The sequence below is a fragment of the Sebastes fasciatus genome, chromosome 5 (assembly GCF_043250625.1).
Source record: "Sebastes fasciatus isolate fSebFas1 chromosome 5, fSebFas1.pri, whole genome shotgun sequence".
Classification (NCBI taxonomy): domain Eukaryota; kingdom Metazoa; phylum Chordata; class Actinopteri; order Perciformes; family Sebastidae; genus Sebastes; species Sebastes fasciatus.
The window spans coordinates 1,056,808-1,128,746 of NC_133799.1; the positions used below are offsets into that span (position 1 = coordinate 1,056,808).

Sequence of the window (71,939 nt, forward strand, 5' to 3'; positions counted from 1 at the left end):
TTCAGCTGCCTGCAGAGGGCAGACGTGATGAAATCAGTTTTTCTTCAGCCTCCTGCAGAGACGTGATGAAATCAGCTATTCTTCAGCTTCCTGCAGAGACGTGATGAAATCAGCTCTTCTTCAGCTCTTCTTCAACTTCCTGCAGAGACGTGATGAAATCAACTTTTCTTCAGCTTCCTGCAGAGACGTGATGAAATCAGCTTTTCTTCAGCTTCCTGCAGAGACGTGATGAAATCAGCTCTTCTTCAGCTTTTCTTCAGCTTCCTGCAGAGACGTGATGAAATCAGCTTTTCTTCAGCTTCCTGCAGAGACGTGATGAAATCAGCTTTTCTTCAGCTTCCTGCAGAGACGTGATGAAATCAGCTTTTCTTCAGCTTCCTGCAGAGACGTGAGGAAATCAGCTTTTCTTCAGCTTCCTGCAGAGACTTGATGAAATCAGCTTTTCTTCAGCTTCCTGCAGAGACGTGAGGAAATCAGCTTTTCTTCAGCTTCCTGCAGAGACGTGATGAAATCAGCTTTTCTTCAGCTTCCTGCAGAGACTTGATGAAATCAGCTTTTCTTCAGCTTCCTGCAGAGACGTGATGAAATCAGCTTTTCTTCAGCTTCCTGCAGAGATTTGATGAAATCAGCTTTTCTTCAGCTTCCTGCAGAGACGTGATGAAATCAGCTTTTCTTCAGCTTCCTGCAGAGACGTGAGGAAATCAGCTTTTCTTCAGCTTCCTGCAGAGACTTGATGAAATCAGCTTTTCTTCAGCTTCCTGCAGAGACGTGAGGAAATCAGCTTTTCTTCAGCTTCCTGCAGAGACGTGATGAAATCAGCTTTTCTTCAGCTTCCTGCAGAGACTTGATGAAATCAGCTTTTCTTCAGCTTCCTGCAGAGACGTGATGAAATCAGCTTTTCTTCAGCTTCCTGCAGAGATTTGATGAAATCAGCTTTTCTTCAGCTTCCTGCAGAGACGTGATGAAATCAGCTTTTCTTCAGCCTCCTCCAGAGACGTGATGAAATCAGCTCTTCTTCAGCTTCCTGCAGAGACGTGATGAAATCAGCTTTTCTTCAGCTTCCTGCAGAGACGTGATGAAATCAGCTCTTCTTCAGCTTCCTGCAGAGACGTGATGAAATCAGCTTTTCTTCAGCTTCCTGCAGAGGGCAGAGACGTGATGAAATCAGCTTTTCTTCAGCTTCCTGCAGAGACTTGATGAAATCAGCTTTTCTTCAGCTTCATGCAGAGACGTGATGAAATCAGCTTTTCTTCAGCTTCCTGCAGAGATTTGATGAAATCAGCTTTTCTTCAACTTCCTGCAGAGACGTGATGAAATCAGCTTTTCTTCAGCCTCCTGCAGAGACGTGATGAAATCAGCTTTTCTTCAGCTTCCTGCAGAGACGTGAGGAAATCAGCTTTTCTTCAGCTTCCTGCAGAGACTTGATGAAATCAGCTTTTCTTCAGCTTCCTGCAGAGACGTGAGGAAATCAGCTTTTCTTCAGCTTCCTGCAGAGACGTGATGAAATCAGCTTTTCTTCAGCTTCCTGCAGAGACTTGATGAAATCAGCTTTTCTTCAGCTTCCTGCAGAGACGTGATGAAATCAGCTTTTCTTCAGCTTCCTGCAGAGATTTGATGAAATCAGCTTTTCTTCAGCTTCCTGCAGAGACGTGATGAAATCAGCTTTTCTTCAGCCTCCTCCAGAGACGTGATGAAATCAGCTCTTCTTCAGCTTCCTGCAGAGACGTGATGAAATCAGCTTTTCTTCAGCTTCCTGCAGAGACGTGATGAAATCAGCTCTTCTTCAGCTTCCTGCAGAGACGTGATGAAATCAGCTTTTCTTCAGCTTCCTGCAGAGGGCAGAGACGTGATGAAATCAGCTTTTCTTCAGCTTCCTGCAGAGACTTGATGAAATCAGCTTTTCTTCAGCTTCATGCAGAGACGTGATGAAATCAGCTTTTCTTCAGCTTCCTGCAGAGATTTGATGAAATCAGCTTTTCTTCAACTTCCTGCAGAGACGTGATGAAATCAGCTTTTCTTCAGCCTCCTGCAGAGACGTGATGAAATCAGCTCTTCTTCAGCTTCCTGCAGAGACGTGATGAAATCAGCTTTTCTTCAGCTTCCTGCAGAGACGTGATGAAATCAGCTCTTCTTCAGCTTCCTGCAGAGGGCAGAGACGTGATGAAATCAGCTTTTCTTCAGCTTCCTGCAGAGACTTGATGAAATCAGCTTTTCTTCAGCTTCCTGCAGAGATTTGATGAAATCAGCTTTTCTTCAGCCTCCTGCAGAGACGTGATGAAATCAGCTTTTCTTCAGCCTCCTGCAGAGACGTGATGAAATCAGCTCTTCTTCAGCTTCCTGCAGAGACGTGATGAAATCAGCTTTTCTTCAGCTTCCTGCAGAGACGTGATGAAATCAGCTTTTCTTCATGTTTCTGTTACATGGAATCTGCACCCAACATGCTGCACGGATGGACTCTAATACCTTTCTATGTGTATTATTATTATTATATGTGAATGTGAAGGAGGAGTGTGAATGTGAAGGTAAATCTAAACACACTCAAACACTTGTTGTGTCACTGATTGCGAGCGGGAACAAGAACAAACTGATTACAGCAGCCCCGTTATAATAACTGCACATTTAGAGGATTATGAAACAAACTAATCAGCAGACGGCCTCACACACACACACACACACACACACACACACACACACACACACACACACACACACACACACACACACACACACACACACACCGACGGACTAGTTTCAGATTTTTATTGGGATGTTGTGTTTGACAGGTTTGTCCTTGAGGTTGCTATAGCAACGCTTTGGCGGAGGATAAATCATGGTTGTCCTCTCTGTGTGGACTAAAACAAAGAGGAGGAGGTAGTAATCGTGGCTCATCATCTGATGAACTCATCAGCACTAAGAGGCCACTTCAGCTGCTGTTAGCTGCCAGGACACATCTGAGGCTCCTCATGGAGCTCTAGTGCTCTGATTCTACATCACAGGCATGTACGGCATGGTTCCTCCTGTTTTATATTAAAATATATATCATTTCATCGTTCTCACCGTTCTAACGGTGTATATGGTTGTCATCTATCATGAAGGTAAGGGGGGGAAGTTTGACCCTTGAGTGACCTTCATGTTGCTTTTATATGGTTTTCGTGTTTTTCTCAGGTTAGAAAAGAACCTTAAAGGGACTCTATGTAAGAATCAGAAATGTCTTGTTAGCAGCTTCACCTGTGTCCGTTAAGTCAACTAAAGTCAGCGTCCTGTTGCTGGCGCTTGTGCTCGCTCTACATAGACATGAAGGAGCATCGCTCAACACAGTGAGGAGACACACGTCAGCTAAAAGCACAATATCACTCTATATTTCAGCTGCTTGGCAGTAATGTTAGCTGACCAGACCAAGGTCTCTCCATGAATCAATGCTGATCCTAGTGTTGGCTTTTCCTGCCTCAGCCTCCCGACCGCGGCCGGAGGGAACGGGGGAGACGCCGGAGTTTTGGTCGGAGACGATAAGGTTTCTCTCTGCGGAGCCCCGTCACTTCACAAGACACGGGAAACCTCTGTTGGTCTGGAGGAGCTGCAGCAGTTATTTCTGCACAAACGTCCACTGAACATTCACTAGATATTCTCAGAGCTAAACTAACTCTTCTGCAGTGTGGAGTGAGCAGCATGCACGTGAGAGGTGGAGAGAGAGAGAGAGAGAAGGAGCGTGGTGTGTGAGTGAAGGCAGGCAGAGGAGCAGAGGAGCAGAGGAGCAGAGACTCCGGTCCTGGAGACCAAAGCTACGGTCTCCCCCGCGTCCTCCGACCGCGGCCAACACTGTTTAACAGCTTCACTAGATACAACCAAGAGGTTTTGGTGCTTCACTGGAGTTTGTGTTGGAGTCTGAGTCTGAACAGCGGAGACACACGAGAGACCATGAGACACCGACCTGCAATGATTTATACGTGCAAGAAGTTACAAACAGTCCCTTCAAAAAATAAAGAGGTAATAAAAATCACGTCTGTGATCTTCTGACATCTGATCTGATCACCCTGAACACACCTCAAGATTCATAAAATCAGTTTTCTGCAACATTTTGAATATTTAGCGCCTATTTGGCAGCCATTTAAAAAAAATAAAATAAATCATTGCCCCGATATCTATATATATCTTTATATATCTTTATATATCTTTATCTTTTCATAACATATAAACCTACATCTTGGCCAAATGTGTTGCTTTTATTGCAAAATGCACAAAAGGCCGACCCGGAGAATCTGGTCTAACTGATGACGATGATACTGGACTGGTTGAGTCCAGAGCTGAAGAGGAGCCAGCTGGTGATCAGACCTGATCCCAGACTCATCACATCAGTCCGGACTCAGCTCTCTCTGAATGTCTGAGGGTCATTATGATAAATGAAGGAGGCCGCTCAGTCTGATTGACTCGGAGATGATGCAGCGGGAGGGACGCCAGCGTGCAGCAGCAGCAGCCAGGGTGCACTCTGGGAAAGCTGCTGCTGCTGCAGGGTTTAGGATGCAGTAATTACCATGTGCCTTCTGGCAGCGATGTAAAGAGGCTTTCAATAGATCTGGATGCACCTGGAGACTAAAGCTGATGAGGTCTGGAGAGGGGAGAGTGATCGGTCCGACTCCGCTTCATCTCATTTTAACATTGCAGCTTCCAACTGAAATAAATATAAGTTATAGATTTACATGACTTCACGGACAAAAAGAGCGACGACCCAGCACCCATCAGATCCTGCATGTTGGAGGATTATATCTAAATCAGTCACGATATTCTGAGGATGTTATTTGTCTGACAGCGCCAACACACTCTCCGTCGATAAGCACCTTTTCTGTGTATCCAGAACAGTTTCTATTAATGGATCACCTTAAACCCACTCTCAGTGAGGACAAGACAAAGTCCATCTCAGTGAGGACAAGACACAAAGTCTATTACACAGATAATTCCCTCCAGGTTCACATCAACAAACAGAAACACACAATATATATAAATCATGATGAAGCTCTGCAGCAGCACCGTTCATATCTGATTGATTAATAGATGATGATTGGTAGAATATCTCAGAGATCATTATGTTAATATGGTGACTGTGGATAACTGAGTCTGGCTCTTCATGAATATTTAGTGTGATATTTATACAAAAAAGGGAATATATATATATTATATATATGTATATATATAATATAATATGTTAAAGTGAGCACATCCAGGAGGGGCATTAGTGTTAGAAATAAGAACTCAAGTCTAATCTGGGATTAGCGGTGCAGCGCCGTCTATCTACCAAAAGGAGTTCTCTTTTCACCTGATGCCTTCAGGTGACGACGGAGACGGGATCTTCTCTCAGTCTGCTATCAATCACACTAACTATTGATCACCATTGACTTCCATTCACGGTAAAACACTAAGTAAAAAATGTTAATTAATATATACCACTATGAAACTTCCCCAGTTACTCAGTTTTTTAAAAATTGTATGTATAAATATGCAAATGAGGCGTTATCTATGTCTAGACATGCAACTCAGTTTTACAGCAGTTCATGAAATAGACACGAAATTTCACATTTTTCTGTGACGCTCAGCCCGACTTTCAACAACGTATTTTTCCTGTGTTTTTCTTATGAATGTCCAGCAATAAGAGATGCACGTGTCAATTTCCGCTCCAGTCTTTTCAAAATAAAACTACTTAGTTAGGTTAAGGTAAAGATGGTGGTTTGGGTTAAAATAACTCCAGAAGTTCTGTAACTGAAGTACAGAAGTGACGTGACAAATAAAAAACGTATTGCCTCACACGGGGCACCATAGTGGATCTCCGGGTTGAAAGTCTGGTGTTTTTAGACCCACCCATCTATTATTGTCATGCTATTATTGCTTCTGTGTGTTACATCTCTTCTCTCTATGTCGTGCATGCTTTGTTCGTATCTACACATTTTATTTTTCTTTGCTTTTATTGTTGATTTCAATGCTTTTATTCTCAACGTCTGTGTTTTAGCTACTGGCTGTCCTGTGGACTACAGATGAAAATTAGCCTTTCTGGCTAACTCTGGCGTAGTCTATTTTCAGAAATGTTATCTATATGCACTGCCCCTGTCAAATAAAGTAATAAACTAAACTAATGAGTACTTTTACTTTTGATACTTTAAGTAGGATGTTACTTGCAGGGCCGGCTTAAGGTACAGGCCATATAGGCGGTCGCCTATAGGGCGCCACATTCTGGGGGCGCTGGTCGCCCTCTTAAAAAAATAAATATATTATTTTTAAAAAATGCAGGTGGGCGTCCTTCCTCAGTTTCTGCATTGAGGTAACAAATAAAGAAAGAAAGAAAGAAAGAAAGAAAAAAGAAAGAAATGAATGAATAAATAAATAAATAAATGAATAAAGAAAGAAAGAAAGAAAGAAAGAAAGAAAGAAAGAAAGAAATGAATGAATAAATAAATAAATAAATGAATAAAGAAAGAAAGAAAGAAATGAATGAATAAATAAATAAAGAAATGAATGAATAAATAAACAAATAAAGAAACTATAAAGAAAGAAAGAAATTAATAAAGAAAGAAAGAAATGAAGAAATGAAGAAATAAAGAAATGAATAAAGAAAGAAAGAAAGAAAGAAAGAAATTAATAAATGATTAGTATATCAAATATTATAAAATGTGTTTATGTGTACCTATGAGGTGTGGACACTGATGGGCTGAGTTGAACAGAGATGGACAGAGATGGACATGGTTACAGAGATAGTATAGGCTGATGAACAGAGATAGTATAGGCTGATGAACAGTGACTCCAGTGCTGTTGAGGTCTCCTCCCCTCCTGGTCTGATCTGATCTGGGACCGGTTCTCTGAGCCGACTCCATCCTCCTCCTCCAGCAGAGCTGCTGATCACATCATCATGGAGAGACCTCGTCCTCGCTCCTGCTGACTCGGTTTTCTGAGTAAAAAGAAGAGGGAATATTTCACTGGACATCTTTCTATCCCGGTTCTGTTCTCTGAAGATGAAGATGGGATTAAACAGAAGAGATCAGAGAGGAATTACTGCTTCAGTTGGAATACACAAGTCAGTGTGAGGCAGCTTCACACCGGTGAGTTAGATATATACGTATATATAAATATATATATATATATATTAATATATCTGATCTATATACATTTACAGTTTCACATCTAATAGAAGAAAAACAGCTTTTTCTCAGCTGATCTGCAGCAACATGTTGTTTAGGAAGCTTCAGCAAATCCTCTCTAAAACCTTCAAGGATTCAGGATCTGATGCTCTCTGAATATAATTAAAATAATTATAAAATATATAAAAATGTGGAGTTATACAGCAAACAGACACTGTGAGAGGAATACCTGTAACTGATTACTGTGAGGGGGGATTAATTCAATTTAAATGATGGAGAAAATATCTTTTTTTTTCTTAAATCTTTCACTGAAATCATTTTAAAGCTGTTTTATGTATTATAATAATTATTGATTAGGAAATTGGAGAGTTAAAATTGCTCAAATATATATAAACATAAAGAAATGTAAGAAAATAGAAAGAAAGTATGTACATAATTCTACAATATGAACACAATATATGTAAAGAAATATAAGTAAGTAATAAAATAAAAAATAATAAATGAGAATATAAGAAATATGTACAAATATTTGCATTAAGACGTACAATATATAACAAATAACCACAGTAGATTGTTTGTGTTTATTGTTGTAATAATGTTTATGCTGGAGACCACATGGTAAAACATAACAAGATATTACAATGTGATATGAATAATTATTATTAGTCTTTAGTTTAAGAAGTCATGAAGCCAATAAAGAGCGTTTATGTGCCTGGAAGCTTTTTTAAATTACTATTAAACATCAACAAGTGAATTAACATTATAGCTGATTTAATAAAGGTAATGGTTATTATTGGGGTGTGGGGGTGGGGCGTATATACAGTATATATCTATATATATGTGTATATATATATAGATATATACTGTATATATGTGAGGGATCATGGAGGTCCGAAGCCTCTTAGTGAGTCTTGACACCTGGCTGAGTTCAGCAGAGACTTTAATCTCTCTACGAACAAAGAGAGTCAGCATTTAAACATCCTCACTTTAAAGAGTCTTTAATAGAGGACACAAACGATTATAAATAACAGTAGAGCTGCAGCTATAACGGTTATTTTCATTGTCAATTAAACTGTTGATTATTTCTTCGATTAATCGATCAGTTGTATCTTATGTCTATAAAATGTCAGAAAATGGTGAAAAATGTCTTACCCAAAGCCCGAGACGACGTCCTCAAATGTCTCACAGATATTCAGTTTACTGTCACAGAGGAAAGAAACCAGAAAGTCTTCACATTCAGGAAGATTTTCTTTTTTTTACTTTCTCTTTTTATGCTACGTCACTGACTCTGATCGGAGCAGATTTACATTACAGTCAGTTCAGACTACATGACGTACACATAACACACCAAACACTAAACTAAAGGCCTTTCAGACTAAGAAAGAAAGAGAGAAAGAAAGAAAGAAAGAAAGAAAGAAATGAATAAAGAAAAAAAGAAAGAAAGAAAGAAAGAAAGAAATTTACATAAAAACATTGGATAAGCTTATAAAAGACAAGACATTGTTATAGAATAAAACCTTTTTTGTCTTGTAACCAACGACTAAAAAACATCTGGTTTAATTAAAGAAATGTCTGAGGAACCAAAAGAAAACATTTACATCACATTTAAAGTCCCAAAAAATGTATAAAAATAAATAAATTAGTTACGACCCGTCAGACGTTATCTAGTGACCATCTGAGGCGGCCCGACCCCCAGGTTGAGAACCACGAGACTAAACTACCTAAATGTTTATAATGTAAATACGACCTGTTATGACAGGAAAAGTCACCCTGTTGCCTTAAACATTTTCACTTTAAAGAGTCTTTTATAAAGGACACAAACAATTATAAATAACAGTAGAGCTGCAACTATAAAGGTTATTTTCATTGTTGGTTAATCTATCGATTATTTTCTCAATTGATTGATTAGTTGTTTGGTCTCTAAAAGGAGGTCAAAGGTTTTTACTCGCCAAAATGTAGCGTAACATTGTACCAATAAATATTTTGTGCATGTAAATGTACGGAGGATGGAACCTGCCAAAATAATAAGAAAAAATGAATAAATGACTCAATAAATAAATAAATATGTCATTAAATGTAGAAAAAATAATATAAAAAATAAATGTAGACATTAATTAATAAATTGATAAAATGTGACATTATGATTATTTCTGTTTTAATTTGCTTCTTTATTTATTTATATTTATATTAATTCCTTTTATTATATATATATATATATATATATATATATGTATTTATTTGTATTACATTTTAAATTCATTTATTTTATCTTTTTTAGATTGATATTTCTGTTTTAATACCAATGGATTCATCAGGTTTTATAGTTTCATATGATACCAGTATATATATACCTATATACAGTATATATATGATACCAGTATATTTACTCTGGCTTTAAAACTGAGTCCAAGACGACGTCCTCAAATGTCTCACAGATATTCAGTTTACGAAAGAAGCTGCAATCAGAGAATTAAGTTTTATCTTAAAAAAAACCTCAAACTGATTAATGTAATAGTTGACAACTAATCAATTAATTAAACATTACTCTAAAGGACATCACTGAATCAGAGCATTATAATAATCTAGTTTATTACACGGCTGTACTTGATTCTGATTGGTCAATCACGGCGTTATGTGGTCTGTTATTTCTGTATAACAGACCGTTGCTATGTATAACAGATCGTTGCTACGTATAACAGACCGTTGCTATGTATAACAGACCGTTGCTATGTATAGCAGACTGTTGCTATATATAACAGACCGTTGCTATTTATAACAGACCGTTGCTATGTATAACAGACCGTTGCTATGTATAACAGATCGTTGCTACGTATTGCAGACCGTTGCTACGTATAACAGACCGTTGCTATGTATAACAGACCGTTGCTACATATAACAGACCGTTGCTATGTATAACAGACCGCTGCTACGTATAACAGACCGTTGCTATGTATAGCAGACCGTTCCTACATAAAACAGACCGTTGCTATGTATAACAGATCGTTGCTACGTATAGCAGACCGTTGCTACGTATAACAGACCGTTGCTATGTATAACAGACCGTTGCTACGTATAACAGACCGTTGCTATGTATAACAGACCGCTGCTGCGTATAACAGAACGTTGCTATGTATAGCAGACCGTTCCTACATAAAACAGACCGTTGCTATGTATAACAGATCGTTGCTACGTATAGCAGACCGTTGCTACGTATAACAGACCGTTGCTATGTATAACAGACCGTTGCTACGTATAACAGACCGTTGCTATGTATAACAGACCGCTGCTGCGTATAACAGAACGTTGCTATGTATAGCAGACCGTTCCTACATAAAACAGACCGTTGCTATGTATAACAGACCGTTGCTATGTATAACAGACCGTTGCTATAAATAACAGACCGTTGCTATGTATAGCAGACCGTTGCTATAAATAACAGACCGTTGCTATGTATAACAGACCGTTGCTATGTATAACAGACCGTTGCTACGTAAAACAGACCGTTGCTATGTATAACAGACCATTGCTACGTATAACAGACCGTTGCTATGGGTGCGGCTCTGATGTCGGACTCTGGAGGACCTTTTTTGTGTTAAAATATTGATTTCTTCAGTAAGTAGCCGTGTAATAAGCTACACGCTTCACGTCGGGGTGCAGCATCATCCTGCCGGGGTTTATTTCACAACAATGACCGGCTCGCTGTGCATTATCCCTTACTTAAACATGCCTGAATTGGATTACAAATATCGTCCTTTTATTTGTACGTAACGTATTTTTTGTGCATTTTCCTACAAATGTCCAGCAATTTCCGCTCCAGTCTTTTCAAAATAAAACTACTTAGGTTTATTTAAAGATGGTGGTTTGGGTTAAAATAACTAATTATGTGGATGGATCTGACCATCACAAAAACAAAAAAAAATTTGTGTTATGAACACGAATCAATACATCAAATTTCGTGACTATTTCACGAACTGCTGTGCTGTTTATGTTCACCACATTGTGTGTTCATTGCAATATTTTTTGCAAAACTGCACCATCATTCACTTTAGTTCGTGACTCCATCAAGTTGTGGTTATCATCCAATCCAAATTTATTCATAAAGCATATTTAAAAACAACAAAAGTTGAGCGAAGTGCTGTACAATTATAAATCAAAAACATAAAGACAACACAATAAAAAACTAGTGGGATGTTACTTGCAGAGCCGGCTTAAGGCTCCACGTTCTGGGGGCGCTGGTCGCCCTCTAAAAAAATAAACAAATAAAATAATTATTAAAATAAATGCTGGTGGGTGTCCTTCCTCATTTTCTGTATTGAGGCAACGAAAGAACAAAGAAAGAAAGAAAGAAAGAAATGAATAAATAATAAAGAAAGAAAGAATTAAATGAATAAATAAATGAATAAATAAATGAATAAATAAATAAATGAATAAATAAATACATAAAGAAAGAAAGAAAGAAAGAAATACACTTTTCACCCAGTTGTAACTCTCATTCTTCATCCCGGCCATTTATTTGTTAATAAAAGTGTAAATTGTAGAGAAACTGAGTAAACACTGTTAAGCCAATAATATCAAGGACCCATTGTTTATTTATATTATAATAAATACAGTTATTTATGACAATAAAAAATCTTAATTTCTGTGTCGGTGTAACCCTAACTCTATAGCCCTGGAGTGGCACCGAGGACACCGACAGGGTTAGAGCCGGCCCTGGTTACCTGAGTAAAAGTCAAGACAACACAATAAAACACTGAGACCAATTTAAAACCAACAGGACATTAAAATAATAAAGACCAATAGGAAAGGAGAGAGGATTAAAAAACTCTCACGCCGAGCCAGAAGCCAAAGAATAACGTGGATTGAATGTTTGACAGAAAACACAATCAGGCTGATTCTATAATTATATCATGAACACGGATTCTCAGGAGGAAGAGGAGAAGTGCTGTGTGGCTCAGAGATGATTATGCAACATTCACATTTGGTGGACAGACTTCACCCGTCGTCACCCTTCAAGCTCTTTAATTTAGCGGGGGGGTTGGTTAACTCCCGGTATTAACACTAATCTCCACGTGAGCACGTGTTACAACCCGGTGTTCCCCAACAGATCACTGAGTCACCATTCACCTCCACACAAACACATCTAGTGTTTAAAGAAAAAATTACACTTTTACAATCAAGCTGCATTAAATAAAAAGTGTTTCTTACAGGAGCACATGTCCGTTAGTCCAGACTGAACCTGGAGGCCTCGCCACGTACCCGTTCTTTAAGTGGCGCCCTAATAGACTTAACCTGCCGTATACACCGCTGAACATAGCAGCATCAGTCGGCCTGTAAGCCAAAGCTTAGTTGTTTTAAAAAGCAGCTGCTGGTTGACAGAGAGAGGTCACTGATCCTGTTTAGTGTTAAGGACATAATGAGGAGGTATTTTTAGGAGCTACTCTCAGACAAACAGAGAACAGTGGCGTTCAGTAAACACATCAACATCATCATCAGGGAAATACACGTTTTATAAAACAGTCTTAACTTTCTCTAAACTGTATTTATCTATTTATCCATTACATGTCTGCTATAAAGGGAGAAACTCTCCCAAAAACACCTCTTTCATGCTTCTAAAGCAGTTATTGTGTCAGTGAACAGGCCGATGACAACGGAATGAAAAAGTAGTTTTGCTGGCTTCTTTCTGTACTATAATATAATATCTTTGTTTTATCTGGCTGGATGTGTATCACACAGAGCTTTTTAGATTCACATTTGTAAAGTCAACACTGTACAATAGTACACAGAAAAGGGATATATAACTTTATATGTATAAAGTAAATTTATTCATGTAGTACGACAGAGTATTAGGGCCACATTTAGGGGGAAAAAATCGGAGATTTCGAGAATAAAGTTATAATATTACGGGAAAAAAAGTTGTAATTTAATGAGAATAAAGTCATACTATCTCAAGAAAAAAAGCTGTAATATTACGTGAATAAAGTCGTAATATTACGAGAAAAAGTTGTAATTTAATGAGAATAAAGTCATAACTTTACGAGAAAAAAAAGCCATCTATGCCAAAAAAACAACAAACCTGCAACAATGAACAAAGCTGCAGTAGTTCAGTTCAAAAACAACTAATGGTATCTCCTCGTCATAGATATTTAAGGAATATTATGTGTATGTCTGACAGATTTAGATAATTGAATGGATCATTTTGCATGTGACGGCTCAAACGATGAAATAAAGTTTAGAAGACAGTTTCACTGAGAATCAACTCATCAGGTTTGATCAGAAAGACATATACTGTATACTGTAGAAGTGGTTATTGACTCTTTTACACGTGTGCCAAAACGTGCAATTTGCTTGAATGAGGAATTATAATCTGTTGTGAACAACAAAACTAATTGTTCAGAGATTTGAACTCATTGTTTTTAAAAATAACTAATTCTCAGTCAAGAATTGAGGCAAAGCGAACGAGAAAACCTGTAAGATGTCTCATATATCTGTATATATATCTGTATATATATATATGTGTGTATCTGTGTGTGTCTGCAGGCCAGCAGAGGACATGGCAAAGGTCGGCTGTGAGAACTCCCTCTCACCCAGACCGCGCTGGTCCACCGCCACGTCCGATGACGAGCTCGCCGTCATAGAGAACGGGGAGAGCAGGTCTGAGTCAAAGTCTTGAAACTTTTGACTTCTTTTCTGACACATCAGCATCTTCTATACGTTGTTGTCTAAGTGTTTTAACCGTTCTGACGACTGAAGACACGTTTCCTGTCCCGTTGATGTCACATGACCATCAGTTGTGATGATTTCTGTGTTTCAGGACTCAGTCTCTGAACTCAGAGAGGACGCTGTCTGCAGAGTCCCACAGAGACTCTTTTACAGGAGCTGGAGCGATGGCCAGGTAAACCTAGCTCCTCATGTACCAGTGGTGGAAAGTTTAGTTACTCAAGCACTGAACTCTAATGTACTCTAGAATTACCCTCGGGATCAATAAAGTTACTATCTATCTACTCCGCTGTATTTCAGAGGGAAAGATTCTACTTTTTACTCAACTACATTCATTTGACAGCGAGTTAGCGGTTCAACATATCCTCATACAACGGTTCATATGAGATCTTGTCCAGCAACACAAGCGATCAGAGCGCCTGCAGTGTTTAGGCAACAAAACTAGGTTTGGGTTAAAATAACTATGGAAGTGGCGTAACTTAAGTACGGAAGTTACGTGACAAATAAGTCAACGTTTGAGTTGAAATAACTACGGAAGTAACGTTACTTAAGTACGGAAGTTACGTGACAAATAAGTCAACGTTTGGGCACAAATAACTACGGAAGTAACGTTACTTAAGTACGGAAGTTACGTGACAAATAAGTCAACGTTTGGGCACAAATAACTACGGAAGTAACGTTACTTAAGTACGGAAGTTACGTGACAAATAAGTCAACGTTTGAGTTAAAATAACTACGGAAGTAACGTTACTTAAGTACGGAAGTTACGTGACAAATAAGTAAATGTTTGAGTTAAAATAACTACGGTAGTTACGTAAATTATGTGACAAACAAGTCAACATTTGGGTTTAAATACCTACGGAAGTTACGTGACAAATAAGCCAACATTTTCACGATAAAATCTTACGATGTAAAATATTTGAAGTTTATTTGGGATAAAGTTATTTTTAAATCCGTTTTCCTCTACCTACAAAAACACAATACGTCATAGGCTCCGCCCTAGTCTACTCTGTTTAAATGAATAGTTTCACTATCAGGATTCGATTGGTTCAGTCCGATAAAATTTGCATTTGAATCAAGATTGATTTTTCACCATTTTGAATTGTGTCCAAATCAGATTTTTTTGCTGCTCCTCCTACACATTTTTAGCATTTATCACCAAATTTGGGGCCGAGCCGGAAAAAGTAATTTTTTCTGATTGTTGATGTTCTTATATTACAAAAATATGTAATATCTCCTGAACACTTTGTGCTTTTGGGACCACATTTGGTGGACATGTGTAGATATGATGTCTGAGAGACCATGACAAATTTGATGCCATTTAGCCAATAGGTGGCGCTGTAGCAGCATGCTACATCATGCATCAAGCAGCACTTCTGGGGGCCAAGCAATCGGCCCGTTCTGGACCTAGTACTCTTAAAACTGCAAATTGAGCATTATTGTTATTATTAAATATATATCGTGATAATTATCGTCATCGACCAATAAAATAAAACACATTGTCGTAACATTTTTGGCCGTATCGTCCAGCCCCAGCTCGGTCATCATTGTGTTACCTCATTGGGCGATAGAAAATCTCATTACTTTAACAATCTTATAATGTAAACTTCAGTTTGAATGAAGGACTTTTACTTGTTATGGAGTATTGTTGCATTGTACTTCTAGTACAGGTTAATATAGGAGTACTTCCTCCACCACTGGTATTGACTCATCCTGTTACATCCCTAGTCTAGACGGGCGTCACGTTGTTCTGTTTTCCCGCCGCTAACCGTCTAGGCTCTCTCACTTCTTCTTCATGCTGTGGAACTGGGCGGCGTCTCACAGAGCGAACCCCGTACCACCAAGAACCGACTCGTTCCTGGAGCGCTTCAGAGGCCCCGAGCTCAAAGACCTCTCCGGTCGAGAGAGCAACGACCAGTCCGTCGGCCACGGCAAGAGGAAGTAAGTACCGGGCTGTGTGGCGGTGCCGACGACGGTCACGGCTTGAAGGTTTCATTAATCTACATTACAGCTCACTATGGAGCTGGAGAGGACTGTTGTCCTCATCAGCTCTGTTAATAAAGAAATACATTAGACCTCAACCACATTCTTTGAGAATGTAAAACCAAGTTTGTCTGTTTCTTTAAATCCGAACACGTAACTCCAACCAGGATATTGCTCTGCTAGCTAACCGCTAGCTAACAGTCATGTGTGGTTTTTACGCCTCGTTCTATGGAGGACAGAACCTGCCAAAAATATATGAATAAATAAATAAATGACTCAAAAAAAAAAAAATATGTCATTAAATATAGAAAAAATAATATTAAAAATAAATACAGAAATTAATTAATTTATAAAAATGTGACATATATTGATAATTTATATTTATTTATCTTTGTATTGATTCCCTTATTTATTTATTTATTTATTTACTCTTCTGTTTAATTTTCCCTTTTATTTATGTATATATTTGTTTTTGTAAATTTTTGAATTTATTTATTTTTGTGTTCATTTTTTATATACTATTTATTTTTAAATGTATATATTTATTTATGTATTTATGCTTTTATTTATGCATGATTTTTCCTTTGCATTTCACCCCTTATTTATTTATTTATTTCCCTAAACATATTTATTTATGTATTCGATTCTTTATACATTTCTTTACACATTTAAAATAAATATAAAAAATTAAATAAATAAAATATATGTGCAAAAATAATTAAATGAATAAAAAATAAATAAATACATTTAGAAATGTGTAAATATAAATATATAAATAGGGATTACAATTTAAAAAATGTCTGAGGCTAATTAGTGATTTGTGATATTAGACTTAAGGCCTATAAATAAACTTGACTTGATATTTTATTCTTCATTTCTCTGTGTTTGCGAAGACAACAAAGAGCTTAAATATCTTTTATTTCTTTCCAAAGTGTTGCCAGTAAGTGGCCGCTAGCTACTTACAACATGAACAACTGCAACAACACAGACGAGTAAGTGGGAGCATAGAATAGAGCAGAATAATAGAAAAGTAGATTTTTAGAGTCATGGATCATGCTGGACATTAGTAGCATCTTTTGTTGTGGTATATTAAATAGTTTATCTTAGAGCTAGAAACAACTCCTCATTCCTTTCCTGGTGTTTCCTCCTCAATTAGATTAAACCTGTTTCCTCTTGAATTGAACACATTGTTGATGTTCTTATATTACAAAGAAATGTAATATCTCCTGAACGCTTTGTGCTATTGGGACCATATTTGGTGGACATGTTTAGATATGATGTCTGAGTGACCATGACAAATTTGGTGCCATTTGGCCAATAGGTGGCGCTGTAGCAGCATGCTACATCATGCTGCAAGCAGCCCTCCTGGGGGCCAAGCAATCGGCCCGTTCTGGACTGTTTCCTCCTGAATTAGACACATTAAACCCGTTTCCTCCTGAATTAAACACATTAAACCTGTTTCCTCCTGAATTAAACACATTAAACCTGTTTCCTCCTGAATTAGACACATTAAACCCGTTTCCTCCTGAATTAAACACATTAAACCTGTTTCCTCCTGAATTAGACTCATTAAACGTCGGCCCCTTCGTGTTTTTGTTGTTGGAAGTTATGATGTGGGTTTGTACTGATTTAACCTTCGGGGGAATATTCAGGCATATACTGATATTTAGCCAGTCTGACTGGTAAAGAAGACGTGGAAGGTTGCCTGTATTACGACACCATCTGCTGGACAAATGTATGACCTGCACCAGATCTTCCAACAAGGTCTGTGAGACCTCCTCTAGACCTCCTCTAGACCCTCTCCTCTGTAGTCTGGTAGCCCCTCAGACACAGTAGACCACCACCTCCGTCCCTCTTCAACCACCACCGTAAAAAAAAAATGAACTTGTGGTCCGTAGCAAAAAAGATGACAAAAAGGAGGAGATTAAAAAAGATGAGGAGAAAAAAGAAGAGGAGAAAAAGGATGAGAAGAAGGACGAGAAGAAAGATGAGAAGAAAGACGAGAAGAAAGATGAGAAGAAGGACGAGAAGAAAGATGATAAAAAGGATGATAAAAAGAAGGAGGAGCCACCGTAAGTACGCCAGTAGAAACTGGGAAATGTAGTTTAACACACGTCCGTCTGTTTGAATGTAAAACTTAACTAAATGTTAAATTAATGTTGAGTTGTTTTCAGGAAAGAAATCTGGATTATGGATCCAGCCACAGACCAGTACTACAAATGGCTGACCGTCATCGCCGGCCCGGTATTTTATAACCTGATAATGATCGTAACGAGGTAATATTGTCCGTTAAACAGACAGAAAGTCTTCACTCAGCGGTTCAACCACAGGATGTAAAACGTGTCCTCTTTGTCTTCTAGATCCTGTTTTAATGAACTCCAGGACACGTACACTCACCTCTGGCTGTTCCTGGACTACACCACCGACATCCTCTACTACACAGACACCTTCGTCAGATCGAGAACAGGTTGGACTCTCTCTTCGAGACACAATCTATTCATCTATTCACATGGTCCATCACTGAAACGAGGAATAAATGAAGACAACAGCGACCTTTAGCAGCCATAGCACCACATCCTCACTCCCATCTCGTCAAATACCGCCGCTTGGTCAGCGCCCCCTCAGCATCGGAGACGGATGCATCGGGGTTCCCCTCTATTGTTACTTTTGGACGGACCAGGGACGGCGTGTCAATATATGCTTGTGACATGCAGTGTCCTTTAAAAACAAGGCAAAAGTGAGCATGGCTCACATACCCCCCCGCTTACTGCTTGACCCCTACTAAAGTAGAGCCAAAGGTTTTGCCCTTTTGGAACTAATGGAATTAGTCTATTGAGCACAATGTAGCTTGTTATCAGCTCACCTTCCTCAAGATAAAGTCAGTAGGAGGCAAGAGTTCGAGTTGTACTCCGGAAACAAAATAGAAGTCGAAAAAAAACACAGTTTTTGGCCTAAATTTCAAAAATATTGGGCACCCTGGACTTCTAACCCCCCAAAAGGCACAACTAGACCACACTGTCAACCATCACACCAAATTAGAGGTTAACTAAGTTAAATAGTTCTGCTAGAGTTCTGCTCCGGAAACGAAAGTGTGACACGCGAACGGAAGGACGGACGGACGGACGGACACGCGGAGCGCTATATACCCCCGACTACGTTGTCGCGGGGGTATAATGAACTTCCGTTTTCACAGGAAGTTAGGTTTAGGCAACACAAGCACTTAGTGACGGTTAGGAAACAGTCGTGGTTGACGTTAACTTCACTGACTAGCGACTCACGGGACTGATGATACCGACGAGTCACGTGACTAACGACTGACGTGACAAAATAAGTCAACGTTACATTAAGTTTCACGCGGGACATGAACAGCGGTCTCCTGGTTAGTTGAAAACCTGGTTCGTCACATACGACTGCTAAACGGTAACGGCGTGCGTTGGTTTCCGATGCCGATGACCAATCGGCGGTATTTGACGAGTTTGGAGTGAGACCAGGTTGGGAAGTCAAGCGCTGTATTAAAGACAGCATTACAACTCCATATTGGGCGGAGGTCGGGGGAAATAGATGGGACACAAACAACACGCTCTCACTCCAAACTCGCCAAATACCGCCGTTTGGTCAGTGCCCCTCGGCATTGGAAGCCGACGCACGGAGGCGCCCTTTACTCCCGTGAATCGTATTGAAGTTAAAGTCAACCACGACCGTTTCTTAACCCTAACTAAGTGGTTGTTTTGCCTAAACTTCCTGTGAAAACTGAAGTTTATTTTGAAAGGACTATGCATGTAACGACCGTATATTAACACGCCGTCCCTGGTCCGTCCTAAAGTAACGCAAGAGGGGTACCCCATGCGTCTGTCTCCGATGCCGAGTGGCACTGACCAAGCAGCGGTATTTGACGAGTGAAAATGTGTCGACACAAAACACAGTTTTCACCCAGGAGGCCGGAGTTTACATCCCGCGTGAAACGTATAGTTGTCTTTGTGTTGACAAACAAAGATTCCCTTTTGAAACGTAGTTATTACACCACCAAAACACGATGTCTTTCCCTAAACTTATCCAAGTGGTTCTGTTGGCTAAAACTACAGAAGCTTCTTTGTTTGTGTTCACAACATAATATTTCATGCAGTTTTACATGTTAGAACGTGTTGCTTTCAAGTTTCGCTTTCACTTTACAACGTAGTAGGCCCCTACTGACTCACATCTATGAGGGTTATAGCTAGCGATAACGAATATTTACTGGCCTGATCCAATTTGTGTCCATTGTAGTTTTGGATTTGGCTCCTAATGTTGTGTTTGTCCCTCAGGTTACCTGGAACAAGGCCTGCTTGTAAAAGATTCCGGGAAACTGAGAAGTAAATACAGAACAACATCTCAGTTCAAATACGACATGATCTCCATGATACCCACCGATCTGCTGTTTCTGAAATTCGGTTACAACAACCCGGAGTTCAGATTCAACCGTCTCTGCAAAATCTCGAGGCTCTTTGAGTTCTTCGAGCGGACTGAAACCAGAACCAGCTTCCCGAACATGCTTCGTATCAGCAACCTCGTACTTTATATCCTCATTATTATCCACTGGAATGCTTGTATGTTCTTTGCCATTTCGAAAACCATTGGTTTTGGAACGGACACGTGGGTATATCCTAATATCAGTCACCCGGAGCACGGCCGCTTGGCCAGAAAGTACATCTACTCCCTGTATTGGTCCACGCTGACCCTCACCACCATCGGAGAGACCCCTGCACCAGTCAGGGATATTGAATTTGTCTTCGTCATTGCCGATTTCCTCACCGGCGTGCTGATCTTCGCTAGTATTGTCGGTAACGTCGGTGCCATGATCTCCAACATGAACGCCTCCCGTGCCGAGTTCCAGGCGAAGATCGACTCCATAAAGCAGTACATGCAGTTCCGAAAGGTCACCAAGGACCTGGAGGCCAGGGTCATCAAGTGGTTTGACTACCTGTGGACTGAGAAGAAGACCTGCGATGAGAAGGAGGTTTTGAAGAACCTCCCGGACAAGCTCAAAGCCGAGATCGCCATCAACGTCCATTTGGACACGCTGAAAAAAGTGCGTATTTTCCAGGGTTGCGAAGCCGGTTTGCTGATTGAATTGGTGCTCAAGCTGCAGCCGCAAGTGTTCAGTCCCGGCGATTACATCTGTAAGAAGGGGGATATTGGCAGGGAGATGTACATCATCAAGGAGGGGAAGCTGGCCGTGGTGGCCGACGATGGAGTCACTCAGTTCGTAGTGCTCAGTGATGGAGCCTACTTTGGGGAAATCAGTATTTTGGGTATCAAGGGCAGTAAAGCCGGCAACAGGAGAACAGCCAACATCAGAAGCGTAGGCTACTCGGATCTCTTCGCCTTGTCCAAAGACGACTTGATGGAGGCTCTCACCGAGTACCCGGACGCCAAAAAAGCTCTGGAGGAGAAGGGCAAAGACATCCTGATGAAAGACAACCTGATCGACGAGGCGATCGCCAACGCCGGCGCCGACCCCAAAGACCTGGACGAGAAGATCGTGAAGCTGCAGGGAAACCTGGAACTCATGCAGACCAAGTTCGCCCAGCTGATGGCGGAGTTCACCTCCAGCACGTCGAGGATGAAGCAGAGGGTCACCGACATGGAGGGCAAAGTGAAGTCCATGAAACCAGAGGACTTGACGGAAGTGGTGGCCGACAAGGACAAAAAAGTCCAGTAGCGTGAGAGACGACCCCGAGGACTTTACAGGGAGTGAAGGGATTTTTCATTTAGAATAGTAGAGTGACACTTTTTAAAGGGACATGTTTATATATATTTATACATCTCTGTTTATCATCATCATCATAATGTGTCAAATTGTGTACAGTGTATGCAGCAAACGTTTTTGTGTGTGCTATGATTGACAATTTCATGTTGATCAGAAGTACTTGTGTTAAAAAAAAAAAAAAAAGGCTTTTCACAGCCTTAGAATAATGAGGAATCTTCGTTTTCCTGATCAGTGTTGACATATTCCCACGGACTGTATGTAAGAAGTGGACGTATTAACCGTGACGTCACCTGTTGGTTCGGCATTTTGGTTTTTGGCTGTCGCCATCTTGGTTTTTGTCCGTCGCCATCTTGGTTGTTGGCTGTTGCTGTAAGAAGTGGACGTAGTCCCCGTGACGTCACCCATTGGTTGGTGTACTGCGGTTTTGAAGCCTTGAATTCTGCCATCTTTGTTTTTGGCCGTCACCATCTTGGTTTTTTGGTTGTTGTCATGTTGTTTTTTTGCTGTCGCCATCTTGGTTTTGTGCCGTCGCCATCTTGGTTTTTGACCGTCGCCATCTTGGTTTCTGCCCGTCACCATCTTGGTTTTTGGCTGTCGCCATCTTGGTTTTTGGCTGTCGCCATCTTGGATTTTGTCTGTCGCCATCTTGGTTTTGTGCCGTCACAATCTTGGTTTTTGGCCGCTGTTTTTGGCTGTCACCATCTTGGTTTTTGGCCATCACCATCTTGGTTTTTGGCCATCACCATCTTGGTTTTTGGCTGTCACCATCTTGATTTTTGGCTGTCACCATCTTGGTTTTTGGCTGTCACCATCTTGGTTTTTGGCTGTCACCATCTTGGTTTTTGGCTGTCACCATCTTGGTTTTTGGCCATCACCATCTTGGTTTTTGGCTGTCACCATCTTGGTTTTTGGCTGTCACCATCTTGGTTTTTGGCTGTCACCATCTTGGTTTTTGGCCATCACCATCTTGGTTTTTGGCTGTCACCATCTTGGTTTTTGGCTGTCACCATCTTGGTTTTTGGCTGTCACCATCTTGGTTTTTGGCCATCACCATCTTGGTTTTTGGCTGTCACCATCTTGGTTTATGGCTGTCACCGTCTTGGTTTTTGGCCATCACCATCTTGGTTTTTGGCTGTCACCATCTTGGTTTTTGGCTGTCACCATCTTGGTTTTTGGCTGTCACCATCTTGGTTTATGGCTGTCACCATCTTGGTTTTTGTCCGTCACCATCTTGGTTTTTGGCCGCGGTTTTTGGCTGTCACCATCTTGGTTTATGGCTGTCACCATCTTGGTTTTTGGCTGTCACCATCTTGGTTTATGGCTGTCACCGTCTTGGTTTTTGGCTGTCACCATCTTGGTTTTTGGCTGTCACCATCTTAGTTTATGGCTGTCACCGTCTTGGTTTTTGGCCATCACCATCTTGGTTTTTGGCCGTCACCATCTTGGTTTTTGGCTGTCACCATCTTGGTTTTTGTCTGTCACCATCTTGGTTTTTGGCCGTCACCATCTTGGTTTTTGGCCATCACCATCTTGGTTTTTGGCTGTCACCATCTTGGTTTATGGCTGTCACCATCTTGGTTTTTGGCCATCACCATCTTGGTTTTTGGCTGTCACCATCTTGGTTTTTGGCTGTCACCATCTTGGTTTTTGGCTGTCACCATCTTGGTTTTTGTCCGTCACCATCTTGGTTTATGGCTGTCACCATCTTGGTTTTTGGCTGTCACCGTCTTGGTTTATGGCTGTCACCGTCTTGGTTTATGGCTGTCACCGTCTTGGTTTTTGGCCGTCACCGTCTTGGTTTATGGCTGTCACCATCTTGGTTTTTGGCTGTCACCGTCTTGGTTTATGGCTGTCACCGTCTTGGTTTATGGCTGTCACCGTCTTGGTTTATGGCTGTCACCGTCTTGGTTTATGGCTGTCACCGTCTTGGTTTTTGGCTGTCACCATCTTGGTTTATGGCTGTCACCGTCTTGGTTTTTGGCTGTCACCATCTTGGTTTATGGCTGTCACCGTCTTGGTTTTTGGCTGTCACCATCTTGGTTTATGGCTGTCACCGTCTTGGTTTTTGGCTGTCACCATCTTGGTTTATGGCTGTCACCGTCTTGGTTTATGGCTGTCACCGTCTTGGTTTTTGGCTGTCACCATCTTGGTTTTTGGCTGTCACCATCTTGGTTTATGGCTGTCACCGTCTTGGTTTTTGGCCATCACCATCTTGGTTTTTGGCTGTCACCATCTTGGTTTTTGTCTGTCACCATCTTGGTTTTTGTCTGTCACCATCTGGGTTTTTGGCTGTCACCATCTTGGTTTTTGGCCATCACCATCTTGGTTTATGGCTGTCACCATCTTGGTTTTTGGCCATCACCATCTTGGTTTTTGGCTGTCACCATCTTGGTTTTTGGCTGTCACCATCTTGGTTTTTGGCCGTCACCATCTTAGTTTTTTGCAACCAGAAGTGACACGAGAGGGTGGAGCTAAGTGCAACCGAACAATGAATAAGACATTTTCAGGCGATCATAAATGTTATACTTAACTTTCATGAAGTGAAAACACACTGTGAAAGGGTTAAAGTTGTACGACCAAAACACGGACAACTCCCAGACCGGACAACGCCGTGGTAGCAACCTGTCAATCAGCAGGTAGCCCCGCCCTAAAGCATCCCCTGCTTTATGGTCTATCTGACTCTAAATGGGACCATCATTTACTAAATGAACATCATGCTGTATTGAAGAAGACTTGAAACTAGAGATTGAGACCATAAACTCATGTTTACAATGTTTACTGAGGTAATAAATCAAGAGAGAAGTAGACTCATAGACTTCTATACAACCAGAGGAGTCACCCCCTGCTGGCTGGTAGAGAGAACGCAGGTTTAAGACTCTTCAGCATTGGCTTCACTTCTCAGACCCGGACGTTGCCGCCTGCATTTACCCCAGAAAACATATTGATCTGTTAAATATTTAACTACAATTCATACACAATTATACAACTGCAACATCCATTTAATACTGAATGTACAAAATAAACCCATATGCAGTTCTGTTCATAAGTTATTATCAGCTCTCAGTTGTAAATTGCGATGTTATATGTAAATAAACATTAAAATGTTCATATAACATATACTGAGTCTGGATCGTCCTTTTGCAGGTGAGACAAGCGAGTCAGGTCATTTCAATAATCCTGGAAACAGGAGTTTAGTTGGGTGGCGTGAGAGGATGTGGGCCAAACTCCAGATTCATTTACTTAAATAAAGATTAAACATGACGGTTAACTTTGTTGTTATTTGATAACCGCTAATAAATAAAACAGTTTGTATAGGGGCAAGTAAAAACTGACTTCAGTCAAGAAGGTTTTGTCATCTGTTGTTAGTAGGAATTCCTTCAATGCATAATATTAATGACAAAGTGTATAGATTTTGTTCATCTTTATTTACTTTGCATAATAGTTGCTTTACATTAGAGTTTCACATTATCTGCACATTCTTTATGTACCTGAGATATTTGGCCAAATAAAACATTTCATGTGACTCTTTTCCGTGTGTAGGCATTGCACGTTTGGCAACTGCACTAACAAATGTGCAATCAGAAAACACAAACCGAAGGGAAACAGGAAACAGGAAGTGAAAGTCTCGAACGGACCAGTCATCCTGAAACCCTGCGAGCTCTCGAAAAAAAACCACACGATGTGGTGGGGTTGTTCACCGTTTCACAACACACAGTATTCATTTCATATGTAATACACAGAAATACTTCAAAATAACCTCCAGGTTAGTGGTGAGCTCGCTCCGACAGGAAACAGTTTAAATATGAGGCTGTTTGTGTTAGCAGTAATATAGAAAAGGCCTCGAGGAGCACCGTTAAGCCCAGTTCACTCCCAGGAGAGGGAAGAGAGGACTGAATACTGCTACACCATGAAGAACTGAACTAAACTAAGTCAATAAATAGACTAAATATGTGCTGGCATTCACTAAAATCCTGTGTTTAAGTGCACTTTCACAGTTTCACAAATCAAATACTCACGTTTGCCAGAAACAAAAGAAAAAATACGTTATTCAAGTGCCGTCTTAAAGGGATAGTTCAGCTGTTTCTCACTGGGGTTGTATGAGGTCCTTCTCCAAATGTACTCTTATATTTAGAATATTTTCACCTCTTTACCTCGCTGTCAGACAGCCCTTTACCTCACTGTCAGACAGCCCTTTACCTTGCTGTCAGACAGCCTTTACCTCGCTGTCAGACAGCCCTTTACCTCGCTGTCAGACAGCCTTTACCTCACTGTCAGACAGCCCTTTACCTCGCTGTCAGACAGCCTTTACCTCACTGTCAGACAGCCCTTTACCTCACTGTCAGACAGCCCTTTACCTCACCATCAGACAGCCCTTTACCTCGCTGTCAGACAGCCCTTTACCTCGCTGTCAGACAGCCCTTTACCTCACTGTCAGACAGCCCTTTACCTCACCATCAGACAGCCCTTTACCTCACTGTCAGACAGCCCTTTACCTCACTGTCAGACAGCCCTTTACCTCACTGTCAGACAGCCCTTTACCTCACCATCAGACAGCCCTTTACCTCGCTGTCAGACAGCCCTTTACCTCGCTGTCAGACAGCCTTTACCTCACTGTCAGACAGCCCTTTACCTCACCATCAGACAGCCCTTTACCTCGCTGTCAGACAGCCCTTTACCTCGCTGTCAGACAGGCCTTTACCTCACTGTCAGACAGCCCTTTACCTCACCATCAGACAGCCCTTTACCTCACCATCAGACAGCCCTTTACCTCACTGTCAGACAGCCCTTTACCTCACCATCAGACAGCCCTTTACCTCACTGTCAGACAGCCCTTTACCTCACCATCAGACAGCCCTTTACCTCACCATCAGACAGCCCTTTACCTCACCATCAGACAGCCCTTTACCTCACCATCAGACAGCCCTTTACCTCGCTGTCAGACAGCCCTTTACCTCACTGTCAGACAGCCCTTTACCTCACTGTCAGACAGCCCTTTACCTCGCTGTCAGACAGCCCTTTAACTCACTGTCAGACAGCCCTTTACCTCACCATCAGACAGCCCTTTACCTCGCCGTCAGACAGCCCTTTACCTCACTGTCAGACAGCCCTTTACCTCGCCATCAGACAGCCCTTTACCTCACTGTCAGACAGCCCTTTACCTCACTGTCAGACAGCCCTTTACCTCACTGTCAGACAGCCCTTTACCTCACCATCAGACAGCCCTTTACCTCGCCGTCAGACAGCCCTTTACCTCACTGTCAGACAGCCCTTTACCTCACCGTCAGACAGCCCTTTACCTCACTGTCAGACAGCCCTTTACCTCACTGTCAGACAGCCCTTTACCTCACTGTCAGACAGCCCTTTACCTCGCCGTCAGACAGCCCTTTACCTCACTGTCAGACAGCCCTTTACCTCACCATCAGACAGCCCTTTACCTCACTGTCAGACAGCCCTTTACCTCACCGTCAGACAGCCCTTTACCTCACTGTCAGACAGCCCTTTACCTCGCCGTCAGACAGCCCTTTACCTCACTGTCAGACAGCCCTTTACCTCACCATCAGACAGCCCTTTACCTCACTGTCAGACAGCCCTTTACCTCACCATCAGACAGCCCTTTACCTCACTGTCAGACAGCCCTTTACCTCACTGTCAGACAGCCCTTTACCTCACTGTCAGACAGCCCTTTACCTCGCCGTCAGACAGGCCTTTCTGACGGGGAACTGAAGCCGTTATCTTCGCTCTCTTCAAAGCCACCAGACTCCATTCACAAACACAGTGATTTAACCTCTCAGAACACAGAGCTGCTGGTCTACCGCTGCCTTCATCGGTTAGTTTGTTTGTGTTATTGTGTAGGGGTGGAGGAAAAAAACTAGTAGTACATAGTATCGTAATATTTTGCGTGGCAATATTGTATTGATACACTAACGTCAAGTATCAATCGTTATTATTAGGGCTGTCAATCGATTCAAATATTTAATCCTGATTAATCACACATTTTTTATCTGTTCTAAATGTACCTTAAAGGGAGATTTGTCAAGTATTTAATCCTCTTATCAACATGGGAGTGGACTAATATGCTGCTTTATGTAAATGTATGTATATATTTATTATTGTAAATCAATTAACAACACAACACATGACAGATATTGATCCAGAAACCCTCACAGGTACTGCATTTAGCATAAAGATCTAGCAAGTCCGAAAAAATGTCAAAGAAATGTCAAAAAAAGTAAAAAAATAAATAAAAGGTTGAACAAATGTCTTAAAAATGTCAACAAAAACAGTTTTTAAAAAGTCTGAAAAAATGTCAGAAAAATATCAGGAAAAAAGGTCTGAAAAATGTATGAAAAAAAAAAAAAAGAAAATCCAACAAATGTCCAAAAAAAGTCTGAAAAATGTCCAAACAATATGCTCCAATCATAACATGTCAAACTGGTATCATATATATTTTTCGGATATTTTCTTTACTTTTCTTTTGACATTTTTCAGACTTTTTGTATTTTTTACATTTTTCGGTCATTTGTCGGATATTTTTCAGACTATTTTTGCTAAATTTTTCAGACTTTTTTCGAACATCTTTCGACGTTTTTCATACTATTTTCGGACATTTATTTCGGACATTTATTGTCTTTTTTTTTCAGACATTAGTAAAGCTAGAGAGAAGATCCTGGTATTATATAAAACTAGAGAACCTGATGAATCCATCGGTACCAACCAGGTCAGACTAGCTGGTCATGAAGGAGGTTAAATAACGCTCCAAACTTACGCTAAATTCTGGAGAGGAAAAACCGTCATGTCCATTTTCAAAGGGGTCCCTTGACCTCTGACCTCCAGATCAGTGAATGAAAACAGTATCTTTTTTGATAAAACAGATGTTGACAAACTGCATAATTTGCAGTTGAAAAAAGGTAATAAATCCCAATTTATGTTATCGCAATACTACGCATATGGCAAAATGTTTAAAAATCTCAATAAGATTGTATCGTGACTTATGTATCGTGATAATATCTTATGGTGGCTTCTCTGGTGATTCCCTCCCCTGTTATCGTGGGACTTTGGTGAATCCAAACTAACCCTTTGATGCAGCGTAAGACCAGCAACTCCTGTGTTCTGTGAGGTTAAATTACTGGTTTTCTGAACGGAGTCTGGTGGCTTTGAAGAGAGCGTCAGAAAGGGCTGTCTGACAGCGAGGTAAAGAGGTGAACATAATCTAAATATAGCGTTCACTTAAACTGATATAGTCTCAAATGTGTTCAGCTGCTGCCCCCGTCCACAGCAGGACATCTACTGTAGGTAATACACTGACTATATGGAAAAGTACCTCAGACACCTCCACTGAGAAACACCTGAACTGTCCCTTTAAAGTCTTTGGGAAACCTACTGTCCTGTCCTGTTGTGAGAGGCCTCAGAGTGAAAGGCCCACAGTGGAGAGTGACTGGTGGAGAGAGGGGGGGGGGTTAGGCACGGGGTTATTGCAGCATTTTGTGTGTCATGTTCATGTTCATGTGATTACTCCCTTTTTTATAGTTAAAATGCCGAGTCCCAACACTTTGTGTGTGTCACAGCATCCCGAATCCTTTGGCGTATGTGATGGCCTTGAGGAGTCTCTCCCTCAGTTTGTCCTTGGAGGAGTATTCAGGGAGCAGCAGAGCGTTGAAGCAGGTGTGAGACGTCGGTAGTCTGAAACAGAGGATGGAAAGAAAGAGCCGTAAACACGGGACTAATGAGAAACTGTGGGTGCTCTCTCCGGCTATAATCTGTTTGTCTAGTCCCAATCAGAGTGAAATTGATATTTTTGGTTAGTTTTCTGTTTAGTCCGGTTCGATTTCACAGAGCACAAATTAAAGAAGACCAAAGGAAAGCTGTGGGGCGTCTACGAAGGAATGAATTTATCCTTTTCGTCTGAAGAGCTGCCACTTCTCTGCAGGGAATCACTGCCCATCCCAAGACTTTCTCGGTTGCCTATAACCGCCTGTGGTCTGATTTCTATGTTATTTTTTGGATATTTTTTGGACAATCTTCACATATTTTTTTCACATATTTCCTAATACTACTAATAATTTTCTGTCTTTTTTTTTTTTTTAGATATTTTTCACTAATAATTTCCCGACATTTTTCAGATATTTTTCACATATTTCAGAATATATGTTATTTTGTTGATTTTTTCATATTTTATTAATATTTTTCAGCCATTTTTTGGATATTTTACACATTTTTCAGACATTTTCTCAATATTTTTGACATATTTTACTAATAATATTCAGATATTTTTTATATATTTTTCAGATATTTTACTAATAATTTTCATATATTTTTCAAATATTTTACTAAAATTTTTCATATATTTTTCATATATTTTACTAATAATTTTCAGATATTTTTCATATATTGTATTCATAATTTTCATATATTTTTCACATATTTCTGAATGTTTTTTCATGCTTTTAGCCTTTTTACAAATAGATGTCTTTTAGTTTAGTTTTCACATATTTACAGCCACTGGTGTTATTAATAACAGGGATTCTCTGAAAGTTACATATAATATCTTTAATGAAGTTTGACAACAACAAGAAATGTTTTGACAGTTACCTCTATAGTCTCGTGAGGCAAGAGCCTGGAAGAAGTTCAAATAGGCAGTAAAAAATATAAAATAAAAACTGTAACGTGATATGAAGCTGAAAAGTGCCGTCCCATTCATATTTATACCATTTCAAGCCCCTCGCAGCCTCTCAGACTCAACCATCTACCAGCTGACATCAGTCCCTGAGGGGTCAGGGCTGAAGGCCTTAGGGGGGACGTTGATACTCTGAGATATTGCTGTCAAAGTGTTTTCATTTTTCATGCGTAAAGTACTCAGGTAAAAGTAAATAATAATAAGAAATAAAATATATTTCAAACAAAAAACAGCAGCACAGTACTGAACGGAGTCGTGTGGACGCGTTGCTGCGGTAGGATAACAGAGCGCCAGCAGACCACCTGACTCTCAACAGATCATGAATGCATTGAATAAATAAAAAAATAAAAAAAAAAATAATTAAAAAAAAATAATAAAAAAATAAAATAAAAAAATAAATATATATATAAATAAATAAATAAATAAATAAAAGTAGCGTGATGAATGCATCCAAATTTAACGCAGTAAAAGTCATGATTTTTCTCTAAAAATCTACTCAAGTAAGAGTAAAAAGTATTCTGCGTTAAAACTACTCTGACAAGTACAAGTTACTCCAAAAAGTGACTTTAGTGCATGTAACGGAGTAACGGAGTATACTACCCACCTCTGTTTGTGCGGTCACAGTGACCTTGACCTTTGACCTTTGACCACCAAAATCTAATCAGTTCATCTTTGACTGTGGTGTACCTGTCTGTGTCGGAGCCATTCTTGGCGATGATCATCTTTAACTTGGCGAGGCCTCCGACCGGCGCTCTGTCTGTGCCGGTGGTGAACTGAAGAAACAACCTCTTCTGCTCTTCTGCAAACGAGTGAATGGTTTCCCAGAAGTCTCTGTGTGCAGGAAACAAAAGACAAATAATAACATTCATCTTTTATGTGACCTGCTGCTGGGGATGAGTTCAGTCTGTGGACTAAAGGGACTTACTTGATGATCTGACTGTCTTTGCTGTAACCTCCATCGTATTCTGTCGTCTTTTCAAGCGCTTCAAAGTCCAGCTTCTGTGAAACGCCAAAGAGATTTCTCTGTAAGTCATAAAAATGCCGGCTACTCTACAATAAAGTCATAAAAATCTAAAAGCAGCTTTGTTTCCTCACCCTGCTCCCACAGATAAGCAGCTCCACTTCCTCGGGTCTGAACAGATATTTCAGCGGGGACTCGTTGGTGACCATCAGGAAACCTTTCTTGAAGGCTTTGAATTGTCTCTCCACGCCCTTGTTCAGGACGTACTCAGCATACGTGTCCACAAACTCCTGTTATTATACATAGAAAGAGCAAAAACACACGTCATTCACTTCCTTTTAGAACTGCAGTAAACAGTGTATATGTTTATATATGTTTATATATGTTTATATATGTTTATATATGTTTATATATGTATCTGGCAGTTGAATTGCATCATTTTCAGCTCTTTCATATACATCGACTTCCTGTTGCTGCGCTTGTGAAACGTACATTTAGGTCAAAAGAGGAACAATAAATATGTGCCAGTTATTGATTCTAATAATATTGTTTTTTGACACCATCTTAAAGGGATAGTTCAGGTGTTTCTCAGTGTGGTTATTTAAGCTACTTCTCCATAGTCAGTGTGTTACCGACAGTAGATGGAGTTTGGAGCAAAGTAATGTCCTGCTGTGGACATTGTGGATTGGTTAGTTAGTTTGTGTTATTGTGTAGAGGTGGAGGAAAAATCTATACAGCATAGCAACGCAATATTTTGCAGGGCATTATTGTATCAATACATACATCAATTATCAATCTTTTATTATATAAACTATTAACCTCTTAAATCTACATTTGCACATTTACTACCTGTACATTGTATTTACTGTTACTGTGCATTACCTGGATAACCTGCTGCTGGAACACAATCATTAACCTAGTTGGGATCAATAAAGTACATCTATCTATCCATCTATCCGTCTATCTATCTATCTATCTATCTATCTATCCATCTATCCATCTATCTATCTATCTATCTATCTATCTATCTATCTATCTATCTATCTATCTATCTATCTATCTATCTATCTATCCATCCATCCATCCATCCATCCATCTATCTATCTATCTATCTATCTATCCATCCATCCATCCATCCATCCATCCATCCATCCATCCATCTATCTATCTATCCCTCTATCCATCTATCCATCTATCTATCTATCTATCTATCTATCCATCCATCCATCCATCCATCCATCCATCCATCCATCCATCCATCCATCCATCCATCCATCCATCCATCCATCCATCCATCCATCCATCCATCTATCTATCTATCTACTAACAGAACACATGGAACAGCGTTATGTAATTAAGATGGGGTTATTATAGTAAACTAAAACAAAAAAATTAGTGAAAAATATTTTCAGTAAACTGAAACTAAATAAAAACTAAACTAAAACGATATTGGCTGGTTAAAAAAACTATTAAAAATAAAATCAAAATGAACATTAATTAATTTCAGTTTGTTGTATTGTGTATTGAATATTGTAAATATAGCGTACACTTAAACTGATGTTGATGTTTTTAGGTGTCTGAAATCCGTTTTGCTGCTGCCCCCCCCGTCCATGATGATGAGTAAGAGTCAGGATGTAATTACAGAGATCTGAAATACAATTATAACTACTGAAAATTATATTCATACTGATAATTAGATATTTCAGATATCTACAATTTCTTTTATAATTTGTCAGAATTTAATTTCTATATAATTTCGATATCTTCAGTGACGTACGTAAATATCTGGAATGGTTTGTTGATATGTCGGACATATTGGAAATACAATTGTTGACATCCATTTTTTTATTTATTCATTCATTTTTGCATATATATTTTATTTATTTATTTTTCCATTTATTAATTTATTTGTGCATATATTTTATTTATTTTTGCATTTATTTTAAAATGTATTTATTTATTTATCTATTTACTTATATATGCATGATTTTCCCTTTTGCATTTTAATCCTGAAATGGGAAATTACATTTCTACTGGTCACAATCCTTTTTCAACGTGTGATAATTCAGTTGTAGATATCTATAATTAAATTAAAGATATCTGTAAATCAGTTTTGACTGAAAATATATTTGTAACATGTCAAAATTGTTTTACAGATCTCTTAAAGTAACATTTTAACATTTTGACTATTGAAATCTAAATCTCTACTAGTCAGCCCCACTGATTAAATGTAAAAAGGGCTTGTTATAGACGTCACACCGCCGTCCTTCCACTACCACAGAGTAAAATGAACATAGTGATCCTTTACACAGAGCCCCGTGTTCACCTGTCTGTTCTCCTTGGTAATGGGGATCTGGTCTCCCTCCTCCTTTAAGTCGTGTAACATGGGGTTTCCAAACAGGTCTGTGTGTGATATCTGGAAGGTGAGCATCATGTCTTCCTCCACGTCGCCGCTGTAGTCCAGCAGCTCCTTCAGACTCTGGTAGAGAGCCTGCAAGAAGAAGACAAGAAGAAGAAGAAGAAACATCTGCTGTTAAAGAAATGTTAGCACTAAATGTTGAACTAGTCCTTTACAGTTTGTTACATGTGAAAAAGTTAACCCTACTGTAAAACATTATTCAGATGAGCTCACAAGTTTCTTAGAAATAATCATTCAGCATGAAAAAAGCATAAAAAACGACTAATCGACAAAAGAAATCTTAGTCGACTAATCGACCACAACGACTGATTAGTCGCAACCTTTATTTAATTTGCTTTTTTTTGTATTTTATTTCATTGTATTCGTATTACTCTTTTATAAACGTACCTTTAACACACAGTAAGTACTCTCTATCTATCCTGTGCGGGTGAATTAATGCGGTGGCAGGACCACAGGGATATAAGGAGGTGTTGGGAACCTGGGGGGTGAATTTATTTGTTTTATTATTTCTTTATTACCATTATTAATATTAATATTAATATTATTAATATTAATAATAATAATAATAATAATAATTTTCCATTTTATTTTTATATATTTTATTTATTATCATTATCACTATTTAAATTTTAAATTATTATAATTTTTATTTTACTTTTTATCTTATTTCTATTCTTTTTTTCTATTATTGTTATTATTATTCATATCATTGTCATTATTATTATTATCATCATTATTATTATTTTATTTAAATTTAAAGTTATTATATTTTTATATTCTATTTGTAAATTTGATTCATTAATTTATTTTTCCATTTTATTTTAATTTTTTTTATTTATTAATTTATTTTTCCATTTTATTTTTATATATTTTATCAATTGGTATTATTTTATTTAAATTTATTATTATTATAATTATTTTATTTTTCTATTTTTAGCATTAATTAATATTATTATTATTATTACTACCATTTTTTCTCCTCCCCAGTTTTTCAATTTACAGTTACTATCTGTTATTATATGTACATATTATTTATTTGTTATGGTTTAGATTGCAGTAATAATTTTATTAAGGAAACAATAAAAGGCATGATTAAACTAGACAACCAATTAGTGGACTAATCCACTAAGAGCCAGCAGCCCTATCCAAAACATAATCCTGAAATACAGAACCGAAGTAATGTCTTTCACAGTGTGATAACGTTGGAGAAAGTTACTGTACTGGATGTGAGTCTGACAGGTCCAAGTAGGTCCCCTTCTTGCCCATGAGCTTCCTGTAGACGACCATGGGGAAGTGCACGTCCAGGATGCAGTTGTTGTAAATGGCGAGCCCCAGGACGAGTCCGACCAGAGTGTACTGCGCCTCGTTCTCCAGCGAGGACGAATTAAACCAAAAGAGTTTTGTGTCGTCGTCGTAGCTGAACATTCCTGTTCAGGAGGTCAAACAGAGAACGTTACTTATAACCTTATTGATTAGCTTACTGGGCTAACCTACGTCACTGCTTTCAGCTAACACAGATGGACCCATCCTTTAAATGTTGAGTTACTCCGTTAATATGATATGAAACAGGGAAGCACGTGTAAAAAGTTTAAAATTGTGATTTCATGTCTCACCAATGTCGGGATTGAAAATCTCCTCCAGGACCAACTGGAAGAACTCTTTAGAGACGCCTCCCTCGTCGACACCTTGCTCGCCCTCGAACTCAACAAACAGCTGCTTCTTGAGGTCGGACGGGTTCTCCATGGAGATCATCTCCAGCTGCAACACAACACAAACACAGCAGGACTGAGCCTCCAGCCGCCATCACGCTTAGCGGTGACACGCGGCGCCGTGACTCACTCTGACGAGGGCGTCGTCGATGATGTGGTCTCGGCGTACTTTGAGCTTCAGGTAGGGGTTGGGCTCCTGGCCCTGCACCATGCTGTAGAGGGCCGTGAGGCGCCGCTCGCTGTACATCCTGATCCTGTTGTCGTAGTACAGCCCTTGGTTCTTGGTGATGACGTTCAGGATGAAGGGGCAGCTTTGGAACGAGAACTTGGTTTCGGCGTTGACCTTGAAGAAGGTGAAGTCCTTGTCCATCTCCACCACTTCGTTGAGTGACTCGTTAACAAAGTCCTCGTAGGGGATGAGGGGTCTGATGCTGTCCATCAGTCTGACACCCAGTTCTTTCTCCAGAGGATCCACCCGAGGACCCTTCTTATAGAGCCGCTCCTCACCCAGCAGCTCATGCAGGGTGAGCTCATCGGATTCGGAGTCTTCCTCGTCCTCCTCGTTGTGCTCCACGTCCACATCGCCGCCCAGGATACTGGCGTAGAAGGCAACTTTTAAACACTGCGTCGCAGCCACCACGGTCTCGTCATCGTTCACCAGATTCTCGCCGTCGTATTCGTTGCTGACGACCGTGAAGGTGATGAGCTGCTGGAAGGTCTCCATCATGCGGCGGATGTGTGACAGACCGTACACGGACCAGAGCTTTGACAGCCTGGCGAGCGCCGTCACCGGCAGTTTGCTCATCGCTTTGCAGAACTGCGGCAACGCCACTTCCAGGTACTCGGGGCTGTGGAGGTTACTGTTCTCCAGCACGATGATGAAGATGTTCAGGTAATCTGGGTTTGTTTCGTACACGTCAAGGTATTCCAGGTCGAGCTCCATGTTTGGAGTGAGGTAAATGAGGGCGTTCACGAGAGCGGCCTCGACCTGGTCGAGGCTCAGAAGTCTGTCGTAGACCCTCCTCACGGCGCCGAGGTCCACGCTAACCTCACACGGGTCGAACACATCATTAACACCCTCATCTGGTAGAGCAGAGGAAGCACCCATCTCTGAGGTCTGCTCGTCCACATCTGTTGGTTCAGAAGAGTCCAGGTTCTCAGTAGCGGCGGGTTCATCCTTCCTGAAGCTCTTCATCAAGGCCTCGGCGTTGGAGAAGATCCTGCCGACGATGCGGATCAGAGCAGAGTAGTCTCCTTTCTCCTCGCAGGAACTCAGGATCATACATACTGTGTTCTCTGTGAGGTAATGAACATCTGGACCAAAACAGGAAACAGAAACTTTAATTAATCCAGTGAACTGATTCAAAGCTTCAGCGTCCATGAGAGTCGGTGTTACAGTGAGTTACCTGAGAAGTCCTCCTTGGCGGGACAGAGGTCCGTCTCGCTCATCTTACTGTCCAGATGAGAGTCTTTCTTGGAGGGGTGACAGAGTTTGGCGTTAATCTTAAACAGCTCGAGCGCTTTGGCGGCTGCTGAATTGTTATCCAAAGGTTGAAAGTCACTACACGATGCGCAAAACTCATTCGTGCAGTCGCCATTTCCACAGCCGTCTGTTAACTGCCGAAAGTAGCGCTCAATTAGATGCTTTGCAGTCGCTCTGTTCCTGCAGCGTAAGATATTCAAACAGGAAGTCACACTGATGTCACTGATCATCTGAGGTTAGAACAAAGAGCATTAACATATCCTCCGCTGAATGTTGAAGAGGCACTTTTACACGTATTCTTGTTTTAAACGACATGAAGACACAGAGCTAAAGATCATCACTCTCCAGATAGAAACACTAGTTTAACTAACTGCATGTTTATTAGTTCAGCTGCTGGTTTAACTAGTTGAGTGCAGGTCCGAAGAGAGCGACTTACATTCGGCTGATTCAGGAACCCTCCTGCAGACCCAACGGACAGTCCTCTGGAAGAAAAGGTCACCATTACCAACAAGGATTTTACTGTGAACACACAGCCTTTAATAACCAACTGACTGGTTATTAGGGTCAACCATAAGCTTTATATAAAGATGGATGAAATGACAGCTCCCCAAAAGTGAAGCCAAAACATCTGGATCGCCCCCTGGTGGCTGGCTGCAGTATAGCTCATTAACCCCCCCCCCCCCCTGGTCACTACTGCACAGACTCTGGCTCCAAATGACATCAAAAACTCGATCAAAAGATGGCGGCTCCTGTATCTGGATATTTAGACTTCACTTTTGAACAGTGGGAGGAAGTGGAGACGCGAATGATGTAACGGTACAAAGCAAAGGTGTATAACTACCTTCTACTACACAAGGTGGGGGCGACCAACTAGCTAACTGAAACCTAAGAGTGTGTTCCAATCCACGTACTTCCTGAAGTACATTTCAATGTAGTGCACTGTGCGCACTCTGTACTAACTTGAGTAGTGCGTGTATTTCAACGGGGTAGGGTTGTCTCAAATGGAATACTCTGCGGCGCACTGACCGGAAATGACGATCGCAATATTTGACCGCGGCTCGCTACCCGCTGAAATATCTTCTTCTTCTTCGGGGTTTTACGGCAGCTGGCTTTGTGTTGCTGCTGCCTCCTTCAGGTTTTACCCGTCCACTACAGTCCACTACAGTCCACTACAGTCCACTACAGTCCACTACAGTCCACTACCCGCGAAAATATCTGCCTGCTTTGTTGAAGAAAAAAATTAAAGCAGAGTGGAAATTACATTTCCAACGTCGTCGCCTACGATGTGTCCTCCCGTTGGCTGAAAATGCACCGGTATGTTTACGTATTGTTTTATTCTGTTATCTACGGATGTTTGAATAGTGGTCGTGGTCGTGGTCGTGGCTCCGCCCCTTCCGCTACGCAGCCAAGATGGCGACAGTTGATAGTTTTGAGTACAACATCCGGGTACTTTGAGTGCACTGCATTTTCCCGTACTTCCCAGTGTGAACGCACTTATGCACTCAAAGTAGTGTAAGTACAGAAGTACGCGGTTTGGAACACACCCTAAACTAAGCTAAGCTAAGCTAAGCTAAGCTAAGCTAAACTACGGTTAGCCAGCTAGCTGGAACGTATGGTGCCTTCAAATGGGGTGGGGTTTACCGTGTTCACGAGTTGAGTTCATATGAACGCCACAGGTGAAGCTGTTAACGAGACATTTCTGATTCTTACCAACAGTCCCTTTAATGAACGTTTCATATAGTGTCTTTAAATGAAGAGGACACCTCCAGGTCTCCGTACCACTCAAACAAAGAGGACACCTCCAGGCCTCCGTACCACTCAAACAAAGAGGACACCTCCAGGCCTCCGTACCACTCAACACTGATTCATACATGTGTTATTTATGAATGACTCAGCCTGTTCAATTACATCTATCAGCTATTATTAATATTATTATGAGCCTCATTTCATCACCAACCTGATATTACACAACCTGACAGCTGACTGTCACACAGCTCTGGTTCTGGTTCTGGTTCTGGTTCTGTTAGCTAACCAGCTGGTTATTAAATGAATAAAGCAGCTGATAAAGTGAAGTTATAACAGATAACAGAGTTAAATCAGCTTCATGGTCTCACCTGTGATGTGTGGTACCGGTACCTGGCTCCTGTCCTCCTGTCTGTCCTCCTGTCCTCCTGTCCTCCTGTCTGTCCTGTCCTGCTGTCTGTCCTGCTGTCTGTCCTGCTGTCTGTCCTCCTGTCTGTCCTGTCTGTCCTGTCTGTCCTGCTGTCTGTCCTGCTGTCTGTCCTCCTGTCTGTCCTGCTGTCTGTCCTCCTGTCTGTCCTGTCCTGCTGTCTGTCCTGCTGTCTGTCCTGTCTGTCCTGCTGTCTGTCCTGCTGTCTGTCCTGTCTGTCCTGTCTGTCCTGCTGTCTGTCCTCCTGTCTGTCCTGTCTGTCCTGTCTGTCCTGCTGTCTGTCCTGCTGTCTGTCCTGCTGTCTGTCCTGCTGTCTGTCCTCCTGTCTGTCCTGCTGTCTGTCCTCCTGTCTGTCCTGTCTGTCCTGTCTGTCCTGCTGTCTGTCCTGCTGTCTGTCCTGCTGTCTGTCCTGCTGTCTGTCCTCCTGTCTGTCCTGCTGTCTGTCCTCCTGTCTGTCCTGTCCTGCTGTCTGTCCTGCTGTCTGTCCTGTCTGTCCTGCTGTCTGTCCTGCTGTCTGTCCTGCTGTCTGTCCTGTCTGTCCTGCTGTCTGTCCTCCTGTCTGTCAGTGACAGTGCAGAAATGCTCTGCTGTTCTGTGTGAACCTCTTCAGTCCTCTGTGGTCCTGGTGGATCCGGGTCAGACCTCCTTCCTGTGGCAGAGAGGGTGTGATCGGGGCTGAGGGCTGAGGTGTGAAGGTGAGGGAGGAGCGGTTAAAGGTGTGAAGGTGTTTGTGTGTTAGAGATCCTCCGCTATCATCATCATCCTGTAAACAACAGCGCCATCATGGATCCCAGCATGCACCGCGAGGCTGTCACACATCCATCACCCCCCCCTCCCCGAACACTCCCCATAAACAATAACACACTATAATATAATATAATATAATATAATATAATATAATATACTATAATATAATATTATATAATATTATATAATATAATATAATATAATATAATATAATATAATATTATATACTATAATATAATATTATATAATATTATATAATATAATATAATATAATATAATATAATATAATATAATATAATATTATATAATATTATATAATATAATATTATATTATATAATATAATATAATATAATATAATATAATATAATATTATATTATATAATATAATATAATATAATATACTATAATATAATATAATATAGTATAATATAATATAATATAATATAATATACTATAATATAATATTATATTATATTATATAATATAATATTATATTATATAATATAATATAATATAATATAATATAATATAATATTATATTATATAATATAATATAATATAATATACTATAATATAATATAATATAGTATAATATAATATAATATAATATTATATAATATAATATAATATAATATAATATTATATACTATAATATAATATAATATAGTATAATATAATATAATATAATATAATATTATATAATATAATATAATATAATATAATATTATATTATATACTATAATATAATATAATATAATATAATATAATATAATATACTATAATATAATATAATATAATATAATATAATATAATATAATATAATATAATATTATATAATATAATATAATATTATATAATATTATATTATATACTATAATATAATATAATATAATATAATATAATATAATATACTATAATATAATATAGTATAATATAATATATTATATAATATTATAGTATATAATATAATATTATATACTATAATATAATATAATATAGTATAATATAATATAATATAATATAATATAATATTATATAATATAATATAATATTATATACTATAATATAATATAATATAATATAATATAATATAATATAATATAATATACTATAATATAATATAATATAGTATAATATAATATAATATAATATAATATAATATAATATCATATAATATAATATAATATAATATAATATTATATAATATAATATAATATAATATAATATTATATACTATAATATAATATAATATAATATAATATAATATAATATAATATACTATAATATAATATAATATAGTATAATATAATATAATATAATATAATATAATATAATATAATATAATATTATATAATATTATATACTATAATATAATATAATATAATATAATATTATATTATATACTATAATATAATATAATATAATATAATATAATATTATATAATATAATATAATATAATATAATATAATATAATATACTATAATATAATATAATATAATATAATATAATATAATATAATATAATATAATATTATATAATATACTATAATATAATATAATATAATATAATATAATATAATATTATATACTATAATATAATATAATATAATATAATATAATATAATATAATATAATATTATATACTATAATATAATATAATATAATATAATATAATATACTATAATATAATATAATATAGTATAATATAATATAATATAATATAATATACTATAATATAATATAATATAATATAGTATAATATAATATAATATAATATTATATTATATTATATAATATAATATAATATAATATTATATAATATAATATAATATAATATAATATAACATTATATTATAGTATATTATAGTATATTATATACTATAATATACTATAATATAATATAATATAATATAATAGTGTTTACTCCCAAATATTCCTCCCTATTTATAACAGTATCTGGTACATTTTTACTTCAGTTAACAATAATAACAACAACAACAACAACAACAACAATAATAATATGGCAGCATTTACTCTCAAACATCCTCCCTATTTACAACAGCATCTGGTACCTTTTACTTACAATAATAATTTTAACAATTTTCCGATGTTTTTGGAGCATAGAATTTTTAACCTGCCTTTATCCAATGTTCACATTTATGTTTTGGAAATGAATGAAAATTAGCACATATTTCATAAGATAATGCCTCATTTGCATAATTAAAAATAACATTTCAGAAACCTAATAAGAGTAATAAACTAGGGAAGTTTCATGGTGATATCTGATAGTTAAACATGTTTATTCACCTGTCTCCTGTTAAGAGCATGTAAAGATGTCAAGCTACTTTTCATCTATATTATTAATAAATATGTGCTAAAATGAGCTCTATGATTGTATGAGAGACTCCAAATAAACATGTCATGGTGATTAAAAGAATATATGCAGCACTAATTACCATCCAGGCTGCAGTCCTCCACATGGCCACTGGGAGTCACTGGAACAACATCTTTAATATAACAGACACTTCTCTCACACTTTCTTATTATATTATATTTTATTTTATTATATTATATTATATTATATTATATCATATTATATTAAATTTCATTATATAAAATTATATTATATCATATTATATTACATTATATTATATTAAATTATTTTATATATCATATTATATTATATTATATTAAATTATTTTATATTATATCATATTATATTATATTATATTATATTATATTATATTATATTATATTGTATTATAAGAGGATATTTGAGAGTGCATGCTGCCATATTATATTATATTGTATTATATTATATTTTTTCTTTCTTTTTTTCTTCTATTTTAGATTATTTATTTCATTTTATTACCCCATTGATAAGAAAAACAGACACATTGTTGAATTTAAATCTGTTTTATCTACTTTCCTAATCATTTTGCGACCCCTTAAATGTATCTTGTGACAACCTGGAGGGGTCGTGACCCCCAGGTTGGGAACCACTGATCTAGCCTCAGTATTTCACTGGTACATTTATCTTTATACGGCTATATTACACAAACTGTCTCTTTATCTCTGCTCTCTACTGACTCCTAAAACTTCAACCTTTGGTCATGCAGACAAACTATGTTCATCATTCAATAAACGTGCTGTTAAAGTTTCTGCACCCTCACGTTGGTGAGAGCTCCAGAGACACTTTAAAAAAGATTATTTTATAAACATGCAAGATAATAAAAACAGGATTAAGGACTATTCAAACACTGCCTGTACGTCTCCTGTTACTGAACACTGATGATTCTCTGGTTGATGTAATTTACGGTTTGTTTTGAATCTGTTTCTTGTTTCTTTAATGTGAAATTTCTTATTTAGTTTTGAACTTTTTGCTGATTTGTTTTTAAGTCTGTTATTTGTGCTTTTATGTGTGAAACTTTAAAGATATAAATTCCAGTGCCACATGGACATTTTTTTGCATTTAGAAAAATCACATTTTTGTTCATTAAAAAAATAAATTAAAATGTGAAACATATAGCTCTAACTATCTAGTCGTTTTTTACAGTAAGTTTGTTATTTGTGGGTTTATGTGTGAAACTTTTATGCTGCCGTCTCGGCAGAAAAGAGATTTTAAATCTCAATGGGAACATCCTGGTTAAATAAAGGTAGGTCAAAGTTTTTGTATGTAGAAAAATCTACATGTTTTTTACTTTAAAAGTATTTTAAATGTTAAATATATGGCTTTAACTGTCAAATAATTAAGTAGCTATAGTGTTCCAGCACTGTGAAATAAAATACACAATTTCTCCAGTTTATAAGGATGATAGATATCATTTCATAATTATGATCCTCTTTGTTATGATGTCTTTTAGAGATGTTTAAAACAACATAAGAGATGTTTATATTAACACACTTATTCACTCAGCTGCATGTCGCAGGAATGGAAAAAGAAGGAAACTCCATTAATCTACACATCTATCATCTGAGCTTCACACTCCAGTACACACAGGAGTTAGTTTGCTCATTTACTGACTAACCTCTCTGCTCAGGTTGGGTTGTGTTTCATGATTTAAATGGAGGAAAAGAGGCTTCATGTGCAGCTCTAACACTGAACATCAGCTGAGACTGTAGAGCTCTAACACTGAACATCAGCTGAGACTGTAGAGCTCTAACACTGAACATCAGCTGAGACTGGAGGCCATCACTTCCTCCTGTATGTGTGATGATTTATGGTTATTATGACGTCTCTCCTCCTGGAGCATCAGTGAACCTCAGCTGCTAGTTTAGGATGTGACTGAAGGTGGTGCAGAGTTCAGCAGAGGACGCTGAAGGTCGTGTGTTGGACGGCGCTGTAGGATGATTTGATCGTGGTTGTTAAGTGACTCCTGGATGTGAGCCAGACGGCGAACAGAGACAGAGGTCACTGAGCCAATCAGGACGGAGTGGTTGTCTTCTGTGATCAGGATCTCTGATCGTCCCTCTCACCTCCGGCTCGTCCTCCTTCTCACCTCCGGCTCGTCGTCCCTCTCACCTCCGGCTCGTCCTCCCTCTCACCTCCGGCTCGTCCTCCCTCTCACCTCCGGCTCGTCCTCCCTCTCACCTCCGGCTCGTCGTCCCTCTCACCTCCGGCTCGTCCTCCCTCTCCGTCGTCCCTCTCACCTCCAGCTCGTCCTCCCTCTCACCTCCGGCTCGTCCTCCCTCTCACCTCCGGCTCGTCCTCCCTCTCCGTCGTCCCTCTCACCTCCGGCTCGTCCTCCCTCTCACCTCCGGCTCGTCCTCCCTCTCACCTCCGGCTCGTCGTCCCTCTCACCTCCGGCTCGTCCTCCCTCTCCGTCGTCCCTCTCACCTCCGGCTCGTCCTCCCTCTCACCTCCGGCTCGTCCTCCCTCTCCGTCGTCCCTCTCACCTCCGGCTCGTCCTCCCTCTCACCTCCGGCTCGTCGTCCCTCTCACCTCCGGCTCGTCCTCCCTCTCCGTCGTCCCTCTCACCTCCGGCTCGTCCTCCCTCTCACCTCCGGCTCGTCCTCCCTCTCCGTCGTCCCTCTCACCTCCGGCTCGTCCTCCCTCTCACCTCCGGCTCGTCGTCCCTCTCACCTCCGGCTCGTCCTCCCTCTCCGTCGTCCCTCTCACCTCCGACACATCATCATAATTACCATAACATGCAGACCTGTAAAATGAAGTGTTACCATCATTATTAGTCTTGTTGTTTCCTCCTACAGGAGGAGCTGGAGGCTATAAAGGACCTGTAGGTGTTTGTGTATCTCAGTGTGTTTCCGTGTCGGTCCTGTTGGATGGATCTGTGTGTCAGGGGGAAGTTAGACTGAAGAAGAGCCATAATGTTTGGTTGAGCTCCTCCTACGTGATGCAGGATGGAGCCGTAGACGACGAACGCCTCCACCAGCTGGAGACAGATGGACCCGGCTCACAGAGAGCCTCCATTAGTTGTTCTGTGGAATCAGAAGTGATGCGGTGCATCGCTGCACTGCTGGAGATGAACAAGGAGAGGAGACGCTGCACGGCCTTTAAAACATATCCCATAATGCAACGCTGACAGCTCATCACATTTACGATTTAAAACATGAAGCGGGTCGAGGTTTACTTTAATGAGCAGAATCTATGAGAAGATGCAGATTAGCTCGGTCAGAATGAGTCTCCTGTCTGACTGCAGGTCGTCAGGAACATAATGAGAGGAATCCTTCATATCCAGAGAGGAGCCTGGTTAATTATATTATCACATGAATTCTCAACATGTGACACGTGAGACAAAATCCATTCTGAGTGCACGTGCTGCTTATCTAACGCCACCGACAGCAGATAAATCACACGTTAAATATTGTTGAGTAAAGCTTTGCACGGTGGCACTAAAGTTGCACACACAGTTTGCAGAAAGAAAAACAGCTGATCAATGGTGCTGGTTCCCTCTGGGGGCTTAGAGAGAGATGGAGAGAGCAGCACCGTGAGAGGAAGAGGAGTCATCATTATCTCTGTGTTCACACCAACAATCTGCTGCAGCAAACTGCAGCGGCGGCCACTAATTTGGTCGCAGCTCGGCAGCATCAGCAGAGCCGAGTCTGTCCCTTTCCCCTCAGTGTGCCCTTAAAGAAACATTAATAACACCGTCGCAGATGTTACCCACACCAGGTCAAAGGTCATCCATCTTCTGAAGGCCTCCTATATCATCACACCTCTGAACAGATGTGAGAGAACAGAGACACTGAGAGATGAATGTATGCAGATCAGCGGTAGATCATTGAGACTTCAGACCACCAGCTCCTCCTCAACCTGGATCCAGACTACATGTGTTTGAATGAATGCATTTTAAAAGTCTTTTAATAGTGTTTGTTTTTACCTGAGCTCCTTCCAGCACCATGAAAAGTCACATGTTGTGATGGATCCTGTGTGAATATACAGTAGCTCCTATAACCCTGATCGACCCGCTGGGCTGCACAGAGCTGTGACTTTGAAACTAATGTCAAGGTGTTTCTCCTTTTTCCTCTAGAGGGAAGTATTACAGTCTTTATAGTATTATATGTGTTTTCATATTTTAACAGTTATTAATTACAGTATAGGCTAATAGCCTATGCAATGCAAACATGTTGTTCCTGACTCCTGACTCCTGACTCCTCCCTACCTCCTACTGTTGTCTGTTCAATATTCTTAAAATATTGTTTTTGTTGAGTTGCTTTCTAATAACATAAATGAGTTGATTTTCAGGCAAGAATGTAACTGCACATGAACAACAAAGTCGCATTAATAGTGTTAATTGTGAATGAAATACAGCCGAGCTATCAATGCATGATGTCCAAAACTAGTGGACAGATGATTAATCGTCATTTTCTCCCAAAATAAAATCAATACTTGGACATTTTAATAACTGTATTACTCCTTTGTTGTTACTTGATGTTACCAAATGTTATTTATCTGCAAGGGTCTCCTACTATAGAAGGTTTGGCAATATATCCCTGGCTGCTCCAGGGGCTCTCTTAATACATCCAGGGGCTACTCACGTTTCATCTTGGTTTTGAGATGTTTGTGTTGCCCTTACAACAGCTGACCAGTGTATGGCATGATGCACTACGGTCAACTGCAGTGGCTGGTGTGGAACTACGCCATCAAAACCTATACATCCATGATCAAAACCCATGTATATACGATAAGAAGTGACCACTATGTTAAAGGGTTAAGACACAGTGAGAGTTGGGGCTCTTATTGTGATAAATAAGCCTCATCCTGAGCTTCCTGTTAAGATACAGTTATAGTTATAAATTATAAGCAGCTAAGCTCCTCCGGCCAAATGTGTACAAAAGTCTGTACACAAATCTGTACCGGCACAGAAGCTAAGCGACGTACTGCTGTGGACGCCATGCTAGTTCTGGATCCGAAAGACGCACAATAACACAAACAAAGTGCCGCGTCAAAAACGCATTTCAAAGGTTCTCTCGGGGCGCAGACGTGTTTCAGCTCTCCTACCACGCGTCTACATTGACAGCGTGCAAAAAACGCAGCACGTGAACGGCCGCTTACCGATGGAGGCAGCGGTAGACCAGCAACTCCTGTGTTCTGCATAAAATTGCTGTTTTTGTGAATGGAGTCTGGTGGCTTTGAAGAGAGCGTAGATAACAGCTTCAGTTCCCCGTCAGAAAGGGCTGTCTGACAGCGAGGTGAAGAGGTGAACATATTCTAAATATAGCGAACACTTAAACTGATATTGATGTTTTTAGGTGTGTAAAATGTGTTTAGCTGCTGTCTCCATCCACAGCAGGACATCGCTGTGCTCCCGTGCCGGTTCTCCTGTCTGGTTCTCCCGTGCTGGTTCTCCTGTCTGGTTCTCCCGTGCTGGTTCTCCTGTCTGGTTCTCCTGTCTGGTTCTCCCGTGCTGGTTCTCCTGTCTGTTTCTCCTGTCTGGTTCTCCCGTGCTGGTTCTCCTGTCTGTTTCTCCTGTCTGTTTCTCCTGTCTGGTTCTCCCGTGCTGGTTCTCCTGTCTGGTTCTCCTGTCTGGTTCTCCCGTGCTGGTTCTCCTGTCTGTTTCTCCTGTCTGTTTCTCCTGTCTGGTTCTCCCGTGCTGGTTCTCCTGTCTGGTTCTCCTGTCTGGTTCTCCCGTGCTGGTTCTCCTGTCTGTTTCTCCTGTCTGGTTCTCCCGTGCTGGTTCTCCTGTCTGGTTCTCCTGTCTGGTTCTCCTGTGCTGGTTCTCCTGTCTGTTTCTCCTGTCTGGTTCTCCCGTGCTGGTTCTCCTGTCTGGTTCTCCTGTCTGTTTCTCCTGTCTGGTTCTCCTGTCTGGTTCTCCTGTCTGGTTCTCCACTCACATTAAAGCTTCATATTTTCATACAGTCCCTGGAGACCGTACTCTAGATTCTAGATATAACCCAGATTGAATGGAGCAACTTGAACTAGTTTAAGAGTTACACCCCCTGGGAGCTCAAAATATTCTCCCTGAGCTCAGAGAGAGATGATAAAGATAACCTCAGCATCTGCAGCTTTTACTGCAACAACAGACAGACATTGACCTTTTAACACTTTCATCCTTTATCACCCGACCCCAAAACTCTGAGCCGCTAGAGAAGAACGCAGGTCGAATGCAACGACAATATCAAAATTGAAGACTGAGAGTGCCGTAACCTTCTTGGTTTCTGTCCGTCGCCATCTTGGTTTCTGTCCGTCGCCATCTTGGTTTTTGGCCGTCGCCATCTTGGTTTCTGTCCGTCGCCATCTTGGTTTCTGGCTGTCGCCATCTTGGTTTTTGGCCGTCGCCATCTTGGTTTCTGTCCGTCGCCATCTTGGTTTCTGGCTGCCGCCATCTTGGTTTTTGGTCATCGCCATCTTGGTCTCTGGCCGTCGCCATCTTGGTTTTTGTCTGTCGCCATCTTGTTTTTTGGCCGGCGCCATCTTGGTTTCTGGCCGTCGCCATCTTGGTTTTTGGCTGTCCCAGACTGGACACCGCCGTGGTAGCAACCTGTCAATCACCAGGTAGCCCCGCCCTAAAGCATCCCCTGCTTTATGGTCTATCTGACTCTAAATGGGACCATCATTTACTAAATGAACATCATGCTGTATTGAAGACTTGAAACTAGAGATTGAGACCATAAACTCATGTTTACAATGTTTACTGAGGTAATAAATCAAGAGAGAAGTAGGCTCATTTTCTCATAGACTTCTATACAACCAGAGGAGTCGCCCCCTGCTGGCTGCTAGAGAGAACGCAGGTTGAATGCAACGACAATATCAAAATTGAGGACTTGAGACATTTTTATTAAGCAAAGATTACATTTTCCTGAACAGACAGACGGGTAGCAAAAGATAAATACTTTATTATTATCATTTCTATTTTGTTCACAAGTAGCCACGGTGCTAAGATGATATGTGTGTATCTTAAAACTTAAAATAAGTTGTTGCTGTTTAGAGAATAGAGACAAACAACTCTGTCTATTAGATATCCAGATTAATACTCCGGGACGTAACATCTACAATGTAGAACGTGAAGCTTGCAGGAGGCCGACCTTGTGACCAAAATACAAATGAGAAACCATCAAATGGAGCTCAGATGTGTTGGAGGCTGTGAGGCTTCCTGTGTGGAGTTTCCAGCTTCATTCCGGCACAAAGAAAACCGTGAAGCCAAAATCTGAGAACAGACAGAACCTATAAAACAAGATGGACAGACTGAGCCGTCAGAATGTGAACAACATGCCACAAAGAGGCACCGTGTGCAAAAACAGACCTCATAAATATCATCTCCACCCACACGAGATGCTCCTCATGAACAAATACAGCTTCAGCATCGTAGGAACACTCTCAGATCTCTTATCCAGTGTTAAGGCACATATACTATTGCTTACAAAATACAGAATATATAAATGATCTTTGGTAAATGATACACTTTATAAAAATGTACACAAGAGATACAACAATTATAAAATATTAAAGGTGCTGCTGCTTCAAATGCTCAACGATATAGACCCTTTTTACAGCTGACGTCATGATGAGGTCACGCTGTTACACGGAGGCTAAACTAAGGAAAGACTGGAGGCTAACTAACGCTAGCAGTGGGCTAACATTAGCTGGAGGCTAAACAAAGGAAAGACTGGAGGCTAACGCTAGCAGTGGGCTAACATTAGCTGGAGGCTAACCAAAGGAAAGACTGGAGGCTAACGCTAGCAGTGGGCTAACATTAGCTGGAGGCTAACCAAAGGAAAGACTGGAGGCTAACGCTAGCAGTGGGCTAACATTAGCTGGAGGCTAAACAAAGGAAAGACTGGAGGCTAATGCTAGCAGTGGGCTAACATTAGCTGGAGGCTAACCAAAGGAAAGACTGGAGGCTAATGCTAGCAGTGGGCTAACATTAGCTGGAGGCTAACCAAAGGAAAGACTGGAGGCTAACGCTAGCAGTGGGCTAACATTAGCTGGAGGCTAACCAAAGGAAAGACTGGAGGCTAACACTAGCAGTGGGCTAACATTAGCTGGAGGCTAAACAAAGGAAAGACTGGAGGCTAACGCTAGCAGTGGGCTAACATTAGCTGGAGGCTAAACAAAGGAAAGACTGGAGGCTAATGCTAGCAGTGGGCTAACATTAGCTGGAGGCTAACCAAAGGAAAGACTGGAGGCTAATGCTAGCAGTGGGCTAACATTAGCTGGAGGCTAACCAAAGGAAAGACTGGAGGCTAACGCTAGCAGTGGGCTAACATTAGCTGGAGGCTAACCAAAGGAAAGACTGGAGGCTAACGCTAGCAGTGGGCTAACATTAGCTGGAGGCTAAACAAAGGAAAGACTGGAGGCTAATGCTAGCAGTGGGCTAACATTAGCTGGAGGCTAACCAAAGGAAAGACTGGAGGCTAACATTAGCTGGAGGCTAAACAAAGGAAAGACTGGAGGCTAACGCTAGCAGTGGGCTAATATTAGCTGGAGGCTAACCAAAGGAAAGACTGGAGGCTAATGCTAGCAGTGGGCTAACATTAGCTGGAGGCTAAACAAAGGAAAGACTGGAGGCTAATGCTAGCAGTGGGCTAACATTAGCTGGAGGCTAACCAAAGGAAAGACTGGAGGCTAACGCTAGCAGTGGGCTAACATTAGCTGGAGGCTAAACAAAGGAAAGACTGGAGGCTAATGCTAGCAGTGGGCTAACATTAGCTGGAGGCTAACCAAAGGAAAGACTGGAGGCTAACGCTAGCAGTGGGCTAACATTAGCTGGAGGCTAAACAAAGGAAAGACTAGAGGCTAATGCTAGCAGTGGGCTAACATTAGCTGGAGGCTAACCAAAGGAAAGACTGGAGGCTAACATTAGCTGGAGGCTAAACAAAGGAAAGACTGGAGGCTAACGCTAGCAGTGGGCTAATATTAGCTGGAGGCTAACCAAAGGAAAGACTGGAGGCTAATGCTAGCAGTGGGCTAACATTAGCTGGAGGCTAAACAAAGGAAAGACTGGAGGCTAATGCTAGCAGTGGGCTAACATTAGCTGGAGGCTAACCAAAGGAAAGACTGGAGGCTAACGCTAGCAGTGGGCTAACATTAGCTGGAGGCTAACCAAAGGAAAGACTGGAGGCTAACGCTAGCAGTGGGCTAACATTAGCTGGAGGCTAACCAAAGGAAAGATTGGAGGCTAACAAGGAATAAAAACCTTTTCACATCCGAGCAACAATCCTCAAAGGCGATTCTAAAATAATGCTTCCAAAGTGCAAATTTAAAACTTTAAAGCCGCATCTTTTGACATGTTTTGGTTTTCCAGCCGAGCTCCAGCAGAACAGAAGAGAAAGTCATCAGCACACGAGACAGTTAAAGGGTTGGAGAAGGACCTTCAAGTAAAGGCAGCTTGTTGTTAACCTACTGGATGGACAGCGCTTAAAGGAATAGTTTCACATTCTGGGAAATACCATTTAACTTTCTGACTGAAAGTTACGTAAGAACATTGATACCAATCTCATGTCTGCGTGCTAAACATGAGGCTACAGCTAGGAGACAGTTAGCTTAGCTTAGCATAAAGACTAAAAACAGCAGTATATAAAATAAATCTGCGTAGCATCACCTCTAAAGATCACTAATTAACATGTTATATCTTCTTTATGGAATCAGTATAAAAACAACACTCTGTGGTTTTACAGGGTTTTAAGCCGGACTGTTTGTCGGCCGGGTGCAGTGACTTCTGGAGTTTTCACAGTGACAACAAGACTCAAGTGTTTGAATGGATTAAACGAACAATAAAATGCTGATTAGTGAGTTTAGAGGTGCTGGTAGGCAGATTAGGTTAGCTTTGGATGGAGCTAGCTGCTAGCCAGGCTAGCCTCTGGCTTCGTATATAACGAGTGGCATCAATGTTCCCATGTAACTCTCAGTAATAAACAGACTGTATAAAAAGTGGACCGCCGTTTTGAAGCCTCGAGTTCGACTTTTTGGCCATCGCCATCTTGTTTTTTTACCGCCTCCATCTTGGTTTTTGGTCGACTAGTTTTTGGCCTTCGCCATCTTGGTTTTCAATCGTCGCCATCTTGGTTTTAAACCGTCGCCATCTTGGTTTTAAATCGTTGCCATCTTGGTTTTAAATCGTCGCCATCTTGGTTTTAAACCGTCGCCATCTTAGTTTTTGGTCGTATGGTTTTTGGCCGTCGCCATCTTGGTTTTAAACCGTCGCCATCTTGGTTTTTGGTCGTATGGTTTTTGGCCGTCGCCATCTTGGTTTTAAACCGTCGCCATCTTGGTTTTTGGTCGTATGGTTTTTGGCCGTCACCATCTTGGGGTTTAGCCGTTGCCATTTTGGTTTTTAACCGTCGGCCATCTTGTTTTTTTGCAACCAGAGGTGACACGAGAGGGCGGAGCTAAGTACAACTGAACGCTGAATAAAACATTTTTAGGCGACCAAAATGTCGTAGTTGTGAGACGAAAACACGGACAACTCCCAGACCGGACAACGCCGTGGTAGCGACCTGTCAATCAGCAGGTAGCCCCGCCCTAAAGCATCCCCTGCTTTATGGTCTATCTGACTCTAAATGGGACCATCATTTACTAAATCAACATCATGCTGTATTGAAGAAGACTTGAAACTAGCAATTGAGACCATAAACTCATGTTTACAATGTTTACTGAGGTAATAAATCAAGAGAGAAGTAGGCTCATTTTCTCACAGACTTCGATACAGCCAGAGGAGTCGCCCCCTGCTGGCTGCTAGAGAGAATGCAGGTTTAAGAAACTTCAGCTTTGACTGCGGAGGTTGACGCCAAAACACATATTTCCCACAATGTCAAACTATTCCTTTAAAATGAAACTGGCACTGTTGAAACAGATCTAAAGAGTCAGTGGACACACACACACACACACACACACACACACACACACACACACACACACACACACAGCATCATTACTGGTAGAAAGACTGGGATTAACTCTGATAATGAACGATGATATCTAAAGTGAACAGCTCTCATAACTATTCAGTGGAATGTTTCAGTATGACAGAAGAGAAACGGACGAATCCAGCAACCAGACTGAAACGTGCACTGATTCACGTAAAGATAAAACTCTTTAAGGATCTGCACTGAGACGCGTTTCTCTGTTCAGGAATACGATTCATGACCGTCTGAAGGCATTTACAGGCGAAGCTGAAGAAGAAGAGGAAGATAAACTGTCTCCTCTTCATCACGTTAAACCTGATCAACTACTGAGATGCATCTTTGAGATTTACAGGATTAAAAAACAAACTAAAAAAAGGAACGGGAGATATTTCCAGTTCTTCCATCTTCAAAACCTCAAAAATATAAAGTACCTATTTATAAAAGAATCTCCTTAAAAGTACAATAACATTATAAACATTTGTTTTTCTTAAAAATCGTGCAAATTGGAGTCTTTAAGACTGAGAGACATCACAAAGTGGTGTGCAGTGAGTCTGTCCTCTGTGCTGCTGGATGAACGCTGTGGTCAGACGGGAGTCTTTCCTCCGACGTCCTCGTGTATTTGACACACTGGGCGTCTCCGTCAGCGGGCAGGTTGAGCTGGACGCTGCCCGTCTGAGACAGCAGCGGTGTGGAGGTGATCCAGCTGGACAGACTCAGATCGGACATCTCTAAAGTTTTATCGAGACAGTCTTTGGTGGAAGGCGGCGGCGGAGGCGTCGGCGGAGGCAGCGGCGGCGACGGCGGCTCCCCTGAGAGCTGAGGAGCGTCTTTGGTATAAGGAAGTGTGTCTTTATCTGTGGGACAGATGCCCCTCTCAGTGTCTGAGGGCCCCAGCGGGCGTCCCCGTCCATCTGTCTGTAAACGGGGCCACTGCGTCGTGTCGGAGACGCTCCTCTGGTGTGTTCTATTCCAACCTGTCGGCGAAGGCTTGCTGAGCGACAGGAAGGGAGGCTCGGGGCTGAGCGGCGACCCCGCCTTGACCCCGCTGAGGCTCAGAATATTCCTGCGGGTTTCGGCGGGGAGTTTATCCAACTGTCTTCCAACTTGGACGGGGTTGGGAAACAGCGTGCCCTGACACGCCCTGTAGAAGTATCTGGAGAGGAAAGCAGAGCCAGACATCAGGAGAGGAACGCTGGAACGCTGCTGGATAAACACGGAACACATCTGGTACGGATAGAAGCCGCCGCACGGCTCAGAAATATCTGGGCGGGTGTTGTTACCTGGGCAGCAGCGCCGCTACCGGCGTGACGACACAGAGCAGGTAGAAGAGCGGGTCCTGCAGCAGCCTCTGCATGGTCCAGTACGGGTTGGAGGGCGAGTAGCAGGTGGGACAGGAGGCGTTGTAGCACAGAGCCACGGTGAAGAACAACGCCGTACTGAAGGCGATGGACAGCCAGTTCATCCACGTCTACACGGGAAACACACAACCACAAGAACTGACTATTATTATTATTGTCATTTTTTGTGGGAAACATTGATTTAGTTTTCTAAAATAATTACAACAGATCAGGACGAACATTAAAATTATTTAAAAAATCTAAAACATAAAAAATTAAAAGTCAGTTCTTACATATTTAAGATTATTATTTAATTTGTCTTATAGGCTCTGTAACTATAGAATTTCTTAAAATGCAAATAAATAAATACAATAAAATAAAACAAATGGTGCATTATCTGTCAACTATATCCTATGAATTAATATTTATGTAATAAGTTATTTTATTTGTTTTTTTATTTCTTATTATTATTATTTTCTCTCATTGATTATTATTTTTATCTTATTTGTATTTTATTCTATTTTGTCTTATAGGCTCTGTGACTATACAATATCTTAAAATGCAAATAAATAAAATAAATGGTGCATTACCTGTTAACTATATTCTATGAATTGATATTTATGTAATCAGTTATTTTATTTTTTAATTTCTGCTTATTTTCTTCTCATCTGTTTCATTAATTATTATTTTATTTATATCTTATTTTATTTTGTCGTAGGCTTGGTGACTATAGAATTTCTTAAAATGCAAATAACAAAATAAATAAAATAAAATAAATGGTGCATTACCTGTCAACTATTTTTTTCTCCTCTTATTATTTTATTTTGTATTATTTGTATTTTATTCTAGTAGGCTCTGTAACTATAGAATTTCTTGAAATGCAAATAAATAAATAAAATAAAATAAAATAAATGGTGCATTAAATTGACCTTCATAACTTCATACCATGGAAACGTCTACAAGGAAATAATATTAGTAACAGCAAGTTAGTCGACCCAATGAACGAAAGAAAGAAAAATAGAATTCATAGACATAAGATGGAAAATAAAACCTGTTTTTGTGAATGGAGTCTGGTGGCTTTGAAGAGAGCGTGCGTAACGGCTTCAGTTCCCCGTCAGAAAGGGCTGTCTGACAGCGAGGTAAAGAGGTGGAAATATTCTAAATATAGCGAACACTTAAACTGATATTGATTATTTTAGGTTTCTAAAATATGTTTTGCTGCTGCCTCCATCCACAGCTGTACATTACTTTGCTCCCGTGCTGGTTCTCCTGTCTGTTTCTCCAAACTCCATCTACTGTAGTAACACACTGACTCTGGAGAAGAAGCTCATAGAACACCTGAACTGTCCCTTTAAGACGAGGAGTCATCACACACATATTGTTTATGGAGATATGAGCCGAGCTGACGTGCTGACAGACGTCTGACGGGCTGAATTATAGAAAACGCTGCGGCGGCGTATCGTCCTCCTGACACACACACAATCACATAATTAATTACAGCCTCACAGAGCGCTGCCTGCTGTCAGCCGCGATACCTTTAACTTTACCCATCATGCATTATGCTCCCGGAGGGTGGACGCTGCTCGCCGTGAACTCGTCTCTGCACGTCCAGCAGGGCAGTTAGAGAAAAGGACATTATTCATGCAGGCTAAATTTACAGCCTGGGCGTGATGGAAGAGAGTCTGGTCCAACGCAGGCTCATAAATATAAAATGGCTCATGACCAGGACCGCCGGGCCGTTTACCAGAACCGCGGCTGGATACCGGAGAACAGAACCGAGGCAGGAGGGAGTGGGGGGGGGGTAAACAGGTATCTGTGTGGAGAGGTGGTGAGCTGAGATGGTGGAGACAGTTTACAGACGGACCTGGACACGCTGTCAGGATGATATATTCAATCTAATCAGCTGGAGTTAAATATCCATGTGAGCCGTCATACCGGCGCTCCTCTCACAGAGCAGGACGACGATGATGATGATGATGATGATGATGTCAGAGAGAGAGAAGAAGCAGTTCTGACAGAGAGAGAGAGAGACGACCATCTCTTACCCAGGTTTTGGTCTCAATGCCGAGATGAACCAGGATGGTGAGCAGAGCCAGGGTGGTGATGGGAGTTCCCCACGTAAACAGATCCACGTCAGAGTCGGCATACGCCTGGGAGGAAGAGGAGGAGGAGGAGGAGGAGGAGGAGGAGGAGGAGGAGGAGGAGGAGGGGGAGGAGGAGGAGGAGGAGGAGGAGGAGGAGGGGAGGAGGAGGAGGAGGAGGAGGAGGAGGAGGAGGAGGAGGGGGAGGAGGAGGAGGAGAAGAAGAAGAAGAAGAAATACAAGAAGAAGAAGAAGAAGAAGAAGAAGAAGAAGAAGAAGAAGAAGAAGAAGAAGAAGAAGAAGAGGGGACGGGTTGAACAGAGTCAGTCAGATCAGTAGCGGACCGATGGAGTGAAGACGAGCTGATGAATGAACAGCAGACTTACGAAGTAGGGGATGAAGAAGCAGATGAGACTTTGGTAGAAGGCGTCGATCATGTTCATCCAGAACATGTATGGCTTATATTCCTGCAGGTTCAAACACATTAACACTCATCAGACTCAGACAGAAGATTTTAGACTCCTAAACATAATCGATATCAGTTTAAGTGTACGCTGTATTTAGAGTATTTCACCTCTTCACCTCGCTGTCAGACAGCCCTCTCTGACGGGGAACTGAAGCCGTTATATCGCTCTCTTCAAAGCCACCAGACTCCATTCACAAAAACAGTGATTTAACCTCTCAGAACACAGGAGTAGCTGGTCTACAGCTGCCCAATGGTACAATCCCATTGGCTTTTTATCGAAGGAACCCAGGGCGATGCTAACTTCCTGGTTGGCCTACAAAAAAAATCTGTCTTCCCTGCAGCTCTCTAAAGCGTGACACACTGAAGTCACACAATAACACACACAAACAGACCAGAATACTGTGTTCTGAGAGGTTAAATTACTGTTTTTGTGAATGGAGTCTGGTGGCTTTGAAGAGAGAATAGATAACGACTTCCCGTCAGAAAGGTCTGTCTGACAGCGAGGTCAAATACTCTAAATATAGCGTACACTTTAAACTGATATTGACCTCCATCTACTGCAGGGAATACACGGACTATGGAGAAGAACCTCACACACTTCAAGACATCCAAACTATCCCTTTAACTCTCTGGAGAACGTAAACGTCTGTACAAGATTTCACAGCAATCCTTCAAACTGTTGTTGAGATATTTCAGTCTGGACCAGAGTGATGGATCGACCGCCAGATCAGTAAAAATACCACATTAGACACTTTCCTCCAAACATACCTCTTCTACTCTGAACCCTAGACACATCACAGACATCTAATCAGAATAGCTTTACTCAGTTACATCTCAGGCCTTTATCAGCAGACAACTCAACCATCTCAAAGAGAAATCCATCTGTAAAAAGAAGCTCAATAAAATAGTTTTGCTGAATTAGATTTTGTATATACTGTCTGATCTTCTTTAATCACAGATGTTTCTCCACTAAGAGAAGAAGAAGAGGGATAAATAGACGAGTGGTACCGGACCTCAGAGTTCTGGCCGTTGACGTAGAGCTGAGGTAGTTGTTGCAGCGTCTCTGCAGACACGTCTTTGTCCAGCGTGCCGGTGATGAGTTGTGGGAAGGCGGAGAACATGAGGTTGAAGAAGATGAGATACCACTGGTCGATCATGGCCGAACCGGAGAACCCGCAATAGAACTGATACCAGAAGATGAGCGCTACGAACATCTGTAGGAACCAAAGAGATAGAACAGGGATGAGTTCACACGAGGAGGCCGGACAGCAACAACAAGAAAACTCAACACATATCTTTTTATTTGTCAACTACGGAGGCCCTGAGAGGCAAAAACAATAATCTGGTGATCCATTTGATCTAAATTATTTTCTCTCCTGTTTGTGACTTAAGAACAGTAAAAAAATGTTGTGTGAAAGTGTTTGTTGTTGTAATACTTATTCCGACCACTAAGTTCCGTTTTTTTTCTGTGAAAAAGGTGACATTTTATTTTTCCAGGCATGTTTTTCACTTGTTTCCAGTGTGAAAACAAGTGAAAAAAAAATTTAGGCTGATTTTTCTAAGTTAGGTTTTTTGTTTTTCTTTGGCTGTGTGTTTGTTGTTGTAATACTTATTTCAACCACTAAGTTCCTTTTTCTTTCTTTCTTTGAAACAGGCAATAATTCTTTATTTTCTGTGTCTCTTGGCTGTTTTTCTAAATTACTTTTTTTTGCCTCTGTGTGAAAACAGGTGAAATTTTTCTTTTCTTTTTTTTGTCATAATATTTATTCCGACCACTAAATTCCCTTTTTTTTCTGTGAAACAGGTGGAATTTTGTTTTTCTATTTTGACTATGACTTTTTTCTGACATTTTTCAGACTTTTTATTGGACATTTTTCTGAAGTTTGGAGCGTTATTTAACCTCCTTCATGACCAGCTAGTATGACATGGTTGGTACCGATGGATTCATCAGGTTTTATAGTTTCATATGATACCAGTATCTTCACTCCAGCTTTAAAACTGAGCCTCTTCCACCTCTTGTGGCCAAAATGAGTATTACAACAACAAACTTCACCTGGCAAAACTTTTTTTCTCACCTGTTTTCACAGATGAAAAAAAAAATTAAAGCAATTAGTAAATTCATCCTGGCAAAACAGATTTCATAAACAAGAGAGATAAACTATTTATATCAGACTTAGAAAATGAATTGTCAGGTTCCTCTCAGAGCTTCCGTACCTCTAAATCACATATTTCTATTATTTAACTGACTGTTGACATTCGTCTCTGAACTGATGAGACGAGTAGAAGCAGAAGTAAAAGCAGCTCACAGCGTTCTTGTAGAAGAAGTAGAGAATCATGTTGGCCAGTCGGGAGTAGCACCAGTGACCGTGGACCAGCAGGAGCTTCTGGAGGTACCGGAACCGAGGGAGGGCGAAGTCGCTCGCCATCACCGCCTGAGAAACACCAGAAACACACACAGAGAATCAGTCTCCATCCTGAACTCTCTCTATCGCCCTCACACCATCAACACACGTGAGTTATTAGGAGTCAACGGGAGGTAGTGGCTGACCCCGCCACACGCCCGCCTCTCTTTAATGAACCTTTAGTGAGAATCATCTTCATCGTTCCAAAGCAATAAACCCTTAAACGTTCCTCCAGGGATTCATCCTTCAGTCTCATCCATCAACATCTGAAACTGAACCCTCCCTGCAGCCACGCCAACGTTTAGAACTTACACTTAAACGGCGCCGCCCAACCCGTTATGAAACGTCTCAACTGTCTACGTCAGCCGTCAACGAGAGAAACAACAGCAGGCGCCTCGCTGAGCGGCGAGTTAACGTCTGATTACAGCAGCTGGTAACGGCTGCACGGGGGGGGGGGGGAGAACGGGGGTGTTAATCATAACGCAGAGCAGAAATGTGAGTCTCAGCACGCCGTGGCGTCCTGGAGAGTGACCGCCGTCTCATTAAGAGCAGGTCTGATTAACGGTGATTAATGTGGCAGCCCAGGTCAGGACAGGATACGGAGGCTGTAACAGATGTAGCCTCCCCTGGACGTTAATGGGGAATCTCCATCATTGTTCTACAGGATCACCTCTCTGGAACGGGAGCGAGGGGGGGGGCTTCTTCTCTAAACACGCTAACCGCCTTAGCCGTGGTGTCGGCCGTGACCTCGGAGCAGGAGAGGAGCCGGTGTGGATGGAGTCTAAAGCACTAGGCCCGATGGTCATAGTAGCACATTTTGCGTTCTAGTAGAACCCTGAAATATAAGTATGCACCAGAACATATTGATGTATAAAGAATAATAACAGATTACTATTCATCATTTCAGGGGTTATTTGGGATGTTTCGGGGTAATGCATATATTTAAAAAAAAAAAAAACACACGATGCATTCGAATACTGATTTGGACGTCGGTTACCATGGCAACAGTGGAATCTATGAAGCCTTCGGGGTCAGCCTTATAAAGCGCCTCCATAAAGAGTTCTGCTTCTCTGCAGGACGCGAGACAGAAACCTGCTGACTCAGCAACACTCAGCCGTTCTGTCAGGAGGACGATGAGTACGGAGGAAACACCGTTAACTCTTCTATTCCCCTTATCCTCCATCCTACAGCTCCTCTGAGCATCTCCCCCCCGGTGTCACCCTCTTCACCGGTCCCTCCCTCTCCCAGTCCCGTAAGCTCTGGTTCCTCCTCACCTGCATGCCCTCCTGGCCAGAGATGCCCACGCCAACATCCGCTACCTGGATCATGCTGACATCGTTGGCCCCGTCACCTGAGATTAATGAGATCAATGTAGAGAGAAGAGAACACAGAGAGGAGTCAGGAGGAGAGTTCACCAGCAGCCTGGAAGCAGAAAGGACGTTACTGAGGCTGTATTGTTGTATTATTGTGGATGTGGGAGGACCGTCAGTCTGTCACAGAGCTGTCAGATCAACTGTTATACGGTGTGTTTGTTATTCGCTGCTGTTCATCAGGTGTTCTTCATCAGATCTGGTTTTGTTTTTGAAGGCTGTGGAGATTTGTGTTTCTTCTGTTGGTGGGCAGACAGAGTTTTAAGGATTTTGTTTCCACGATAGTGAACCTGACTGGAGTCGGCTCAATATGAGAGAGAGGTAGTTGGTGATGAGAGCTCACTCAGAGATTTGTGTTAGTCGGCTGTTCCAGTGAGATCAAATCTATCCAAACACACACTGGTACGGCAGCAACGGGCACGGAAACAGCCTCAACCAAAGACCTGAACTCAACAACGCTACCTCATGACCAGTAACCGCGGCAGTGCAACTGCAGGGCTGAGTGAACTCTTCCATTCTCCAGGAAACGTGCGGCAACGCGCTTCGAGTTCAGGCTGGTAGAGTACGCGCAGGGAGGCATCTGATTGGTTCTTTCCAAGCGGGCCGCGAGGCAGTGATTGGTAGACGTTTTGACAGGATTACAGCAGCTACTGATGACGACTCTTTTCCTTTTTCAGAGCTCATCAGTAACGGATCTCTGTCGTATGTTACATATGTTAAAGAGGAACAACGGCCGAACACTGATATTATTCTGGAGGCTAAACAACACCATGGAAACAAAATAATGCAACTTGCTGATGTGCGTGTAAACAGAGACTAACTGTCAGTGGCTGTTTGAACGGAGTACAGAATATAAATACACATGTTGTCACTTTCCGAATCGACTTCTAAGACCGGGGATCGCTCTGGTCCAGTGGACAGAACTTTAATAAACTAGAACTAGAACTGCTGGAAAACGACAGAAGTCAGAAGGTGTGACTCAGTTTGGTGACAACGCCACTACACGTGAAAAGAGACATCACGAAAAAAATGTGTGATTGGGAAAAAATGACTAGAGCTATATTATATTAGAGCTGCCGTCCGCTCAGAGGTGGAGATAAACATATAGACTCCAGTAGAGGGTGGAGGCTGGGATTAGAGCTCTGATAGATATTAGAGGTGTAGAATAGACATACAGACTCCAGTAGAGGCTGGAGGCTGGGATTAGAGCTCTGATAGATATTAGAGGTGTAGAATAGACATACAGACTCCAGTAGAGGCTGGAGGCTGGGATTAGAGCTCTGATAGATATTAGAGGTGTAGAATAGACATACAGACTCCAGTAGAGGCTGGAGGCTGGGATTAGAGCTCTGATAGATATTAGAGGTGTAGAATAGACATACAGACTCCAGTAGAGGGTGGAGGCTGGGATTAGAGCTCTGATAGATATTAGAGGTGTAGAATAAAGTATTCCTGCTAACAGAAGCAATGACAGGAAAACACTGCGCTGGCAGAAGCAGGATTCTCCTGAGAGCAGCAGGAACAAATAAATATATAAATGAATGTAAAGCGGAGAGAAGTCACAGTGACTCCTCATGTCACCCTCCGTCAGACTGCAGCTTCATTAAACTACAGGCTTTAATTACTAAGGTGTCCTATAATAATAACAGAGAGAGGTGTTTATGATGAGTGGGCACTTCTTTCTAACATCTCAAAGTCATATTGACTCTGGAGTCGGACCACTGGAAGAAATATCAAACCGGTTTGATATTAAAGGAGCCGAGTGGAGGATTTAGAGATTCTATCTTCTCTCGTGTGTCGGAGAACTACGGTGGTCGACGTGAAAACGTGAAAGTCTCTCCAGAGCCAGAGTTTGGTTGGTCTGTTCTGAACAAGCCATAATTCACTCTCTATGATCTATTCTATATTGATGTGAAAAGATCTCCTTCTAACAAACAAACTAATTTGCGTTAACGTGTTATTATCACGTTAACTTTGACAGTCCTGAATAAAGCTTCAGCTCAGTCAGGTTGAAGTTACAGGAGAGTTTCTGAGTGTTTATTGAGTTGATGTTTCCATCAGTCAGCAGCTGTGAGCGGCGGCTCAGACGTCTTTTGATCCGTCTGGATGCTACTGGATCTCACAACCTGGTGATCGCCTGAAGGTTCAATACTTTCATCTATTTAATAATAAGGAATTATTTACTCTGAATTGAGCTGATTTTAACCTCCAGTTTGTGTCTGACATCAAAAACACAAACATGACAAAACATCTGGACTGGAAAATATTTCATTTCCAGTCCAGGTTGTTTATTCCCTGAAATAAAAAGGTGTGTTAGTATCTGGACGTGTGTCTGGTGTGTCTGGTGTGTCTGGTGTGTCTGGTGTGTCTGGTGTGTCTGGTGTGTCTGGTGTGTCTGGTGTGCATGTTGACCTTCTACTCACCGATGGCGAGAGTCATGACCTTCAGCTTGTTCCGCACCAGTTTGACCACCATGCTCTTCTGCAGCGGCGTGGAGCGGCAGCACAGCACCGAGCGGCAGCTCCTCGCCACCGCCAGGAACTTATCCTCCAAACTCTTGTCCAGAGCGTAGGCCAGGGTCCGGCCGTCGATCACCAGGCCCAGCCGGAGCACCGTGAAGCCAGCGGTGTGGGGGGAGGAAGAGGAGGAGGAGGGATACAGCTCAAAGGGGCTGAAGCTACTGCTGAAGGTCTTGGCGGCGGGCTGGTCCGAGGAGCTGCAGAGGAATTTGGCCTGGATGTAGTGTAAACTCTCCTCCAGCAGCAGAGCACACGCCTCCTGGTTCAGAGACAGACACCGGGCGGACGGAGTTCAGGATCAGGGCTCTGACAGGTTTAATACAGAACTGCCCGACCTGCTGCACATCTGGCAGACAGATGTGCAGCAGGTCAGAACTAAACATCGCTGGTCAGTGAGGAACAGGACTATATCATGTTAATGGAATAGTTACATATTCACACTCTGATGGTGAGTTAGACGAGAAGATGGACACCACTCTCTTGTCTCTACAGTAAATATGACTTTCTCTTTGGACAGAGCCAGGCTAGCTGAGAGCAGTATTGATCTTCTCATCTGACTCTCTGCAAGAAAGCAAAGAAACTAATAAAACTATTCCTTTAAGAATATGAACATTACACATCTGGAGGGAAACAGCAGCTTACAGGATTTATCAATATTTGTATTTAACATGAACTAGATTTAGTCTCCAGCCCAAGTGATGTTTCTGATTTATATCTATTAGGACACGACTAAAGGCCCTTCACACCTACCGGGGTTCATCTGAACCAAACCACAATTACAGGTGTGAAACTTCTTAACGGGCGAACGACGGGACGTAGGTGATGAAGACGGGAGTCAGGTGATGACGACAGGACGTAGGCGATGACAACCGGACGGGGGCGATGATGGGACGTAGATGATGACGACAGGAGATAGGTGACGACGACGGGATGTAGGTGATGACGACGGGACGTAGGGGATGACGACGGGACGTAGGTGACGACGGGACGTAGGTGATGACGACGGGACGTAGGGGATGACGACGGGACGTAGGTGATGACGACGGGACGTAGGGGATGACGACGGGACGTAGGCGATGACAACCGGACGGGGGCGATGATGGGACGTAGATGATGACGACAGGAGATAGGAGATGACGACGGGACGTAGGTGATGACGACGTAGGTGACGATGACGGGATGTAGGTGATGACGACGGGACGTAGGGGATGACGACGGGACGTAGGGGATGACGGGACGTAGGTGACGACGACGGGACGTAGGTGACGACGACGGGACGTAGGTGATGACGACGGGACGTAGGGGATGACGGGACGTAGGTGATGACGACGGGACATAGGTGACGACGACGGGACGTAGGTGATGACGACGGGACGTAGGTGATGACGACGGGACGTAGGGGATGACGACGGGACGTAGGGGATGACGACGGGACGTAGGTGACGACGACGAGACGTAGGTGATGACGACGGGACGTAGGTGACGACGGGATGTAGGTGACGACGGGATGTAGGTGACGACGGGACGTAGGGGATGACGACGGGACGTAGGGGATGACGGGACGTAGGGGATGACGACGGGACGTAGGGGATGACGGGACGTAGGTGACGACGACGGGACGTAGGTGACGACGACGGGACGTAGGGGATGACGGGACGTAGGTGACGACGACGGGACGTAGGTGATGACGGGATGTAGGTGACGACGGGATGTAGGTGACGACGGGATGTAGGTGACGACGGGACGTAGGGGATGACGACGGGACGTAGGTGACGACGGGACGTAGGGGATGACGACGGGACGTAGGGGATGACGGGACGTAGGTGACGACGACGGGACGTAGGTGACGACGACGGGACGTAGGTGATGACGACGGGACGTAGGGGATGACGGGACGTAGGTGACGACGACGGGACGTAGGTGACGACGACGGGACGTAGGTGATGACGACGGGACGTAGGTGACGACGACGGGACGTAGGGGATGACGACGGGACGTAGGTGACGACGACGAGACGTAGGTGATGACGACGGGACGTAGGTGAGGACGATGGGACGTAGGCGATGACGATGGGACTTAGGCGAGGACAACGGGATGTAGGCGACAAAACGCAGGCGACAGGACAAAGGTGATGCTGGGATGTAGGCGAAGGCGACGAGACGTAGGCGATGACGGCGGGACTTAGGCGACGGGATGTAGGTGACGACGACAGGACACAGGTGGTGACGACGTGACGTTCAGGTGTGAAAAGGTCCTCAGAGTCTACAGGCGTGATGGCGTGATGGCGTGATGGCGTGATGGCGGCTCAGTGAGGCTGTACAGCGGTGCTGTTAGCTAAATGCTAACGTCAGAATGCTAACACTTGGTGGCTGAAACCCTTTCTTCTGCCGCTCACCTGAGAATCAGCGTTCAGCGTGAGGATCTCCTCCCCAGGGTCCAGCAGCTTGCAGGCGTACGCGATGTTGACGGCCGTTTCCTGTTTGTCTCCCGTCAGCACCCAGATCTGCAGGCCGGCCCTCCGCAGAGACTCGATGGTCTCCGGCACGCCGTCCTGCAGCCGGTCCTCGACGCCCGTCGCTCCTGTTGGTGAAGGAGCACGCCGGTGACAAACCCTCCAACATCAACACAGTATTAAAGTATAATCTGCAGCAGCATAGCCTGGCTCTGATCCATCCAGACTCCATTCAGAAAACAAGCATTTTAAAACATTTTAAGACGTCTGTCTTAAAATGTCTTAAAACATTTTAAGACAGACGTCTGCTTGTCGTCATGGTAACGGACCTGACAAAGCATGAATTCAGACTTTTTACTAATCAGCATCATGATGTAGTTATTTCAGCATCATTTTCATCTGTTTATTGATATTAAATCACAGCACATCTGTTTATTTTGGGTTCATACCACAGTAGAGACGTGTGGCTGCTAGATACAGTCAGTGCAATAGCGCTGTATGTGAATACAGCTCGCCGCCGGGTGACGTTATGAACCCAGACATGACAGTGTTTTGGCAGCAACAGTGGTTATTTCCTCCATGGTTGATGGAGGAAATAGAAGTTGTTGGTATCTATGGAGACAAGCTCCTCCTCCTCTCCGGCACAAAACACAAATGATACCGGCGGTCCAACTCACGCGAGTAAAGCCAGATGTTGTGAATGCAACAGTAGCGAGCCCTACGTCGCCTCTCACTGGTCTCCATGCAGTTCTTATCAAACCGTTTTCATCCCAAGCAACTTAGAAGTTGGCAGAAATGGCGGAAAGAAAAGTTGTTGGTATCTACGGAGACAAGCTCCTCCTCCTCTCCGGCGGTCCAACCCCCCCCACCCCCCCGAATAAAGCTAGACGACAATTACCTTCACTCTTGGTCTGAACACGGCAAAACTAACCGATGGAGGCAGCGGTAGACCAACTCCTGTGTTCTGAGAGGTTAAATTACTGTTTTCGTGAATGGAGTCTGGTGGCTTTGAAGAGAGCAAAGATAACGGCTTCAGTTCCCCGTCAGAAAGGGCTGTCTGACAGCGAGGTAAAGAGGAGAACATATTATAAATATACTGCAGCACTTAAACTGATATTAAATAATCTGATTATTAATTAAAAAAAACTCCTAATTATCTCTTTAAATAAATGAATGAATGAATGAATGAATGAATCAATCAATCAATCAATCAATCAATCAATCAATCAATCAATCAATCAATCAATCAATCAATAACTCAAAGTACCCAGAAGCTGGAGGTTTGTCTCCAGTCGCAGTGCCGAGTCAAAGAGCAGCTCCTCTCTTCCCTGGATGGCCGTCTCCGCCTCCAGGTGGCGCTGCAGCCAGCAGGCGTACTGCTCCTTACTCAGGACCTGACACATGAACACACACACACACACACACATATATATACATATATATATATATACATATATATATATATACATATACACACTATCGTCTGTTAAAGTAGTGGAGCAGCTTCTCCGACATGGCGGAGGAGGAACCAGCGGAGAACGTGAGACCTTGAGAAGCTGTTTTATCACGTCGGAGGATGTAATGAGGACAGAAACTAACAGGCTGGTAAAGAGACGCCGACTGCAGCTGAGACATGAAGAATGTGAAGTTCATGTGATCGTCAGCGCCGAGCAACAACCTGAAACATCCTCTACGACTTCTGAAGACGGGTTAAAGCCTCCACCACTGGATTTATATGATATTTCATATTTATTTGAGTCATTTCCATAAATTTATTTACTGGTGCTTTTACTTCCACTTGAGTACTAAACACGGGCGGGCGAAGTTAAAGGAAATCAAAATAAATGTAAAAATACTCCACTCAAAATAACTCTCAGCATAACCCAATATATCTATTACTAGGGATGCATCGATACCGATACCAGTATCAGGTATCGGGTCTGATACTGTGCTCATGTACTCGCAAAACGGCTCCGATACCACTTTACGGCAGCGTGATGTTAACCTCTCGTCACTATCTTTCGGGTCCTCACGCTCCACCTCCCCGACGGTGCTGGGGAGACGGGCCGGTGGTGTGCCCGACCCCGCGGGGCCGGGATCCCACCTCAGGCGGTGCGCGTCGGCCCTCACTTTCATTGCGCCACGGGGTTTTGCTTGCACCCTCTGACTGGCGTGTGCGTTAGACTCCTTGGTCCGTGTTTCAAGACGGGTCGGGTGGGCCGCAGACCCCTGACGCCTTTTACGTGGGCCGAGCCCCGCCCTGGGGGCACGACGCGGTCGGGGCTCTCTGAGGACAATCTGCCCCGGTCAACAGTCGCACCGGGAACAGGGGGCCCCGTTCCTCCCCGGCGGGGGAGTGAGGGCGCAGCGAGCCCTTTGTCCACGGTGCGGGGAGGTCTGGGCGGGGAGCGCCGTGAGCCACCTTCGCCCCGAGCCTTTCCAAGCCGACCTAGAGCCGGTGGCGGCGCACCGCCTCGTATGCTGGACTCCCCAGCCTGCCGCGTGTCGCTCACACCCTCCAGCTGGCTGTTAACGAGGCTCTTTAGACACAGAGAAGTACTCGTATCGGTACTCGTATCGGTACTCGTATCGGTACTCGTATCGGAGAGTAATCCCTAGTGGAGATCATTCTGGTCTCATCTGTGTTCTGATCAACAGTAGATAATGACAGACAGTTCTGGATCCCTCCTTGTTACCTTCTTAGCGATGCACAGCGTGCGGAGGCCGTCAGCGGCGTACAGGTTCAGGTAGGTCTGGGTCCGGCTGACGATCTTTTTCTGCCGTCTCCCTTTAGAGTTTCCTTTAAAAACAAAACAGACAGAACATTTTTTAGGGAATTTGCACAAGTGGTTCCAGACCGGCTTCTTCCACATGAAGCACATGGACGCCATCTGTCTTCACACCTAAACTAACCACCACGTCTGCTGCGCCTCGCCTCAATGTATTCAGACCGCTCAGCGAGCTGCGTCCGGACCACACCGAGCTAAATGACATCAATTATAGAAACATAACTCATCTGTTTCATTAACCGTATTAATGGTTTTAATGTGGTTGATTATTACATGTTGATTTAGAGGCTTTAAAGTGTCGTGTTCTGTAGTAGAGTCTTGGTTCTGTGTCTCTCTCTGGCAGGAGGACGGAGCTCCAACAGATCGGCGTTATCAGACTCAGCAGCCAACAGTCTGATCACTAATAACACAACAGCTCAGCTGAGAAGAACTCATTAACACTAAAAACATTTTATTTAATGTGATTAAAGATCAATTCAACACTGAGGCAGGTCTCATGTTTGAGTAACAGGGCTGTTAACTTGTTTACCTCTAGATCATGAAAAGAACGAGTAGAATCATCACTTCTAGGGACTTTTACTTTGGAAAATCTCTAAATGAATCCAGTGAATCCAATTCATGTTTGATTTTCAGCACGTATGTAGTCAGAGACGTCCTGAAGTCATTGACAGGTATTATTTATAATAAATATTATATAACTTCCCTCACAGTTTAGTGGTATTTTCACATGTAATGTAATGTTTTATACTTCTGGTGAATACAATCCATCAATCTGATTTCCATAGATGTATTTTGTATCTACAGTTCCCTTTGTTAACACCTTATTCTGGACATTACTTTTTACTTTTTTCTGACATTTTTGTTTTTTTACTTTTTTCTGTCATTTTTCGGGCTTTTTTCTGACATCTTTTTTTCTGACATTTTTGTAACATTTTTCTGACTTTTTTTTAAAAAACTTTTTTGGAGAAATTTTTCAGATGCGATAACGTTTCCTGTCTGTGACAGAGTTAGCATGCAGCTTTAGCTCTGCTCTGTCTGGCTCTGCTTTTCCTGTCAATGTGTGAAACCCAAAGTGTTTCCATCCTTTACTGCATTTTTTATTTATTATTAGCACATTATTCCGATAGTTGTAGGTTATAAAAAATCTGCGTCATGCAGAGCTAAACATCGGACGTTTTTCGGATATTTTCTGGACATGTTGTTTTTACTTTTCTGCTGACTTTTTTTTATTTATTTTTTTTAAAAAAGGACATTGTTTTTGTACTTTTTTGGACATTTGTCGAATATTGGATTTTTTTTTACTTTTCTTTGGTAATTTTTCAGACATTTTTCCGGACATTTTTCAGACATTTTTTTCGGACATTTGCCGGACATTTTATCGAACATCTTTTTTTGTAACATATTTTGGAATTTTTTCTAATTTTTCTGACTTTTTTTGGACATCTTTCGACTTTTTTCAGATACGATAACGTTTCCTGTCCGTGACAGAGTTAGCATGCAGCTTTAGCTCTGCTCTGTCTAGCTCTGCTTTTCCTGTCAACGTGTGAAACCCAAAGTGTTTCCATCCTTTACTGGATGTGTAGTGTTTACCACGCTGGATTTAACATGGGAGGGTGCAGGTCGTATCCACGACGACCCTCCAACGCTTTAGACTCTGAGGTTTGTTTTGGTTGACGGATACGGAACGGATATGACGTCACGTTACTCAGACTACCACAATAAAAGATATGACGTCACGTTACTCAGACTACCACAATAAAAGCGGTAACTTCCTTCCACCTCCACATAGACTCACATGAAGCAGATATATCCATTCTGGTGTTAAAAACATCTATTTAGAAATCATAATAAAAAAATCGCGATACATAGATGAATGGATTTTTCCCCACCCCTAATAAGTAATATGTCAGTTTCACCGTGTTCACTAATATTCTTGTTGTTTGTGACAGAAACTCTCTCTCCTCTGTGGATGTGAGAATTAAAAAGTCTTTCCAAGGAAACAGGAGTTTGACTAATACCTGGCGGCGTTACAGCCTGAGGTGGAACTTCACACAATGTTTATTTTTCCTTCTGCTGAAATTCGGAAAATCCACCTAAAATAGGATTTGTGTCCTGCATGTTGAAAGTTCCCTCAGGAGGTTGTTTTTTTACCACTAAACACTAAAGAGCAATGATTTTATGTGCAGCTCCCCGTTGGCGTCCTCTGTGGTGATGTAGTACTCATCCCAGCCAATGGGTGCACTTTATTCCACTGGTCAACAGGTGTAAAGAAACACACTAATGCACCAACAAAGGCAGAGAAGAAGAAGACTACAAGCACGTTTACATGGATTTAAACAATGTAGGTCACTGTAACTGTTCTATGAGGAAGGAAATACATTCAGCACGTTTGTTATGTTTCATTCACACCAAGAACCAAGTCCCAGATACGTCAGAAAACCAAACGCCGTCGTTTCTGGGTTCATACCGTCACCCGGCGGCGAGCTGTATTCACATACAGCTCTATTGCACTGACTGTATCTAGCAGCCACACGTCTCTACTGTGGTATGAACCCAAAATAAACAGATTGTGCTGTGATTTAATATCAATAAACAGATGAAAATGATGCTGAAATAACTACATAATAATGCTGATTAGTAAAAAGTCTGAATTCATGCTTTGTCAGGTCCGTTACCATGACGACAAGCAGGCAACTTTTAAAATGTTTGTTTTCTGAATGGAGTCTGGATGGATCAGAGCCAGGCTCTGCAGCTGCTCCATCAACACTCAACATAAAGTCATCTAGAGACGTTGTTGTTTCTACCAGAGAGTCTGTGGGGGTTCTACACAGAGTTTGGTCCGCTCTCTGGACAGAGATGATGGACTACATTTATTGGATTTTTTTTTACTTTTTTCGGGCATTTGTCAGATATTTTTCTGGCATTTTTCGGACATGTTTTTGACTTTATTGCCGGGCATTTGTCAGACATTTTTCAGAGGTTTTTTCAGAAATCTTTTGACATTTTTTCTGACATTTGATGTATTTTTTTGGACATTTTTCAGACATTTATTGGATTTTTATTAAATTTCTGACTTTTTTTCTTTTTTTTACATTTTTCTGACAAATTTTTTGACTTTTCGGACATTTGACGGATTTTTAAAAAAAAAATTTCAGACATTTATTGGACTTTTTTTTTTTTTTAGACTTTATTGGACATTTTTCAGCTTTTTTCGAACAATTTTTGGACTTTTTTCAGACATTTGTCGGATATCTTTAGAATATTTTTATGCCATTTTTCGGACAGGTCTCTGTACAGATATGATGTACTATCGTAGTTCTGGGTGACCACAGACACACACTAGATTTATTTCCTATTTCACCACACAGCGACACAACAATTCCTCGCTTGAGTTGAAATATTTCAACTCCCGTAAATAGGTGAATGATGCAAATTTCACGTCACATCATTCACGGTTGTGTCTATTCGCCTCTTTGCATTGACTTTGTGTGTA

At 41.4% G+C, this 71,939-nt stretch overlaps 3 protein-coding genes across 10 annotated transcripts in view; 1 reads left to right on the top strand and 2 right to left on the bottom strand.

The window, feature by feature from the left end:
• Nucleotides 1-6,782: 6,782 nt before the first annotated feature.
• On the top strand, nucleotides 6,783-22,820 carry cnga3a (cyclic nucleotide gated channel subunit alpha 3a). 2 transcript variants are annotated; one of them, XM_074636750.1, is made up of 9 exons: nucleotides 6,783-7,079; nucleotides 13,656-13,769; nucleotides 13,930-14,010; nucleotides 15,612-15,776; nucleotides 16,751-16,810; nucleotides 17,717-17,890; nucleotides 17,993-18,094; nucleotides 18,179-18,285; nucleotides 20,120-22,820. In XM_074636750.1, the coding sequence occupies exons 2-9, from the start codon at nucleotides 13,669-13,671 to the stop codon at nucleotides 21,514-21,516; spliced, it is 2,187 nt and encodes a 728-aa protein (XP_074492851.1). In that variant the 5' UTR covers nucleotides 6,783-7,079; nucleotides 13,656-13,668; the 3' UTR covers nucleotides 21,517-22,820. The 2 variants fall into 2 exon arrangements, with proteins under 2 accessions (XP_074492851.1, XP_074492850.1); XM_074636749.1 differs by lacking the exons at nucleotides 16,751-16,810; nucleotides 17,717-17,890 and having other exon boundaries at nucleotides 6,784-7,079.
• Nucleotides 22,821-24,970: 2,150 nt separating this feature from the next.
• ube3a (ubiquitin protein ligase E3A) lies at nucleotides 24,971-39,062 on the bottom strand. Of its 5 annotated transcripts, XM_074636741.1 has the most exons (14): nucleotides 38,925-39,001; nucleotides 37,247-37,292; nucleotides 36,734-36,796; nucleotides 35,458-36,641; nucleotides 35,232-35,376; nucleotides 34,840-35,045; nucleotides 33,526-33,690; nucleotides 31,334-31,489; nucleotides 31,164-31,237; nucleotides 30,926-31,069; nucleotides 26,494-29,244; nucleotides 26,218-26,286; nucleotides 25,874-26,011; nucleotides 24,971-25,806 (listed from the first exon to the last, which is right to left on the bottom strand). In XM_074636741.1, exons 3-11 carry the CDS (start codon nucleotides 36,774-36,776, stop codon nucleotides 29,124-29,126), a joined length of 2,238 nt encoding a protein of 745 aa, XP_074492842.1. In that variant the 5' UTR covers nucleotides 36,777-36,796; nucleotides 37,247-37,292; nucleotides 38,925-39,001; the 3' UTR covers nucleotides 24,971-25,806; nucleotides 25,874-26,011; nucleotides 26,218-26,286; nucleotides 26,494-29,123. The 5 variants fall into 5 exon arrangements, with proteins under 5 accessions (XP_074492842.1, XP_074492841.1, XP_074492840.1 ...); XM_074636740.1 differs by lacking the exon at nucleotides 25,874-26,011 and having other exon boundaries at nucleotides 24,971-25,738; nucleotides 26,218-26,263; nucleotides 36,734-36,990; nucleotides 38,925-39,054; XM_074636739.1 differs by lacking the exons at nucleotides 25,874-26,011; nucleotides 26,218-26,286 and having other exon boundaries at nucleotides 24,971-25,761; nucleotides 36,734-36,990; nucleotides 38,925-39,054.
• Nucleotides 39,063-48,942: 9,880 nt separating this feature from the next.
• atp10a (ATPase phospholipid transporting 10A) overlaps nucleotides 48,943-71,939 on the bottom strand; it is a 56,735-nt gene continuing 33,738 nt past the window's right edge. Inside the window, exons 11-22 of one of the 3 annotated variants that reach the window (XR_012594069.1) lie at nucleotides 68,354-68,457; nucleotides 66,925-67,051; nucleotides 65,601-65,785; nucleotides 63,110-63,464; nucleotides 60,591-60,667; nucleotides 59,221-59,346; nucleotides 57,928-58,128; nucleotides 56,835-56,915; nucleotides 56,413-56,517; nucleotides 54,311-54,498; nucleotides 52,325-54,183; nucleotides 48,943-52,155 (exon numbers count right to left, since the gene is read on the bottom strand). Coding sequence is in view for 1 of the 3 variants with exons in the window: in XM_074636733.1 (XP_074492834.1) it covers nucleotides 53,559-54,183; nucleotides 54,311-54,498; nucleotides 56,413-56,517; nucleotides 56,835-56,915; nucleotides 57,928-58,128; nucleotides 59,221-59,346; nucleotides 60,591-60,667; nucleotides 63,110-63,464; nucleotides 65,601-65,785; nucleotides 66,925-67,051; nucleotides 68,354-68,457 (2,174 nt within the window). In the remaining 2 variants the exon portion in view is untranslated. Of the gene's footprint in view, nucleotides 54,184-54,310; nucleotides 54,499-56,412; nucleotides 56,518-56,834; nucleotides 56,916-57,927; nucleotides 58,129-59,220; nucleotides 59,347-60,590; nucleotides 60,668-63,109; nucleotides 63,465-65,600; nucleotides 65,786-66,924; nucleotides 67,052-68,353; nucleotides 68,458-71,939 lie in introns of all 3 variants that reach the window. The other 2 variants (XR_012594068.1, XM_074636733.1) reach the window with 2 other exon arrangements.

Excerpts from the sequence above, each read along its gene's own strand:
- cnga3a (XM_074636750.1), top strand. The coding sequence starts at position 13,669 with ATGGCAAAGGTCGGCTGTGAGAACTCCCTCTCACCCAGACCGCGCTGG. Across the intron at positions 13,770-13,929 it reads ATAGAGAACGGGGAGAGCAG|GACTCAGTCTCTGAACTCAG; the intron begins GTCTGAGTCAAA and ends TCTGTGTTTCAG. Across the intron at positions 16,811-17,716 it reads AACTGCAACAACACAGACGA|CAAAAAAGATGACAAAAAGG; the intron begins GTAAGTGGGAGC and ends TGTGGTCCGTAG.
- ube3a (XM_074636739.1), bottom strand. Across the intron at positions 31,490-33,525 it reads TTACCAAGGAGAACAGACAG|GAGTTTGTGGACACGTATGC; the intron begins GTGAACACGGGG and ends GTATAATAACAG. Across the intron at positions 31,238-31,333 it reads TGCTTATCTGTGGGAGCAGG|AAGCTGGACTTTGAAGCGCT; the intron begins GTGAGGAAACAA and ends GGCGTTTCACAG.